Source organism: Vicia villosa, linkage group LG5, assembly GCF_029867415.1.
Source record: "Vicia villosa cultivar HV-30 ecotype Madison, WI linkage group LG5, Vvil1.0, whole genome shotgun sequence".
Classification (NCBI taxonomy): Eukaryota; Viridiplantae; Streptophyta; class Magnoliopsida; order Fabales; family Fabaceae; genus Vicia; species Vicia villosa.
In genome coordinates, this window is record NC_081184.1 from 114652712 (window position 1) to 114713659 (window position 60948).

General features: G+C 34.5%; 6 protein-coding genes and 1 long non-coding RNA gene across 9 annotated transcripts; 3 read left to right on the forward strand and 4 right to left on the reverse strand.

The window, feature by feature from the left end:
* Positions 1-288: 288 nt before the first annotated feature.
* LOC131605198 (protein FAR1-RELATED SEQUENCE 5-like) lies at positions 289-1647 on the forward strand. The gene is made up of 2 exons (XM_058877584.1): positions 289-374; positions 600-1647. Exons 1-2 carry the CDS (start codon positions 289-291, stop codon positions 1645-1647), a joined length of 1134 nt encoding a protein of 377 aa, XP_058733567.1.
* Positions 1648-5372: 3725 nt separating this feature from the next.
* On the reverse strand, positions 5373-8415 carry LOC131607079 (uncharacterized). Of its 2 annotated transcripts, XR_009285194.1 has the most exons (3): positions 8252-8413; positions 7494-8150; positions 5373-7383 (listed from the first exon to the last, which is right to left on the reverse strand). It is a non-coding gene; the product is annotated as an uncharacterized LOC131607079 (long non-coding RNA). The 2 variants fall into 2 exon arrangements; XR_009285193.1 differs by lacking the exon at positions 5373-7383 and having other exon boundaries at positions 7917-8150; positions 8252-8415.
* Positions 8416-9127: 712 nt separating this feature from the next.
* On the reverse strand, positions 9128-10315 carry LOC131605199 (uncharacterized). Its single transcript, XM_058877585.1, has 3 exons — positions 10161-10315; positions 9782-10071; positions 9128-9690 (listed from the first exon to the last, which is right to left on the reverse strand). Exons 1-3 carry the CDS (start codon positions 10313-10315, stop codon positions 9128-9130), a joined length of 1008 nt encoding a protein of 335 aa, XP_058733568.1.
* A 13342-nt stretch (positions 10316-23657) lies between these two features.
* LOC131607080 (U11/U12 small nuclear ribonucleoprotein 59 kDa protein) lies at positions 23658-26861 on the forward strand. The gene is made up of 8 exons (XM_058879122.1): positions 23658-24101; positions 24177-24519; positions 24631-24714; positions 24788-24853; positions 25109-25181; positions 25563-25948; positions 26160-26200; positions 26641-26861. Exons 1-8 carry the CDS (start codon positions 23923-23925, stop codon positions 26717-26719), a joined length of 1251 nt encoding a protein of 416 aa, XP_058735105.1. The 5' UTR covers positions 23658-23922; the 3' UTR covers positions 26720-26861.
* Positions 26862-34057: 7196 nt separating this feature from the next.
* Positions 34058-37725, forward strand: LOC131602075 (protein NLP9-like). 2 transcript variants are annotated; one of them, XM_058874075.1, is made up of 6 exons: positions 34058-34123; positions 34283-35279; positions 35394-35438; positions 35512-36258; positions 36361-36484; positions 36605-37725. In XM_058874075.1, exons 2-6 carry the CDS (start codon positions 34386-34388, stop codon positions 37525-37527), a joined length of 2733 nt encoding a protein of 910 aa, XP_058730058.1. In that variant the 5' UTR covers positions 34058-34123; positions 34283-34385; the 3' UTR covers positions 37528-37725. The 2 variants fall into 2 exon arrangements, with proteins under 2 accessions (XP_058730058.1, XP_058730057.1); XM_058874074.1 differs by having other exon boundaries at positions 34097-35279.
* Positions 37691-41055, reverse strand: LOC131602076 (uncharacterized). Its single transcript, XM_058874076.1, has 6 exons — positions 40711-41055; positions 40563-40625; positions 40444-40474; positions 38617-40339; positions 38336-38426; positions 37691-38085 (listed from the first exon to the last, which is right to left on the reverse strand). Exons 1-6 carry the CDS (start codon positions 40788-40790, stop codon positions 38049-38051), a joined length of 2025 nt encoding a protein of 674 aa, XP_058730059.1. The 5' UTR covers positions 40791-41055; the 3' UTR covers positions 37691-38048.
* Positions 41056-49472: 8417 nt separating this feature from the next.
* Positions 49473-57599, reverse strand: LOC131602077 (uncharacterized). The gene is made up of 17 exons (XM_058874078.1): positions 57201-57599; positions 57017-57107; positions 56623-56741; positions 56306-56496; positions 55980-56190; positions 55087-55327; positions 54345-54727; positions 53823-53955; positions 53376-53563; positions 52809-53159; positions 52442-52537; positions 52148-52366; positions 51242-51481; positions 50878-51087; positions 50528-50797; positions 50193-50402; positions 49473-49879 (listed from the first exon to the last, which is right to left on the reverse strand). The coding sequence occupies exons 1-17, from the start codon at positions 57471-57473 to the stop codon at positions 49724-49726; spliced, it is 3582 nt and encodes a 1193-aa protein (XP_058730061.1). The 5' UTR covers positions 57474-57599; the 3' UTR covers positions 49473-49723.
* Positions 57600-60948: the final 3349 nt, after the last annotated feature.

Consider the following 60948-nt stretch of genomic DNA (forward strand, 5'->3'; position numbering starts at 1 on the left):
ACAAATTAATAGGTTTTGCCTCCTAATTTTTTAGCGTGCATTTGATTACGTGATTATAGATACCTTGGGTTCAACTATTTCAGGGATATGTCCAACATAACTAAAGAAAATGGGTCACTAATTCCCCCTATCAACACTGCGGAGTATTTGAAAGCAATAATCTCAACGGATCAACAAATATTAATAATGCTCCTGTAACTTTGGATTCTACCGGTAAATATTTTTCGATTTTTATGATTGATGAAGGTATTGTAAATATAGGATTTTAATGATAAGTTTTTTTCCTCTATGAAATTATCATTCATAGTTAAATGGAAGGATAATGTTGAGCATGAAGTGACTCGGGAAGATATAATTCCATATATTGGGATGAGGTTTGAGTCTGAAGATCATGCATATAGATTTTATAATATGTATGCTGGATTTGTTGGTTTTAGCATTAGAAAAGATTGGAGAAATACTAGCAAATTAGATAAAGAGATAGTGATATCTAGAAAATTTGTTTGTTTTAAAGAAGGATTCAAGAAAATCAATGATTATGAAGGAAAAATGACTCGAAAATAAGTTCGAACTGGTTGTATTTCTCACTTGGTCATTAGTCGAGTATCAAGCGGAGAATATGTTGTTACATCTTTTGTGAGAGATCATAATCACGAGCTTGAACCTCCTAAAAGTAAGCATAAATTACCATCTCAAAGGAGGATTTTAGTTGCTCAAGCCACGGAGGTTGAAATGGCAAGTCGATCTGGTATTCGTCAGAAGTTAATTTTTGAACTTCTAAGTCGCCAAGTTGGAGGAAGAGAGAATGTTGGTTGCACTGCTAAAGATATTAGCAATCATTTGAGTTCTAAGAGGATGAAGGAAATGGAAGAAGGTGAGGCATACACTATGCTCCATTATTTTAAATCAAAGCAAACAGAGAATTCATCATTTTTTAAAGATATTCAACTTGATATTGATAACCAAATAACAAATAATTTTTGGGCGGATGTTAAAATGGTTGCGAATTATGATCATTTTGGAGATGTAGTGTATTTTGATACTACTTATCGCACTAATCGAAATTTACGACCATTTTCTCCCTTCGTTGGATTCAAGCATCATCGAGAAAGTGTCTTATTTGCTGCTGCGTTGTTGTACGATGAAACAACTGAATCATTTGGGTGGTTGTTTAGAACTTTTCTTAAGGTTGTTTGTGGTAAAAAGCCGAAGACTATTTTCACAGATCAAGATCCTGCAACGGGTAAGGCAATTTCAGAGGTTTTTCTGGAATCATATCATCGTTTATGTGTGTGGCATTTATTACAAAATGCACTAAAAAATGTTAATCATGCCTTCAAAAGATCAAATTCTTTTGCTAAAGAGTTGCGAAGTTGTATTTATGAATGTCAATATGAGAATGATTTTATTAATGCTTGGGAGTCATTACTTGAAAGACACAACCTTCATCAAAATAAATGGATGCAAGATTTCTTCAAGAAGAAAGAAAAATGGGCTTTAGTATATGGAAGACACAGTTTTTCTGCTGGTGCTACAACAACACAATTAAGCGAGAGTTTTAATGGTCATTTCAGGCTTTACATGAAGCCCACCTTCAATATATTAGAATTTTTCAGGAACTTTGATAGGTTGCTAGAAGACATGTGATATAAAGAAATAGAGTCTAACTATGAGATGAGTCAGAAGACGCCACCATTAAGTATGAATATCATGTTATTGAAAAATGCAAGAGATGTCTACACACCAACAATTTTCCGTCTAGTTTGCGGGGAATATGAAAAATCTTTTAATCTTGTTGTAAACAAATGCACACAAAAGTTGTACTTATATGAATATGAGGTGAGTTTTTTTGGAGACATGAGACAACATAAGGTTACCTTTAGTTCTGAAGATCAAAGTATTGAGTGTAGTTGTCAACTTTTTCAATTTATTGGTATCCTTTGTTGTAATGCTCTTCGAGTACTTAATCATTTGAATATAATTGTTATTCCTCCGAAATACATTCTTAAGAGGTGGTATCCTTTGTTGTAATGCTCTTCGAGTACTTAATCATTTGAATATAATTGTTATTCCTCCGAAATACATTCTTAAGAGGTGGACTAGGGATGCTCGAAGTGGATACATGATAAACAGTAAAGGACAAATCATCAAAGAAGACCCAAGGTTAGATGTCTCAAATCGCTTTAAGGATTTGTGTCGTGTTGCAGTAGAAATATCAAGTAAGGTTGTTGAATGTGTAGACGCTTCAATATATCTTTCAAAAACAATTGATGGAAGTAGCCATTGGAGTTGATAGTATCATAAATAAAAGAACATTCCCACCAAGTGATTGTCAAACTACTGAATATAGAAAAGATGACACATCCATTATTTCAAATAAAAGTGGAGATGCATCTCAAATAAAGGGTATAAAAAAGAAAGACGATGTATCTCGTCTTAAAGGTAGACCTAAAAGTTGTTTGGAGAAAAAATATAGAAGAGCCAAAGGAACTCAAAATTAAAGTTTCATAAGAAAAAATTTCTATCTCATCATGCTAGTTCCCCCTTATACAGGTATAACATTTATTGAGTTTTCTGTTTGTGTTTATAAATGTTGTTTTTCAATCTGTTATGTATTTAATTTTCTTAATGATTACTGAAAATTAGGAACAGTTTGTGTTAGATTTACATGGATGTCAAGAGCCATTAATATTTGGGACTAATAAAGCAGTGGTTAGTATTATCACTACACGATTTCATTATTTTACATTTTTTCACTTAAAGTATGCCTTTAATTTTTGCATTTCAGTATACAGTTTTTTATTGTTTTATTGTGGTCTTCTTTTCTGTTTATAAGTTATGTTACATTGTTTACTTTGATTGCCATTAAAACTTGTGTCTTCTTCTACAAATTTAATGTATTAATAAGGGCAAGAAAATAAAAAACAAAATTAATAATTTGGTCTTTTTATTTGTGTCATTCATGAAGTTGAGTGTATATAGAACCTTGTTTCCAGACATAACAAGCTTAGAGCCTAAGACTTCATCTTCAAAGTTTCAAGTTCAACTAAGGCAATTGCTAATTTAATGACTTAATTGATTTGATATCACATGAATTAATTTTGATTTGCTTTATGAACATCAAAACTTGGATTGATTTTGCATTTTTCTTTCTGCAGGTTGGAACTCAACTTAAAGTCTAGTATTTTTCTTTGGGTGGCAGCAAGATTGATATAATAATTTAGTTTGATGGATAGAAGTAGGCAAGCATATAAATTCTTTTTTGGTCCTATTGTAAACTAATAAATCTTGACTGAGGACTACTTTTGCATCTTAAGCTTAATTGCTTTTCTAAAAGCCTTGTAAAAGCCATTATCATGTCAAACTTGTTGATGACATCTTATCTCACCATTAATTATATTATAAAGAATATTCATATTGGCTTTAGAAGTTTTACTTAAAAAATACCTTATATGTTAAGGTTATTTAAAGGGGTATTGGAAACAGAAGCATAATAAACCAGATTTTTATACGTTTATGTGATAGGATATGTAACTTATGTTAATTAATTATTAATAAAGTAACACAAAGTCAACATTCACCACTTTTGAAAAAAATAAACAGTTTGTAATCGCTCAATAATTATTTAGCAATTAACCATGGATGAATGGCAAAAAGTTAACAATGGAAGCATTTGAAAACAGTGGGGGCATTCACAAATTCTTAAGGCAATAATGAAACATGTTACGTTGGTATAAATGATGGTAAAAAGTTGTTTTCATATTGACATCTTTTAAAGAGTTTGATGTTAAGTAAAGCAAGAGTTGCTTTATTGTTGAAGAACATTAAAGGTGTAACAAGTGAATCTGTTGGTGAATATGAAAGTTTTCTTGTGAGTTGATAAAAGAAAGAAATTTGTGTTACGTATCTTTTCGGCTCAGAAATTAATTATTGTTCACTCTGTAATTATGCCGAAGCGATGGATAGGACTGCAACATGTTAAAAACTAGACCTATGACGTGTATTAGTTTTCCCACGTGTTATAATCTGATTGAGTAACAGCACCACAAGCATATTAGCTACAGCACCTATGTTTTGTCCATTAAAGAATCCTATTCATATTGGACTCCTTAAAATTTATAAATTAACTTTATGATTTATCTCATTTTTAGTGTATTTTATTTTTATTTTTTTGGTTATTTAACATATTTTACCATTTTATGAAATTAAAAGGAAAATACAAAGGAATATTCTATTAAATTCATTTTACAATATTGTTATTTTATCTTTTTCATATTCAAAAGTAAAAAAAAAAAAAAAGTACGAGATGCTCCCTTTCTTCCACATTTTTCCCATTTGAGTAAACATCATCAACCTTTTTCTTTGCCCCTTTATCCTAATGTTATTTGCATGCAAGAAACATTGTTCATTGGACAAAAGAGTGAGCTATAGTTTGCTGCATAATGTGAACACTTTCTCATTAAGAGTTATTAAATATGTGAAAAAATACACAGGGTTAATCGATTAACATGTGTTATGTGTTGAAAAAAATGAAGCACCACATGGGTTAATTGATTAACCTCTAGAGTTAATTAATTAACCCCTTTATTTTTAACTTTTTCCGCTTCACAAAACCATGGCTAATCGATTAACCTATAGGCGAAATCAATTTACCCCTCTGTTTTTGCCATTTTTCAAATATTTACTATTTCAACGCACCCATGAATGATTGGTAGGTCATGGCTTGATCTATGATAATAGTTTAGACGATTTTCGGTAGAGACTTATCGTTTATCACTTTAAAATTTGTATTTTCATAAATAAACATGGTTGCAAAAAGGAATAATCTGGTGTACACCCTTTTATTCCCTGAATAATCAGGTGTGAGGCGTACACTTTGTTTTAACTCAAAAGTTTGTTCTTCATAAGAAAAATGATTACCTTTAACACTTTTAACATTGTATTTTCATAAATAAACATAATTGAAAAATGAGTAATCGGGTGCATACCCATTTATTCCTCGAATAATCAGGCGCGAGGCGTACACCTTGTTCTAGTTTGAGTATTCATCTTCCATATACTAATAACGATCTTTAAATATTTTTATAAATAAAATCGGATTAAAAAGAAATAATTGGGTACATACTCTTGTATCCTCAAGTAAGTGAACATGATGCGTACGCCTTGTTCTAGTTCGAATACTTGTCTTTCACATAAAAAAACCCAAACCAATCAAATTCATATTTCACCCGTGCACAACGAGGCAAATTCTTAAACAAACGTTTACCGCCCAAGCGCAAATCTTTGTATTTCAATTAACGAGTTTTTTTTCCACAACGTGACTAAACTCATTTTACAATTAAAATAAACTAACTGGATTATTTTTTTGCTAACAAGAACTATGTAGCTTTGAGTTCCCCATCGCACCAGGGGATGAGCGAGATCTAAAGTCTCGTCAAGCACCATAATAAAAACATTTTTTTAGTCCTTTCTTATTAATTCTTATAAATACTTTCAATAATGAGAAGAAACTTAACACTTTAAGCTAACATTTCTTTCATGTTTAATTAGATGGTTCCTGTTGGTTACAACGAATGCCGCATGGCGCTAAAACCTCGCACATAACCGACCCATGAACCTAATTTTCATTGCAACGGTCTTATTCGTGTTCATCAACGGTTTTATAGGTGTTTCCCTTTTAGAAATAAAACTTCGGTGGCGACTTCATTGTCATTCAAGTGTTTATTTGCTCGGGTATTTTTTGCATCGCGATAGATGTGAGGCAGTATTATGGTTCATTGATTGAACATGAAAAGAGAAAACAAAACATGAAAATGATTATTTCTAAGTGTGTGACTATTTGTCTATCCAAACTTCACAAAATTGTGTTTTGTTGAGGTATTATGGTTTCATTTATTTTAAATTAATGTTAAATTTGGACTTGTTTTGGTACCTAAGGTATAATTTCAATGTGTCTAACTCTTCTATTGAGGAATATTATGAACACTTTCTTTTCAACACTGGCTTTTTTATTAGGTGAAACACATGTCGGTCCTACCACATTACATATGAGCTATTTCTAAAAGGTGAGATTCATAGGTGTTTTATCTAATAAGAGAAAGAGTGTTTGAGAAACGGTTAAAAAGAGAATGTTTTAAACATTCCTCTCCAATCTAATCCAAATGAGGCCACAATTTAGGCTTCATGAACTATACACCTACCTCTTTTGAACAAGCTCATTTGTTTTTGTGGCTTGATTTATGCTATTTAGGCTGGATCACGGTTGGATTTCCAACTTTGGTATGCATGTGTATATGTTTAGGTGAATGTCACTTTATTTCCTGTTCAGAACAAGTAAATTGAATTTGTCACCATGTTAAGGCATTCAACCTTGGTTTCATGCTCATGTAATAATACTTATTGTATTCTCTTATGCTTTTATAGAAACTTGTTAAAATCCCTAAGTCCATATAGTATTTTATTTTACCTTAGACAGTCTTAGGCTCAATATTAGTTTTGGGGTTTTATTTTTAACAGTCAGATTCTAGCCCTGTACTAATTAATTGAATGGAATAATATTCTCTTTTCATCTTTATCCATGCTTCTGCTGACAAATGTCAACATGGTATCAGGAGCTTAGAGATTGCTCTGATATCTCTTTTTTTCCACCTTATCCAACCTTTCCCCATTTTCTCTTCCCCGTTCATCCACTTCCACATGTCCTTCCTCATTTGATTTTTTTCCAGATTCTCTCTGTATCTTTTACGCTTTCTGCATTTCACCGTCGTTCTTGTTTCCCCCTTCTTTCAACCTTGATCTTGCCTCCGTTTTTTCATCACTATCGTTGTAACCTTTTATGTTATTCCTTCTTCACTGCTCAGTTATGCCTAATATAGATAGCAACCCTTCGTCCCCAAAAAACTCTCCCATCAATAAGAACAACATGAATCATATGCTCGATCCATATTATATGCATCATAGTGATAATCCCGGTTTGGCGATCATTACTCCTCCTCTTAACAATTCTAATTTTCATTCTTGGTTGCGATCTCTGAAACTTGCTCTTATGTCAAAGAGCAAGTTAGGGTTTATTGATGAAACCCTAACGCGCCCTAATATTTCCAACCTTAGACATGTTCCATAGAACAGATGCAACAACATGGTTATGGCATGGGTCACAAATTCCATCGATAAAGAAATCTCCGAAAGCGTTTTATGGATGGATTCGACCTAAGAAATATGGGATGAACTTCATGAAAGATACCATCAAGGTGACATTTTCAGAATCTCAAACCTCTAAGAAGAAATCTATGCCCATAAACAAGGGGATCAAAGTGTCACTCAGTATTTCACTACCCTGAAGAAGTTATGGCAAGAATTTGATAACTTCATACCTCTTTCCAACTGCCAATGGGAACCAGCGTGCCATTGAAAATTACTCCCAACAATCAAAATATATCGGGATAATGATTATGTTATCAAATTCTTAAAGGGACTCAACGACCAATACACACCTGTTAGGGCTCAGATTATATTAATGACGCCTCTTCCTATTGTGAATAAAGCCTTCTCTTTGCAAATCCAACAAGAAAGACAACTATCTACCACTATCCCCGAAGGCAAGCTCATAGCGTGCAAAAACCCTATAAAAAAGGGCGACCGAATGATTATGGCACAAAACCTTCTTATGCTCCCAAATCCAAAATGTCAACAAAACTAAAAAACAATAGACATAATTGTTGAAAATAATTGACAATTAACCTATATTTGATTTAGAATTTGAAAATATCATTAGATTAAATTATGAATAATCCTAGACTAAATCATATTAAACTATAGATACTTTGAAAGGTGGTTGAGTTTGAAAGAAAATATGATATACATGAATTGAAAAGCATGGAAGTTTCTCTTAAATTTACATATAAAGAAGAATACAATTAAAATAATATCATTTGATGTATTATTTCATTTCATTACAATCATCTTATTATATAATTCCATAACTACAAGGTTTTTGAAATACAATCATGTTATTTACTCTCTTGGATTTAGTAATTCATGCGCTAATTTACACGAACAATGATGCTTGTTCACACACCTTGCTTTTCTAGGAGGCAAACAATAAAGTGTTTTTTTACAATCAGAATCATTAACACATTTATAACGTGGTGCTGAAATTAAAAAAGACGATATAATAATGTTATTAATAAGATAAAATATAGTGCATGAAGTGAAAAAAAAAGAAGAGAAGTTAATGGATAAATTAACTTACCTTCCACATTTGTTACAACAAGAAATAGAAAATGAAAGAGAATCATAACATGAACAAGTTTTATAATTTTTATCATATATCTTCCTATTATATGCAACAAATGGTTTTATAACTTTGTAATTTATAAATATAGGCTCATTCACTCCTTTTATAATATTTAGTTGTTAACCTTAGTGGAGTTATAAAAAAATCCAAAATTAAAATGATTAATAAATATTTCTTACTTACGTTATTGGATTTGGTTTTTGTCTCGTCAACACACTTAAAAGATGTCAAATTAAACTTAAACATGTATTCTTTTTGTAGTCAAATTTTTATTATTTAATGATATTTTATTTTTTTATTCAAAATAATATTTTGTGATAGGAAAGGACAAAAACACAAAATATTAATAACATTGTTGAAAATATATTTATGCATTAGTTGAGTGTATTTTTAGAACTCACTTAACTAGTAAATATAATATAGAGCATTGGTATTGATCCAAATATATATATATATATATATATATATATATATATATATATATATATATATATATATATATATATATATATATATATATATATATATATATATATATAAAAGACACTAAACCATTTTACTGTAAAAATAAGGCACAATAATAATTGTCATATTTAATGACTACACCAATAAAAAAGAAACTCACCATCAAAATACAAAATCAAGAATGTCGAAAGAAGGTAATTGTAATATACCTACATGTTTAAATTTTCAAACGAATGTCAAAAGAAGGTAATTGCAATATACCTACACGTTAAAATAAAGAATGTCAAAAGAGGAAAAAATGAAATGAGTTAGAAAAACATAGAAATAAAAAAATCAAATAGTCAAGACAATGGAATTTATAAATACCTATGCAACATTATGAAACACTTCTTTGAAGAACACATTAGTTGTTTGAGATAATGCTTTCTTGTCTTTGTCGTGAATCAAGATTTTCAATCCATTTTTGCTCTTCACTCTTGACATAGCCACATATAGTTGACCTTGGCTAAACACATCTTTAGGAAAATATAAACAAACATAATCTAACGATTGGCCTTGAGGTTTATTTATGGTCATAGCAAATGAAACTATGATGGGGAACTGTCTTCGAATGAGTTTGAACGGCCATGGTGATTGAGATAGAGATAAAGACATTCTTGTGATGTAAATAGTATTTCCAATATGGGTACCTGATATAATTTTGGCTTCGATGACGTGATTTGTAAGTCTAGTTGCCGTTAATCTTGTACCATTGCAAAAACCTTCACATTGATCCAAATTCCTTATCACACAAGTACCAACTTTTAGCTTCAATGAATAATTTGGTAAACCATAACATTTCAAACAACTTAAAAATTCAGGTGACAAATGCTCAACACCATCATTGTCATTAGTTCCAGCCATGTCAATAGAGTCACAACTTAACAATTCTTTTGCATCGCTTATAAAAGATACGAATTATCAAAATTTACCATACAATTCACAAATACAAGAAAATTATAGGATAAAATATATACAAACCTGGTAGAAGATTTATTAGGTAATCATTGATTTCATCCACAACTTTGATGGTTGAAGCTAATATTGCTCTACTTTGAAGGAAACTTGAGTTTGTGTAATTATCAAGGATATTCAGATAGGTACTTGTAAAAATCTTCTCAATTGGGTTCATAAAATCTATTAGAAGTAACTCAGGGGGAATACAAATTTCAGCATATCCATCATTTGGTTCAGATATTTTTCCATCTCTAACTTGTAATATCCATTTAGAAAAGCGGTGTATCTCATCTGCATTTTTGAATTTGTCCCAGCTACCAAACGCATATTTTTTGTTAGCGTTAGAACTTTGCAATGATCCCAAATATATGACGTACTTATTGTTGAATGCACAATGTCAAACCTGGTTCCTCTAGGAACAACAGGTAGAATTTGTCTGAAATCACCACCAAACACCACAACCTTTCCTCCAAAAATTGTCTTAGAAGCAACTTTGTCATGATCCATTATATCTTTCAAAGACTTGTCAAGAGCTTCGAAACAGAACTTGCTAGCCATAGGAGCTTCACCCCCCAAATGATAAGATTTGTTATTTGCAACAATCTAACTAGGTTCAATTTTTTTTCAATGTTACAAATTGATGATTTTAGGCATGGAACAGGAATTTGGAATCTTGAATGAGCTGTTCTCCCTCCAGGAAAAAGTAGGCTTGCAATTCTGCTTGATGCGACATTCAAAATAATTTCCCGATTAGAACGCAAAGCTGCTGAAAGCGTGTTCCACATGAATGTCTTTCCAGTTCCACCGTAACCGTATAAAAAAATTCATCACCTTTCCTTTTGGACATAACATCCATTATTTCTTTGAAAATATTGTGTTGTTCATCTACAAAAAAAAGGAAACCAATCGTAAATAAAAGACATGGAAATACCCTTCGATATTTGACACAATTAAATTAGGTTACGATATATAGACTTGGAAATTTGGTGCATTTGTAAGTAAGAAATTCTGTCATGTTGCTATAATGATCAAAATTTCAGAATGTATATATTTCAAAGGGTGTTTTTAAATGATGCAAGTTTATACAATTATGTGACATAGTGCATTTAGGCATTACGGGCATTGATATAATATTGGTATATTGAAGTTGTATGGTACAGTAGGGTTGTTGCTTTTCGGCAAATAGATCAGTCATAAAATGATGTGCTTCTGTAAATTCTGTTAGGAACAAAACTACTATAACTATGTTATAAAAGGCTGTCATGCTGTAATTATGTTAGGCGATGATGCTTAAGCACTCATACTGTAATTCTGTAAGGAACAAAAAAAATACTATCATTCTGTTATAAAATGTTGTCCTATTGTAATTAAGCATTCATATTGTAATGTTGTCCTATAATTCTAAATCTTAGGAGGTTAACAAATTGGCAGAATAAAAACATGTGAGCATGTAATAAAATATGTTGTAGTAGTAAATATGAGCATCCGGAGTACAAATTCTGATACATTAATTCTGTTAGGAACATTCAGCCACAATAAAATTCAATGAATTAAAATTCTTATTAACTAAAAATCCGAAGGCAGTAAGATCATAATATTTATTAACAAAATTATATTGGTTAAATGATGCAAGAATAAAGTAAAATATATGTAATATAAAAGAAATAGATAAGGTTTCTATAGTTGGTACCTGTTAGAGATTGAAACATATTTTGTTATAGAATTTTCTGCGGTGCAATGTCATATTGCCGCTCATCATGAATAAGTCTATTTCCAAGAAAATCTAGTACAAAATTGTTTGGATAAGGCATGGGCTTAAAATCTTTTAAAGTCCTTCAGTTTTTTTAAGTTGTTTCTCAATTTCAATCAAGGTGAGTTCTATGATCTCTTCGTTAGACAATGATAACTCTGCATCATTAAAAATAGGAAATGTTAATAGTTACATTAACATGTATTGAGTATAAAACTAAATGTTAATTATAGTCAATGTAAAAAAGAAAAGAGTTTCAGTTACCTAGATTACGTGATAATATCCTTTGTTCATAAAGAATTCCATCTGATAAGTAGATCAAAGTCTTACGCCAAACGTGATTCGGTCGGTTCATTGAAGCTGTTGTGAAAAACGATACCAATAACAAAGTATAATAGGGAATTAGAGAGGATAGGAACACAATAATTGGTTATAACTGCTATTCTTTCACTTTCTCTTAAAACAAGATTACAAGTTTACAAGAATAACAAATAACCTCTCTCACCCTAAATTAGGATTTGCAGCTTAGCAATGATGAGAGACTAGTATGCTATTTATAATAAAACCTAACATACTAACTAATGGGCTTTTTCAGCAAGGCCCATTACACAAGCCAACTTAATAAACAAGCTAACTTAACAAATTAGGGTTTAAACACTAAAACCTAATTTAACATGCTAACAACCCTAGCATCTTCGACATCTGCATGCTAGACCCATCTTCGACTACAGCATGCACACTTCGACACCAGCATGTGAACACTCCTTCGACTTCATGCTTAACTCTGTCGAACCGTCGAACCAAGAAGCTACCCTTCGACATTACTAGAGTTCGATCCAATATCTCACAAATCTCCACCTTGGACCTAACTCTACAACGTCAAGGAACAAACTAGCTTTCTTCATGCAGCTTTATCAACTGCATACAGTGGAAAAACTTGCAACTCGGCAATGTCTTGGTGATCATATCAGCAGCATTGTCTTCAGTCGAAACCTTCAGCACTTGGACTTCTCCACGCTCGATTACTCCTCTGACGAAATGCAGCCTCACATCAATGTGCTTAGTTCGCTCATGATAGGTTGAATTCTTCGACAGGTGTATTGCACTTTGACTATCACATTTAACAGTGATACCTCGACCTTGAAGTTTCAGCTCCTTCGCAAAACCTTCAAGCCACAATGCTTCTTTCGCAGCTTCAGTTAGGGCAATATACTCCGCTTCAGTGGTTGATAGAGCAACAACCTTCTGAAGTGTTGCTTTCCAACTAATTGCAGTGCCAAACATAGTGAAAACATATCCAGAAATAGATTTTCTGGAATCCATACAACCTGCATAATCAGAGTCGACATATCCTTCTATTACTGCTTTACTATCTTCACCCAAGGCTCCACCATAAATTAGGACTCTATTCAGAGACCCATTTATGTATCTTAGAATCCACTTCAATGCTTGCCAGTGAGCCTTTCCAGGATTCGCCATGTACCTGCTTACAAGACTGACTGCGTAAGCTATGTTGGGTCTAGTACAAACCATAGCATACATCAAAGAACCAACTATATTAGCATACGGAATGCTATTCATATAGGATCTTTCGACACCAGTACTGGAACACTGATCAATACTCAGCTTGAATTGAGGGTTTGTTGGAGTCACAACTGGCTTCGAATTCGACATACCAAACTTTTCAAGAATCTTCTGTAGATATGCCTTTTGAGATAAGCATAACTTCGACTTCTTTCTATCTCTTCGAATGTCAATTCCAAGAATCCTGGAAGCAGCTCCCAGATCCTTCATATCGAACTCCTTATTGAGTTCAGCCTTCACCCTCGTCACATCTTCAACATTGTTGCTTGCTATGAGAATATCATCCACATAAAGTAACAAAATAACAAATGAATTACCATATCGAAATCTGAAGTAAATGCAGTGGTCGAACTGACTTCTAATGAAACTTATGCGTGCCATGAACTTGTCGAATCTCTTATTCCACTGTCGAGGAGATTGTTTCAGCCCATACAAAGATCTCTTTAACTCGCACACATAATCTTCCTTCCCCTTTTCGACATATCCTTCAGGTTGCCTCATCAGGATCGTTTCATCTAAATCACCATACAATAACGCAGTCTTCACATCCATTTGTTCCAGTTCAAGATCGAACTGTGCCACCATGGCAAGCAACATTCGAATGGACCTATGCTTCACAACAGGAGAAAACACATCATTGAAGTCGACACCTTCTTTCTGAGTGAAACCCCTTGCAACTAACCTTGCCTTGTATCTTTTCGACGTCACTCCTTCAATTCCTTCCTTAACTTTGAAAATCCATTTACAGCTGACTAACCTTGCCCCAGCAGGTTTCTTGATCAGTTCCCAGGTATGATTATCATGAAGAGATTTTATCTCATCATCCATGGCCTTCAGCCATTCAGTCTTATTTCGACTCCTCATAACTTCCTTATAGTCTCTAGGTTCTTCGTCTAGAACCTCACTTGCAGAGATTAACGCATAAGCTATAAGATCTGCATATCCAAGTCTTTGAGGTGGCTTGATGACTCTTCTCGACAATAGGTAGTCATCGTCAGTTTCCTCAACTTCAGCATCTTCTGCTTCTTCTTCGACTTCATCTGGGATATGCAATTCAGCATCAACATGCTCCACTTCAACAGGAATCTCTACCTGTTCCAGCTCTTCGTCCGATGTTTCTGTACTTCGACCAACATCATCAGTTTTCTTAAAAGCCATTTCAGCTTCATTGAAAACTACATCTCGACTGGTGATACACCTTCTGTGACCTGGCTCTAGGCACCATAGCCTATAAGCTTTGACTCCTTCAGGGTATCCCATGAACATGCATTTCAGAGCTCTAGGTTCGACCTTGTCTTGCCTAATGTGAGCATAGGTTACGCAGCCAAATACTCTCAGTTTGTCGAGATCTGGTGGATGTCCCGACCAAACTTCTTCAGGTGTCTTCATATCTAACGCTGTCGAAGGACATCTGTTTATCAGATATGTTGCTGTCGAAACAGCCTCAGCCCAGAACACCTTTGTTAACCCCGCACTAGTCAACATGCATCTGACTCTCTCCAAAATAGTTCGATTAAACCTTTCAGCCAAACCATTTTGCTGTGGAGTACCTGCAGTAGTTCTATGCCTTGCAATACCAGAGGCAACACAAAAACTGTCGAATGCCTCATTGCAAAATTCAAGGCCATTGTCGGTTCTCAACCTTTTGACCTTTCTGCCAGTCTGATTTTCAACCAGAGTCTTCCAACTTTTGAAATTCTCAAAAGTTTCATCCTTAGTCTTCTGGATGAATACCCATAATTTTCTGGAATAATCATCTACTATGGATAGAAAATACCTTGCTCCTGAATGTGATGGACACCTTGCAGGCCCCCAAAGATCAGCATGGATGTAATCAAGGGATCCATGTGTTCTTTGTTTGCCTTTGTTGAACTTCACTCTGCAAGATTTTCCGAGTACACAGGGTTCACAAAACTTCAGCTTTTCGATTTTGTCTCCACCAAGCAGATTTTGTTTCCCTAATTCGACCATACCCCTTTCACTGACATGGCCCAATCTCATGTGCCAGATTTCTGTTTTCGACAAAGGTTTCGTGGATGCAACATTTGTCGAACCACTTACAACTTCAGCCTCAAGGGTATACAAGCCTTGTTTCTTCACGCCTCTCAAGACTTCCTTCGAACCCTTCATGACTCTTAGGATACTTTTCTCTCCTTGGAAAACATATCCTTTCTTGTCGAATTCACCAAGAGAAAGCAGATTTCTCTTCAAATCAGGAACATACCTGACTTCAGTCAACAACCTTATTGACTCATCATGGAGCTTGAATCTCACAGATCCAACACCTGCAATCCAGCAAGCCTTGTTGTTTCCCAGCAATACTGATCCACCATCTTGATCACATAATTCCTCGAACAAGTCTTTGTTTGGAGTCATGTGCCAAGTGCAACCTGAATCCATAATCCACTCCTTCTTAGAGTCACTGCTTGAAACCACAAGAACATCAGATGATTCGAAATCATCTTGAACAATGGCAGCGTTGCCATTATCCTTACCTCCATGATATTTCAAGCGTTCAGGGCACACCTTTCTTGTGTGACCCTCCTTCTTACAATGGTAGCATCGAATGCCAGATGCTTCGCCACTGTAAGTTTTCGACTGGCTTTTGCCTTTCTTCTTGTCGAACTTACCATCCTTTCGTAAGAGTTTTCCTTTAACGGCCAAACCTTCGCCAACAGTCGAAGGTTTATGCTCCTTTCGTTCATTCAAGTCCTTAGAGTACAAGGCTGATTGAACTTCTTCAAACGTCAGGGACTCCCTTCCATACAAGAGAGTTTCTTTGAAGTGAGCATGTGATCGAGGCAAAGAACACAATAGTAACAGCGCTTGATCTTCATCATCGATCTTCACATCAATATTTTCAAGATCAAGAATCAACTTGTTGAACATATCCAACTGCTCAGCCAATACTTTGTCTTCAATCATCTTGAATGAATACAAAGCTTGCTTCAGGTAGAGTCGATTTACCAGCGATTTGGTCATATACAAACTTTCAAGTTTCACCCATAACCCTGATGCCGTCGTCTCCTTTGATACCTGCCGGAGAACCTTATCACCAAGGCTCAACAAAATTGCGCTGTGTGCTTTCTCGATCATATTTGTCTTCTCCGCTGCCGTCAATTCTGCATTCATGGTTGCCTCTCCCTTCAACGCTTCCAAACAACCCTGCTGAACCAGTAGGGCTTTCATCTTCAAGCGCCACAGACCGAAATCATTCACTCCGGTGAACTTTTCAATCTCATACTTTGTTGAAGGCATCTTCTCCACGCTCACCGCACCAATTTGTTGTGAAAAATGATACCAATAACAAAGTATAATAGGGAATTAGAGAGGATAGGAACACAATAATTGGTTATAACTGCTATTCTTTCACTTTCTCTTAAAACAAGATTACAAGTTTACAAGAATAACAAATAACCTCTCTCACCCTAAATTAGGATTTGCAGCTTAGCAATGATGAGAGACTAGTATGCTATTTATAATAAAACCTAACATACTAACTAATGGGCTTTTTCAGCAAGGCCCATTACACAAGCCAACTTAATAAACAAGCTAACTTAACAAATTAGGGTTTAAACACTAAAACCTAATTTAACATGCTAACAACCCTAGCATCTTCGACATCTGCATGCTAGACCCATCTTCGACTACAGCATGCACACTTCGACACCAGCTTGTGAACACTCCTTCGACTTCATGCTTAACTCTGTCGAACCGTCGAACTAAGAAGCTACCCTTCGACAATACTAGAGTTCGATCCAATATCTCACAGAAGCTGATAACAACATGGTAACAAAAAGTTTGTTGAGAAAAAGACCATAACCCCAATTATAAGCTTCTTTGATAGCCTCAATGAATTCTTTATCATCTTGTAGAAATCCCACTCCAAAGCATGCCTCTCGAAAAGATGAATGTTTAAACCCCTAAATTGTCTTGAGATCATCATAACTTTTAGGCCGTTTCCTCACTGTCAACAACTTGTGGATATAATATAATTCTCCAATTGATGGAAGTACCCAAATCAAACGACCAATCATATAACCTTTTTTTCTAAGTTTCCAACATCTCTTTTATTGTCGTAAATAAACTTTGACACAAATTGGCCATATGTCAAGAGTTTGGCTTCCTCAAATTCCTTATTAGCAACAAACAAGAGGTCAACATGGACTCAATTACACTTTCCTTTAGAATAACATTACCAATTTATTCAAAATCTTTGTAGTGAACAAAGTTCTCCCCTTCCATGTGAAAAAACAACCTTTCAACAACGGGTTTTCTTGCATGTACAGAATAGGAGAAAATTCTCCAACATGCCTCGCTTGATGAAACATATATGCAATCAAGGTATTGTTTAATTTCATCATTATTTCCCTCACGATCTATGGAATTTGGAACAATAACTGTCAATATCCTATCTGAACCCTTATTGAAGTACTTGAATACATATTCGATTGCACCACTCCATGTTGATGTGAGCTTCATATTTCATAAACAGAAGAGGGTTGTGTGGCACAACATGACCGCTATGAAGGAATATTCCATTCTTCTCAATTTTATGATCATTATCACGTCTGGTATACACTGGATAACCATATTAATCAACTATGGTTGTATTCTGAAACTTCTTAGAATAATATTTGGTACACTTTCCCTCCTTCATGCATGGACATTTTAGGTTTTCCAAACCACAAAGACCATGTACCATGTGGTTTTTCACAAGACTATACAACTTAGGTTGTTCCATAGGATTTGGTACCTTCGCGGAAATAATTTTGTTAATATCTTCAGGTGCTGGGTATTTGTTGGAAGGATACAAGAAGATAAGGAGGTGTGCATGTGGCGAACCTCTTTTCTGAAACTCTATAATGTACATATCTATATTGAAAAGCATAAGTTATAAATAAGGATACACAAATAAATGGAATAAACTATAAAGTAAGATTAAGTAATGGGAACTTACAAGCAAGAACCTTGCCTAAGCACCCTTTTTTAGTCACATCAGCTATGAGCATATCAAACTTCATTTTAAAAACTATAACAATGATATAAGGTCTATCTTGTGGCTTAGCGGATGCAAAGCTCTTTGGATTTCTGGCCAATTAGGGTTGCATGTGAAAGTAATAAAAAGGTCAGGAAAGCCGACTTTGCTACATATTTCCATCCCATCATAATAAAGTTGATCCATAAATATCCTACTCCTAACATACGATGATGGTAAGATTGCCCTTTTTCCGATCGTAGAACCTTGTGTTTGACTTTGGTCTCCTTCTTCACTAAGACTTCGATATTTTGACACTCGAAGCTTTGATTGATTATTATGTCGCCATTTCAATCTCCCTCTCTCAAGCATGGTAAAGTCGTCAACCAGAAATTATTGAAACAATCGTCTAGATGATAAAAGAGTTTTGCCTTCATCACATCTTGTTTGGATTCTAAATGTTAACCACTCTCAAATAGTAAGTCTGTTTCTAGGGTTATTATCAAAGATATTGAGATCTCGGTGAGCCACATTTGGTCTATAACCATCTTCTCCATATGGAAATATCAAATGGTATTGGAATGCCAAATAGCTAGCATGAAATTCATCAATACGTTTCAATGAGCTACCTTGTCTTTGCATGATAATGTCTCTTTCTTCAGCAACGTCCACATCACCAACAATTAAAACGGCCACCTCAGAAACAGTAGGTTGGTTGTACACTCTCCCATATGTAGATCTATTGGCTATAAGTCTTAGTTTCAAATTGTGGACATTGTCTTGAATAAGTCTCTGCCTTGCCATGAGGAAGCTCTTTGCATGTGTGTTATGTTTATACAACATATCCAATAGACTCTGCATGATTTTTGCATCAATTTTGATTTTGTTCCTAAAATATGTACGTACCTTAGGCCTTCCATTCTATTATCAACTTCATTTTCGGTGTCGTATATGTAAAGTTGTGCAAACTTCAGAGGTTGTCCAGCCGGTGGCAACAAACTCCCAATCTGATGGCAAGTTTTCCCTTGAATCCGAATTGTTGGTGGACCCCGGCCATTATTGAATTTGTTCTCCAATTTGGCACCGGGTGATGTGAAAGCGAACATCGTGTTGTATGTTCGTAGTTGTGATTGAAAATTCTTACTATCGGTTGCTGGTTGATCAAATAGCAAATATGCTATTAATGTAGGAGGTTTTTTCAAGAAAGGTAGTTCGACCTTGTCATTACCACAATATAATTGGTATTTGGGATTTGCGGAATGTTTATGCTTGTCCATTCTCTCTTGATACCATATTAAAGCCCGATAATGCCTACATTCAATCATTGTATCACCCAAATCATAATAACCTGTAAAAATACTTGGCAGTTAACAAATGTGATAATTATGTCCAAATTCCCTCCACTTGGTAATAAATTATTCTTGTACCTTGATTTACAACGTTCGCATCATTAGAAGTTGAACACGGGGCTGAGTTGTCGTCATTTTCTAAACTTGATTCATCATCCAACTCATGTGCTTCTGTCACAACAATTTGGTTTTCAGAGTTCACATCATTAGAAGTGTATCTTGAATCCATTGTCCAATAATACAAATATTGAAAAGGCATAACTTGGATTGATGGAATAAACAATCAGTATACTTGAATATTAACAATTATCGAATTAATGTACTCTACGTAACTAAACAAATTGAGTTTATAAATATACGTTGGAAGCTGCTATTATAATGCCTTATACATGTATTGAGGGGCTGAGAACATATAAAGAAATGTAGGCCAACTTAAGAAAGAATGCACTTAGAAATGTATTAGAAGAAATGTAGGTCAACTTAAGAAAGAATGCACTTAGAAGTAAACCAATGTTCTAAATTTATTTTTCTGCACATAATAGAATAACATTAGATGCAGAGTTGTAATGGGCAAGTTGTACAAATGGTAAACCAATGTTCTCAGTATATTTTAATGAACAATAAATGTATAACATAAGATGCAGGATTGTAATGACATTAATATTTGCACAGTACCTACGAACGAATCATAATCTAAATCATTGTTGTCATCACTTTCAAAATCTGTGTTTTCTGTAGGTGTAAAAACATGGCATGCTGGAGATGTTCTATTGTTGCCCGTTTGCCTGTTATTTTTGTATAATCTTAATTTTTAACTAAGTAATATTAATTCATTGTTAATTGTGTTCATAAATATATTTGTTGTTGTTATAATAAAAATGTAATTCTTTAAAGGAGAATGAAACCTTTATAATTTTAAATGACATATATTTGGATTAATGGAAATACATTCAGTAACACTCCAAACTTTTAATCTTACTAAGAAAAGTTACTCGACATACACCCATGTCTTTTGGATGATTTTTTTTTTTAAATTATAAAAGACAAATTTATCACATATTTAGTTGGATATGCTATTTTTATTTAGGTGATTCATGTGACTTTATAAACTACATTAAGAAAATATATTAATATTATCAAAAATAAGACGTTGATTTGATCTTTAAAAAAGTGCTCTTTAAGAAAACTCATCAAAAATAATTTTTGAAATTTTGTTTAAACACTTAAAAGATAATCTTTTGAAATAATTTTGTAAAATATATTTGATGAAAAAAATTACAAAACATCAGTTTAAAATCTCCATACATCAAATTTGTCATAACTCGTTATTCAATCTGTTTAAAATTTAATTGATTGGGTTCATCGTCCAACTTGTAATTTCATTGTCAAAATAAAATCGAACCAACTCACTCATACATATGGTCAGTTTGGTTTCGACTTCCTCTAATATGGTGAGCATGCTCATTGTATAATTAACCTGGCATAACACAAGAGTACAATACTTTCAATTAGAAACAACAACATAATCCAATAAACTTTTCTTATTCATATAAAGGAATGAACACGTTTATAACTCTCTCTCTCTCTCTCTCTCTATCTCTCTCTCTCTCTCTCTCTCTCTCTCTCTCTCTCTCTCTCTCTCTCTCTCTCTCTCTCTCTCTCTCTCTCTCTCTCTCTCTCTCTCTCTCTCTCTCTCTCTCTCTCTCTCTCTCTCTCTCTCTCTCTCTCTCTCCTAATTCCCATTCTTTTATCTTTATAGATGTCTTTCATACGCGTCAGATATCCTGATGAAAACAGAACTTTCCAACTGATCGTTGTTCCAAACATAGTGAACATATTCAAAAAGAGATTTTCTGGTAACCATACATCCTTCATCGTTAGAGTCAACAAATGCTTCGAATTCAACCTTTCCTTTTGGTTTCTTTGTTAATTGATAGATAATAGGATAAACCAATTTTAATGGCTTATCACCAATCCACCTGCCAAGCCAAAAAGGTTTCAGTTCTCCTGCTCCCACCTTAAAATCCATATTTCCTACAAAGCAATCACTAGTATCTTTTAAATTCAAACCAATACCTATAATGTATTTCCACTATAGGGAAGCTTTCTTAGTTCTGTTTGGCTCCATGCTACCTAAAATTCGATGCTGAAGATCCCCATATGTAGCATTAAGAATGTCTTTCTCAATTGGTTCATCTTCTTTTATCATTCTCCATTTTCACTTACATAACAAAGCCTTGTTGAAAGTTCCTATATGTGTTACTTCTAACCTTCTTTTTTCTTTTGATTTTCATATATTTTCCCTCTTAACCCAACTAATTCCTCATTTGTCTTCCTTCCCATTCCATAAAAACCTACTCTGAATTTGAATAATTTGTTGTCGAGTCAAGTCTTCTTAAGTGCTTTGAAGAACGACAAAATATAAATTAGGATACTTGAAAGTACTACATTCAGTAAAGTTACCCTCCCTCCAATGGAAAGCATTCTATCTCTCCCTGTTGATAATCTTTTCCTTAAGCAATATATGACTGGCTTTCCACATGCTGCATCTTCTAGGGTTTTCCCCATTGGCATGCCTAAGAATTTTAATGGAAATTCATCTATGCAACAGGACAAGAATTGGGATGTTACCTTCATAAAAGAGTCTTCCATGTGAATTCCATATAATTTGTTCTTGCAGAAGTTCACCTTGAGTCCATACACCATCTAAAATCCCTTTGACACTAATTTAGACACATATATAGGTTTGTACTCACTTAGCCCTTGATGGTTGTTGTTTTTAAGGACTAAGACAATGAAGGATGCTGTAATGGTTTTTCGTAATGTGGCATTCTCATAGAATTCATTCACAAATTTTACTAGATCCTCTTCTAGAAAACTCCAACATGTATAAATTTGAAATTTAACCCATCTGACCCTGAGCTCTTCTTACCCTCAGAAACTCACACAACCATTCTTACTTCTCTCTTGAAAATTGAATTTCCAAACTTATCTTCTACTTTTGTGAAATTTTCCTGAAATTCAAGCCCTTTAATATAGACCTGACTTTAAATGGTTCCTTAAATATACTTTCAAAAACTTTGACCATTTCCTCTTTCATCCCTTCAACCTCTTTTACTCCCCCCTATGTTGTTTTAATTGACACAATGAGTTTCTTCTTCTTCTCTCTTTGATGACTGCGTGAAAATACCTCGAGTTTTGATCCCTTCTTTCAACAATTGTTGTCTTGATTTTTGTCAAAGTAAAATTTCCTTAGGTTTCTCTAAAACTCATTTGAGGCCACCTTTTTCTTTCCATTGTGTTGTCATCAATCAACAAATCATTGTTGATCATTGTTTCATCAAATTCGTTACACTCCTTGACTACATCCTTTGTTTTTAGATCCAACCAATCAAATACCTCCTTGTTCCAAGTTCTAAACCTATTTCTTAACAACTTAATCTTTTCTTTTAGTACATAAGCTTGTTTCCTCCCATCTTTAAAATCTTCCCCTCATCTTCCACATGCTTCAGAAAACCTTTACTTTCAAATCAATAACTATTGACTATAAAGGGTTGGTGCATGACCTCATATGTCTCTATCCCCTACCACTTGATCAACAATTTTTCAGTTATCCATCTATTGTTTAGAGATCAGAAATGTGTCTAATATACTTTAAGAACTACCCTCTTTATTTGTCCAAGCGAACCTACTTTCTATTGATGGCTCATCTACTAACTCCATACTATCTTTAAACTCATATTAGTTATATAATTATATTTATATTTGTTTACAATCATTAAGTAGAGATATTCAGTGTGCGTGTGTGTGGTCTAACGGTGAAACGCTTGAGTCTTGAGAGTGTGCTCCTCTCTATGTCTCAAGTTTGAATCCTACTAATTACAAATTGCTTAATAAAAAAAAAAGAAAATAGAGACAATCCTTTAGTAAGTAAAGCATATATAATATTATCTTTTTATCATACGTTCTTTTATTGGATAATATAGTGTCTTAATATTTTTTTTAGAGGTTAAAGGTAGTGCACTGACAGTGTAAAAAAGTTTTACACTATCATCCAATAGAAACAAATCGTTTTGCCATGTCATATAAATTTTTTAAAAATTAAAGTCTGATTTATCCTAATTCATGGTTGTGATTGGTTGACAGTGTAAAACTTTTTTGCGTGCATCACCCATTTTCTCTTTTTTTTATTCAATTTCGTTTTTATACTATTCAATTTATGCAGCCCCGCTGAAATTCAAGCACTCCGCTGGTTGTGTTGTTATTTTTTTTCATTTCTTCCTCACCATCCCTCCTCCTTCTACCGTCATTCTTCAGGTTTCTCTGTTCAGATTATTTTTTTTTTATAAAAAATTTCATTGCTGTTTTCGTGAATTGCATCTGAGTCAGCCGCGCCAGTGATGCGCGCCGCATCTGGCATCCCTGTAACTGCCAGCGTCCGCTTCCCTCTGCACCTCCGGTTCGATTTTGTTCGGTTTTCTTCCTGAACCGAACCGCTGTATCGATGAATCCAGTTCCTTTTCAGTCTGCACTACCACCACCACCGCGACCGCCATTTCTTGAACCGATGCAGTTTCCGGTGTTACCGCCCGAACCACCAAATTCAAGTTCCTTTTGGGAAACCAGAAATGTTTGCGATCGGTTCCGGGAATTGCAGGATACTCTAAACCTTGTAAATGGAATGTATGTATATTGTTCTCATTTCAATTTAGTACATGCTATTTGATGGTTTGATTTGATTCGATGTATTTTCTATAGGCAAAAGGAACTAGAGATGTTGAAGATGATAAGAGACCGTGATGGGTCTCTAGAAGATTTAACTCATGGCTCAACCGAAACTTATCTTTTGAGTTTTCTAAAGTGTTTAGAAGACAGAGGGGTTAGTATAGAAACCCAAGAAGCATTGGCTATTGAAACGGCGAATGCTTTAATGCTAAAACTAAGAGCACAGCTGGAGCCGTTTAGATATGTTGCGGATGACGCAAGTCCATGGGAAGAGAAATCAGCAGTGGCTAGGTTTGCAAATAAAGTGCATAAGTCTAAACGGAATCAACTATGGAGGAAGAAAAAAAGGAAGCGTATTGCGGAAATGATGGCAAAGGTTACTTTGCCTTGTGTTGTCTTGTGTTTTTGAGGCTTTTTTCTTTTCTGTTTGTTATTGCTGTTGTTTATAACTGGTAGATTTTTTCGGTTGCTTTGTTTAAAACTCTAGGACCACGAGCGATTCGCCCAAATTGACCGGGAAGCTGATGAATGGAGGGCTAGGGAGATTGCCAAGGAAATTGCAGATAACAAGGTATTAAAGTCTTTGCAATCTATGCCTACGTTCATATTGACTGAAATTGATATTTGAGCATGTCTATATGCAGGTAAAAAAGATGAAAGAAATTGCAAAGCTTAAAGTCAAAGAAGAGAAAAAGAAACTAGAATCTGAGGTAAATTTTTGTACAAATGATTGTTAAATCATTTTTGTTTTATGGTTTCCATTAACTCTGAAGAACTCGATCATACATTCTGTTGTATCTACCATATGGCTATATCATGTGTTAATTAACTACCTAAATCATGTCGGTTGTTAAGCACACCTTTCTTTTGATATACTTTTATTTAGTCGATATCAATCACAACAATTTATATTTATCATCTTGTGTATGTGTTATTCTCTTGCATCATGTTGTATCATATCACAGTTGGAGCTGCTCTTGGTGGTGGAGAAACTTAAAGAATTACGCTCAATAAGGATACAAAAGTTAAAAAAACAAGGTATATATATTAGAAAATCACTCTGCTTTAGTTAGTTGTGTTGTGATTATATAGCATATTATTTACTCAATTTTTTTTTTAACTTCTTCTATTATTTTGAGTTCAAGCTCCACTGTTTGGCGTTTTCTCATTATAGCTGAATCTATTCATCTTATAAATGTATCATAATAAATAAATATTTTCCCAAAACTTTGTAATTATGAATTGAAGTGATTATGGTGTTCAGAAGTTTAGGAACATGTTTACAATATCTTCACAATAAATACCTTATAAAACTTTAGTATGTTTGCAATTTGAGTATGCAGAAGTTTATAATATTCATAAATGTAAATTTAATTTTATTCCGGATTGAAATGATTGTGGTTCTTCACAAATATGCAGGCCATTTTCTCCCAGAGGAGGATGACAGGTTTCTTGAACGAGTTCAGGCTGCAGTGGAAGAAGAGGAGCGTGAAGCTTTGGCAGCAGCTGAAACAGATGCTGCTAAAGATGCAATTGCGATTGCCGAGGAATCCAGAAAAACTATGCAGAACCAAGAGAAAGTTTCAGATGGAAGCAATGATGAAAGTCAAATTAAGGAGAAAAAAGAGCAAATAGTCCGTAATGTAACTGAAGAGGGATTTGATACAACTGATGAGAAGAAATCTAGTAAAGTAGCATCTGAAGAACAAAACTATAGAGGGGCTTATGATCCTTTGGCGAATTTGCCAATGGAGTTCTATCATTATTATCATGGTAGCAACAATGACATGGGCACATTGATCGAGGTAGTTTTAACTACTTTTTTAATTGAACTCTACATCTTTTGCTAAAAAACACTTTCCTTTTGTTTCTTTAGAATGCATATTAGGGGAACTTAACCAAGTGGCAGCTAGTTTTACTTAATGCACCACCTTTTTTGGTTACATTGATGCACCACTTTTGTTATTATTCCACTTGAATGTTCCTCATAAGTCTTTGATTGTTAATCTCATGCAGGTTAGAAGAGGATGGGATGCCTATATCCGACCGGGAGGAAGGTATGAAATCACAACAATGAAGCTCTTTACACTAAATTTCAAATTAATTTCTACATAAGAATTTTCTCACCCTATTTCTGAAGTACATACCAAAGTTACTTTGAGTGAGTATTGTTTGCTTTAGTAGTTAAAAGAGAGGAACTGGATGTTAAGTCATTAAAACATACTCATGAAAGGTGGAGATTCTGACCAAATTTACAACTTTTTAAACAATATATTAATGACCAATAATGGTCTGTAAACTTTATTACTTCAACCATACCTCTTTTTTTTGCTTAATAAAATGGTTATTGAGTTGAGTTTATTTTTACATATAAATTGGCTCCAGACATTTATCAGTTTGCTAATACTTGTGAACTTATCAATGAGAGTGAAAAGTGAAAATAAAATATTTGATTGTCTTATTTGACTTTTATTTTATTCCTCGTAACTTCGTGCAGTCGCATACCTGGTCACTGGGTTCAGCCTCCTCCTCCAGCCAATGAGATATGGGCTTCTTACTTGGTGAGGTCTAAATGATTAGTTTGTAAAATCATCATCAACATTGCACAAATATTTCATCTGATACGTTCCGAAGGTTTGAACTGTATTTTTGGCTAGCCCCAAGTGTAAGTTTTTTGGTGGCATGTTTATATTTATAACATAGAATTTTCATCCTGTACTGATGATGATGATCATCATTTTTATTTTATTTTTGAGGTTGGTGATCATCATTGTTGAATGTTCCTGGAAATGAAGGAAAATACTCTTGGAATAATGTTTCAAAATTATAATACTAGTGATTTACGATTAAATGAAAGCTGTATAAGTCTTAATACTCTTCTCTTTATGCAGAAATGCTAGTGAAATTGTAAATATTGATCAAAATAGTTTTTAATTTTTGTAAATTGGTAAGTACATCAAACTGTAAACTCTCTATTTGGCCTAACTCTCTAATGTTATTATTTTTTAGGGGACTTAAAGGGACTTTAGATTTTTGAAAAATTTGTTTGGATAAAAATTTGTATTTTTTTGAAAGGAAAAAAAAATGAAATTTTGTTTGGAAAGAATTTCTTGGATTTTCGCTTCAATAAATCATTAGTAATTGTATGCTTAAAATTATTAATAATTATAAATAGTGTCATGATCCTTATATGAAGGTTTTGGAACAAGTTTCAAATCATTTTTCTATCAAATTAATTTAACTTTTCTTCTATAGTAAGAAATCAATGAGAGCTTCGTTGACGTTCTTTAATTAAATTTGGGAAATATAAGTCACAAGGTTACATATCTGATTAAGACAATGTCTGGTTGTGATCCCCTAAAAATACCTCTAATGATATTTTTGGATTAGACGAGTATTTGCAGTCCTCCATTCTTCGGAAGATCATGATAGATGTTTTTATTTTTATTTTGATGATCTTTTGTTTAACTTTGATTTTGATCTTTATCTTGATCTTTATTTTGATCATTATCTTAAACTTTATCTTTCTCTCGATCTATCTTTTAGAGAAGTTTTTTTCCAACATACCTACACAATCAACAACATTTACCTCTACTGATTTTGGGTTAGATTCATCAAAGGTAACATGAATTGATTCTTCTACAAACAATGTGTTTTTTTTATTATTGAAAATTCTAAAGAATTTTATTAGAAGTGCAATATCCTAAAAATAGACTTTCATCGACTTTAGCATCACACATTCCAAGATTATTTTTCTCATTATCGTTAACAAATATTTGCATCCTAACATATGGAGGTGGGAAATATTAGGCTTCCTTCTTTTATATAACTCCTAGAGCGCCTGCTTTAAAATTTGATCTTATCAAGACACGATTCATCACATAGCAAGCAATGCTTAATACATCGTATCAAAAGTATTTAGGAAGATTAGTCTCATTAATCATTGTATTCACTAGCTCTTCAAAAAGAATAGAGAGCAAAGAATAAACCTAAAGGAGTTGAGACTGAGGAGGAGTTAAGGCAGAGCCCAATTAGGGCAAAACGTGAGAACAAAAGCGAATGAGTTGAAGTGAAGAGAAAGAAAAACTGCGTCTGAACTCTTAATTGAAATATCGTTCCAATTTTTAATTTTTTAAAGGGCAGAAACATTATTTCGCATAAAAAAACCCCAAAACAAGTCAAAATCCGCCAGGGCTGGGAAACTTCACTCCCACGACCTGATATTCCAGCAATCGCGACTGCAATCTCAAACTAAGATGCGCGCTAGGGTGCACGAGATAACGTCACTACAGGGTGCACTTAATAACTTTGGTTCGGAATGAATTTTTTTTTCTCTGAATACTAGTTATTTGTTGCCTCTCAAGATTGAGACACTCCTTTATAATTTCCATGATCTTTCTCTTCATTCATTTGTTTTCGTGGCAGTTAACATGTTTAGATATAGCACTTGTGTGAATATAATCTAGTTAGCTATTTAATGTGTTTGCAAATTATTTATAAGTTAACAATAATAATAGTAGAATGAGTGTTATTTTAATTAATAAAAATAATTAAATATTTTCTGCAGTCGAAAATAAATGAATCAAAGATGAATATAAATAATTTTAAATTATAATGCAAATGAATTAAATTAATTCTTAATTTTAATAAAATTGGATTAAATATCCAATATATATTACTATTTATAATTTAACAAATACAATAAGTTATTTTTTATAAATTGTAATGGATCAAAAATTATTATAAAACTCCATTATTATATCCAACACAAAGTGACAATTTTAGGATAATTTTTTTTTTTTGGTAATAACGATAACTTTATATATATTAAAGAAAGAGTTAAATATATAAAATCCTCTATAATATAGGCGAAATCTCCTTTGCCTCCCTGTAAATTTTTTTTTTCAAACACTCCCCTAAAATATAAAAATACTATGTTTTTTGTCCCCTAAGTGTAAAGTTTATCCCCTGTAATATTTTTTTTGTTTGATTTTCCCCTCCAAATTTGGTGTTAAATTTGCACGCTTAGGGGATAATCGAAACAAAAAAAATATTATAGGGGAAACTAAAAAATATATATTATCAGAGAGGTAAAGCGAATTTCGCATATATTACATGGGTGAAAAGTGGTATTAACCCTTAAAGAAATAGTCATATCACAGTGAGATTCTAATTTATAATCTTTATTAAATTAAATATTTTATTTTATTAACTTTTTATTCTAGATGATGTATTTGCTCTTGATGAATATTTTGAATGTGATTTTATCAAGATCATTTATCACATTCAGTGGTCAAGATTTAATCTTCTTTTCTCTTCTTTAAAAAATCTTCCTACTTGATACATCCTCTATCTTATTAATATTCAAGATAGCAATTTTTTTAAATAATATAGTGTATTAATATTTGACAAATTACAATTTATTTATTTTTTAAAAAACTATACTGATTGGAATTATATAATTTTTTAATATAAAAGAATAATATTAAAGATTAAACGAAAGTGTATTGTAATGGACTTAGATCATCTCTCTCTTTCTCCCTCTTCATTATAAAATTATTTTTACTTTAGAGAAAAAATAAAATGAGAAAAGAGGATCCAAAGTGGTATTGTAATAGTTTCAAAATAACTATAATTAAAATTAGGTTTAAATAGTCAATGAATTCTTATAAGTTAGCGTGTTTTTATTTTATTCCTTAAATCATTTTTTGTGGAAATAATCTCTGAATGTTGAATTTTATTTGGTTTTAATCTCTAACGTTAAAATTCGCAAAAAACATGTAGATTTTATGCGAGTTTTAACTTGAGGAACTAAAATCAAATGAAATTGAATATTTAATGACTTTATCCATACATAAAAAAGATATAGGGATGAAAAATAAGAATACAACAACTTATAGGTACCAATCGACTATTTAAGCTTAAAACTATTAATAATTTTTTATTTATAATAAATATTTATTTTTTTGTTCACAAATGAGATGAGATTGATAGTATTTTTTGTTGTTGTTGTGAAATAAATAGTTATGAATTTGATGTAATTTTATTTATTTAGCAGTATTATTTTGATCAAGTAGTAATATTTGAAGGGTAAAAGATTTTTTTTTGGGTGGGTGGGGCGTATTTGGACAACTACAAGAAAGTGCTAACGATATGTGGAATAAGATAGCTAGAGATTAGAAACATAGTCAAAGGGACGTTAGGATAATAAGAAGGTTTTGAACATAAGGATAAAGAATCGTGATAGTGGAATGAAAGTGTTCAGAAGTTAGAGTAATTTATTTTTTTAAAGAATGATCTATGTGTAAAAATATCAAAACTTGAAAAAAATTGTAAGAAAGTTATGAATGAGACCAAGAAGACAGTGAGTGAAGCTAAAATCCAATTTTGATGGATTATACCAATCTTTAGGAACCAATGAGGGATATATATATATATATATATATATATATATATATACTGAATTGAGGATCAGAACCAGAAAGGGTCACAAATGTTTTGCACAGTGTTGGTGATGACGAGGAAGGGGCGTACCTGCAAGGTACTCCGACAATCAAGTTAGTAGGAGCATATATACGATTTAGTATTTAGGGTTATGAAAATTGTGTTCCCTGACTCTCTCGAGGGAGAGAGTTTATATATTACCCCCAACGCGTGGCTAACGTTCTGTGTTTTGGACTGGATCGTGGATTTAGGTCCAAAACGCGTAACTCCCAGGTTTGTAGGAGTAAACCTAAGAATCTTGGGAGACTGCTAAAAACCAGTTGTTCCTTCAAACAACTTTCACTCTTGTATTGTGATAATACAACTTTCACTCTTGTATTGTGATAATATAACTTTCACTCTTGTATTGTGATAATACTTCTATCAGGCACATAGCCAACAACTCTTCCTTCAATGAAAGAACCAAACATATTGATTTAGATTTCCATTTAGTCCGTGAAAAAACTACAACAACAACTCTTTCATCTCATTCCTATCACCTGATCACAAAAACTTATTGATGTCTTTACTAAATCATTAGATGCAAAGCCTTTTTTCCCAACATTGCTAAGATTGGTCTTCATTCTATATACCCCAAGTTTATTGGGGTATTCGATACATAATTAGTATTTTACTTTCTGGTATATTGATAGTTTATTGGGCTTGATGATATTTTGTTCTGTAAGTCCATTATGTTTGTATATAGGTCAAGGCATTTTTGCAATGTAAATGATATAATATTTTTTATGCATCCTTTTCAAATTTCCTTTTCCCGCCATGGCTCATATTCTTACTTGTTTAGTTGATTTATGACTGTAATACATATTGTAACTTAGGTTGTTCAAAAGGATCAAAGTGTTTTCTATTCAACTCCATATTATTGGGTTCCATGTGCTTCTTTCCATGTTGCTTCAATAGATATAATGAGATTACATTTATGTCTAACTCTTTCTTGTAGTGTTAAATACAAGTTACCTACAATAATATCAACCATACTATATAACTCTTTCTTGGAGATATTATTGTTGCCACTTATCGTGCATTACTATAATTAATAAGTCATTATTCTTGTATTGCGTATACAACGTCATCTTAGTATAAATGTGTATACCGTCATATGTTAATTACAACAATGTGTTATGCTAACATGTGCCCTAAGGGCACATATTAACGATACTATAATTAGAAAAAATTAAATATAGTAAAGTCACATTTAAAGTTTCAATACATTGAATACGCGTCTTACAAGAAAGTATTTTTATAAATAGCTTATTAACTTGTGCCCTTAGAGCACATGTTAGCTTTTTCCTACAACAATAATTAGACACAATATACATTTCTAACTTGGCATCAGAGCTTCCTTTCTTAAAGGCCTTCGATCTAAAACTTCAAAAATACCATCTTCTATAAAATCAAATAACAACAAATAATCCCATCATTTGTCTTTGTCAATATGGACAGAGATAACTACCCTATTTGACAATCCTTAGTATTTCCTATGATCAAATATTGTAGATTTGATGGATACATGCTAGGGACAAAGGTGTATCCTAATTAATTAATAAATAATATTAAGTGCTTACTCTAGAATTAAAGTGAATCCTGAATATGAGGATTGAAATACATATGATCAAAAAGTCCTTGGTTGGTAAAAAAAAACAAGATGAATACAGACATAGCAACACAACTCCTACACTGTGAAATCTTAAAGAATCTATTTTTGAATATATTTTCATTATGTTTGGCACAACAATCAGTTGGAAAGCGACATTTCAGAAAGTTGTCGCTTTATCAACCATTGAAGTGGAATTATTGTCCTCACTAAAGCTGTGAAAGAAGCATTGTGGCATGAAGGTTTTGCTAAGGAGCTGAAACTTCAAAGTCAAGTTATCACTGTTAAATCTGATAGTCAAAGTGTCATACATATGTTGAAGAATTCAGTCTATCATGAGCGAACCAAGCACGTCGATGTGGAGCTGCATTTTGTCAGAGAAATAATCGAGCCTAGAAAAGTCCAAGTGTTGAAGATTTCGACAGATTACAATGTTGTCAAATTGATCACCGACATTGCCAAGTTGCAAGTTTTTTCATTGTATGCAGTTGATAAAGTTGTATGAAGAAAGCTAGTTTGTTCCTTTAATGTTGTAGAGTTTGTTCCAAGGTGGAGATTTGTGATATTTTGGATCGAACTCTAGTATCTCGACAAGGATAGGTTTCTTGGTTCGATAGAGTTTAAGCATGTTGTCAAAGTCTGTTCACATGCTGATGTCGAAGTCCTGCATGTTGTAGTCGAAATGTGTTCTAACACGCAGTAGTCGATAATGCTAGGTTTGTAAGCATGTCGAATTGGTTCTTTTTGTTTAGTCCAATTGTTTAAGTTCGCTTGTAGCCTAAGTTAACTTAGTAGTCTATAAATAGACCAGGTCTCTTATGTTATTGAGAGATGTTGGTTGTTGTTATTAACTTGTAATTTGTAAACTCTAATAGAGAAAGTGAATAGAAAAACAGTTACAATCAATCATAATTTTTCTTCTTCTTCCCTCTTCTCTCTTCCGTGAAAACCAAATAGGATTTCTTGTGTTTGTTCAAAAAACTCAATATTTCTCATAGTTTTGGTTTATTCTTGACGGTACTTCGTTACAACATACATTATTTCTCACTTTCTTACTGACTTGAGTGTTGAAGTACTAACCTTATAAATAAATTTCTTATCCACTGCATCAGAAGCTCAGAACCACCGCAACAAACTCTATCTCATCGTTTATCGATCTATGATTAAATTCCACAATTAACTAACATTATATGAACAAAGTTAAAATGCATCAAAAATAGGTCACATCTAACCAGTTACCAACTAAATTAGATTAACCAACTCATAAAGAATTTATTTATATCTTAAAGAATTTTGTGTACAACTCCAATTATTGTTGATACACTATAAGTATTTAACTCATACTTTTTAAATATTAAATTCAGTCAGTCTCAAAGAATTTCAATACTCTAACTCACATAAATGTATATGATTAATAATATTAATAATAATAATAATAATAATAATGATAATAATAATAATAATAATAATAATAATAATAAAAAATAATTTTCAGTCAATAATATTAAATAACTTGTAACCAAAGAGAATCTATAAATAAGCATAAATATACGACCGTAGAGTACGGATGACAAAACATAATCACTAGGAGTCAACTTTAAGGTTCGAAAGTGATTAAAACAACTAAATAAAAAACACATCAAATCATTATCAACATCCTTAATGTGTCACCAGAATATTTTTATGCTTGCTTTTTTTTCTTCATAAAATATCATTGTCTAGCCACTAGATTCTATTTCAATCCAGGTGGTTTATTACTTCTATTGCAATATATATCAATCAATCACACAAATCTGAAAGCAACCTATCCTACATTAAATACATTTTATGTTTATGTTATATTATTGTCTCCAAACACAATCTTAAGTGTGATAACATGATTAAGGTAACACTAGTACGAGGTTGTGGTGTGGTGGGTCGACCATGATAACCACTTTCTATTTTTAGTAACCTATTTTCTGTGAAAGTACCGTACACCTACTTTCACTCCTTAGGACCTTTCCTTTTATGGAAACTATCTAACTTCTATGCTACATTGTTTCAGTGAAGGAACTTGCTATATATATGGAGCTAGGATCCAACCTTTCAGGTTTTTCATATGCTTAATATCATTTTTTTTTATTTCAATATCAATTTCAAGTTTGAACATGGAAGATCAATTTTCTTCAAAGGAGAAAGGAATTAGCTTCTGGACACAATTGGATAATGGAATGAAAAGTTCAACAGCTTCAGATGACATGTTTAACAACATCTCTGAGCTGATGAACTTTGACAGCTATGCCGGTTGGTGCAACGGCTCGTCGTCCTCGATATCAGATCAAACTCTAACTAATGATCTTTCATCATTTTCATATTCACCTCATGATGGATTGAATTTAGTTGAACATGTTGATGGTTCATTTTTCATGACAGAAATTGGTGGAAATTACAATGTTATGGATAGTGAAAAAGTACTATTACAACAAATGGAAACTCAACTTGAGTTCTTAGATAATGAAAATGAAACAAATAATAACAATAATCATAATTTAGATTCATTTGATATGTGCAATTACATGATATCGAAATCGCCGAGCTGGTCACTTGATGAGAGAATGATGAATGCTTTATCATTCTTTAAGGAATCAGCTGGTGGAGGAATATTGGCACAAGTTTGGGTACCGATAAAATATGGCGACGAATTCGTCTTAACTACTAGTGATCAACCATATTTGTTAGACCAAAAGCTTGCAGGTTATCGCGAAGTGTCGAGGTCATTTACGTTTTCTGCGGAAATGAAAACGGGAACTTATTGTCCTGGACTCCCCGGCCGCGTGTATAACTCGCATGTTCCTGAATGGACCTCTAACATTGGTTACTATCATAAATCTGAGTATTTGAGACTAGATCATGCTATTAGTCACGAGGTTCGCGGTTCCATTGCTCTCCCTATATCTGATATGCACTCTGAAGTTTCGTGTAGTGCTGTACTAGAACTTGTTACTACAAAGGAAAAATCGAATTTCGACAAAGAGTTAGAATTTGTTTCTCATGCACTTCAGGTAGGTTTTTTCTTCTACTACTATATACTTTATTGCTGTAAATTGGTAAACTGTAATCTTCAACTACTAAGAAAAGTAACATGTTTCTGTGTTTTTCGTGACTTTTCATCGCAGCGTGTGAATTTAAGGACTATTACGCCTCCACGACTACTTCCACAGGTATTTGCTGATTTCTGATTTATGTTTCTTTTCTGAATTTCTGAAGTTCTTAGACATTCACTTTTTTATGCAGTGTGTATCGAACAACAAAAGAGCTGCATTAACCGAGATAACGGATATATTAAGAGCTGTTTGTCATGCACATAGATTACCACTAGCACTGACATGGATTCCGTGTTGTTATACCGAAGGAAAAGGAGAAGATTCTGAGAAAATACGAATTAAGGAAGGCCATACAAAAAGTTTTGATGAAAAATGTGTACTATGTATTGAAGAATCGGCTTGTTATATAAATGATAAAACGGTAGGAGGATTTGTTCACGCGTGTTCTGAACATCATCTTGAGGAAGGACAAGGTATATCTGGAAAAGCTCTTCAATCAAATCATCCATTTTTCTATACCGACGTGAAGTCTTATGATATTAGTGAGTATCCGCTTGTTCATCACGCGCGAAAATATAACTTGAATGCCGCGGTTGCAACTAGGCTAAGAAGTACTTATACGAACGATGACGATTACGTGTTAGAATTCTTTCTTCCTATCAACATGATAGGGAGTTCAGAACAACAGCTTTTATTAGACAATTTGTCAGATACTATGAGGAGAATCTGTAAGAGTTTGAGGACAGTTTCAGAAGCTGAACTAAGAGGGTTAGAAGGTTCTCAAGATCGGTTTCGTAAGGAAGATGTCTCGAGTTTTTTTCCAATGTCCAGGGGAAGCTCTCAGATAGCATTCACAAGTGAAGATCATGATTTATTTCAGATGTCATTGAATGAAATTAACCTAAAGAATAATGGAAACCAAGCTACTCATAGTCAGGTATATTTCGACCGAATCTTCTCTTTTTTCATCCTTTTAGAATATCATCTTTAGTGTTTTATGAAACCGTGTTTTTTAACATTGTAGTAGATTTTGTTATAGGCATTAAATGGATCAAGAAAGCTGGCTGAAAAAAAGAGAAGTGCGGTAGAGAAGAACGTTAGCTTGAGTGTTCTGCAGCAATACTTTTCTGGTAGTCTGAAGGATGCTGCAAAAAAGATTGGAGGTGAGACACCGTAAATATTTGCGAAAATAATTTCGTTATATTAATAACTCAAGTTATTGTTGTAGGTTGTGATGGAAATTTAGTCAATGAAAATTTCATGATTTTTTTTTCTTTGAACAGTTTGTCCAACAACTCTGAAGAGGATATGCAGGCAACACGGAATTTCAAGATGGCCATCGCGCAAGATAAATAAAGTGAACCGTTCGTTGAAGAAAATACAAACTGTTCTTGATTCTGTCCAAGGAGTGGAAGGAGTGTTGAAATTTGATCCACACACTGGTGGATTTGTTGCTGGAGGATCAATCATCCAACAGATCGGTGGTACACATAATAAAACTCACATGTTTCCTGAGAAAATCTCGGTAGAGAACTCGGCCGTTAAGTTAGAGGATGATGGTGTTCTTATTTCAAATTTATGCGAGGAAGAATTGAAGAAAGATGATGTTTCTTCTGTTGACTGTATTCCAGAATCAACATCATGGCTTTGTCCTAAACAAAACTCTATAGGTTCTGTTCTTGAGATAGAGGAAGATCAATGCGATTTGAACAATAGTAGTTTGCATGATATTAACTCTAATAGTTCATTCACATTGATTGAACTTGGTTTGGATGAAGGAAAAGGAGTTGATGAACAAAACAACCCTACCTCTTCAAGCATGACAGATTCATCCAATGCCTCTGGACCAATGATGCATGGAAGTTCATCAGGCTCTCAAAGCATTGAGAACCAAAAGCACTCAAAAGTCAATTCAGTTTGTGTTGACAGCGAGTCGAAATTCGCTGTCAAAGCTAGCTATAGAGGTGATACTATTCGTTTCAAGTTTGATCCATGTGTAGGTTGTTTTCAACTATATGAAGAAGTTGCAACTAGGTTTAAGTTACAAAATGGTTCGTTTCAACTCAAGTATCTAGATGATGAAGAGGAATGGGTGATGTTGGTGAATGACTCAGATTTGAAGGAATGTGTGGAAGTTTTGAGTGATATTGGCTCACAATGTGTGAAGTTACTTGTTTGTGAAATACATGGCATTAATAACAGTTGAATATTTACTCGCATTTATCATAGTATATGAAATGATGCATGGCTCAGTTGACAGAGGAAAGTTTATTTTCTTCAATGGATTCTCTAATTTACAACAAAAACAAAGAAAAGAACCTCCAAAAACAAGCCAGCAGTAGTAATAAATTTTCTGTAAAATATTATCATAATAAATAACAATTTCTAGCTTTCAGCAGTAGTACATCTGGAATCAATGCCCAAAAATGGGTAAGAAATGCAACAACATTTGTATTTTACAGACTTTAGCTTTCTTCAACTCATAAGAAAACTACATGAATTACTAGTACCAACATATAAAAACACTTTGAAAAGTATTATGCACGAAACACTCCCTAGAAGTCATATTATGTTTCTAAGAAGTTTGTACTTTGCCTCGAGACTGAGCATTGGATTTGGCAACCACTTCTTTCCATCATTTCTGGCGAGCTCGAAGCTCCCACAACGCAGTTAGATTCTTCTCAAAATGCACTTCTCTAGTTGAATCTGAAAGCCTGAGTTCCATGATCATAAGTCCATCAATATCTTCAGTCTTTCCATGCTACTGCAGTGTCCAAAACACAAAAGTTACTCATAATACTCAGACATAAACTTGGCTTGTTTAGTGTGTACATATATGCCCAAAATAAAGTCACCTAATATCTTTGCTATGAATCTAAGTTGTACTTCACAAAGAGGCAAATGAGTATAGCTTATTTAGAAGAAAGAAAATCATGACGTTTTTTGACAGAATCATGCATGTTATACACAACATTTCTTGTAATGCTACCATAATTGAGGAACATAACAAATACCTATCTGGAAAGGAAGGAATAAGCTCTTCAATCACTTGAACAATAGCCGGGCCTCTAGTACGTTTCTTAGATGATGACCGTTCATTAGTTTCTGCATGAAATAAAGCTAGATAATCAATGCTGATACACAAGTATTAATTGATATACCAAAACACTAGTTAGATATCATTCACAATATATTAAAATAAATCATAACACTTTACTACTACATAAAATATGTAGAAGCTATATGTCCATACAACATTTTGTGGATAAATTGGTGTTAGTGGAATTTTCAGTACCTTTTGCTTCTTCAATTTGCTTATCACAACTGAGGTATGACCTCTTGCTCAAGTCTAAGTTCAGACCTTCAGCTATGGCAAACTCTTCAAACAAATGACCTATGAGATTATATGCAAGCATAGCTGTCTTGTCACAAGCATCTTGGGATGCAAGGTATTGGTTCTTGCGTGCGATGTGCTTGGTGGCCGGGGGTTCCATCTCCTCACAAAAATTAGATGTATCTCTTGGATCAACTTTAGTGTAAGATTCGTGAAATTCATGTCTCTTGCCAATATTTTCACCTGATTCTTTGTCAGGTGAAACAACTGAAGAATCCCTAGCCATTGGTGTACAAAACTGCTCTGTGCTTCCCTCTTGGCATTGATTGACATAGTTAGTGTTGCGAATTTCTGATTCCAAATTTTTTGCATCACAGTCCATAGGTTGAAGATTTTCAGAATCAATATTCAACCTTTCCTCGGTCTTAGTGGTAGAAGGATGGATCTCAGATGGCATACAATCCCCAACACTTTCTCCTTTGAAGTCTGAATCTGCTGTGCTGAATGATCCGTTTTTAAATTGCCTGTTATCAAAATGTTGATTATCATCGTCATCGTCATCCTTATCACTATCACAGTCACTCTCACTGTCGTCACTTTCTTCTGATTGCTCCATATAAGCATCTGTAAAGTCCTGGTCAAAATCACAGTCGGGCAACAAGTCTTGAATAATTTGATTTGTCTGAGCACTCACGCTTAGTATGCAGTCAACTTCTTCTTCAATATGCTTCTTCTGGACTGTTACATCGTCTGTGCTTTTATTAGAACACTTGTTGATAACATCTAGGATCTGCAATAAAGACTTTGGAGTGCTATCCATATCACTGCACTCAAAAAGAAATTCAGTCAAAAGATTCACAAAAGCTGTGCGTAAGCTCTTATTTGTGATTGTAGCATTTGGTTCTATGAGAAGCTGTAAATCTCTCAGCACTTTCAATGAAACTACTTCCTTTTTCTCAACAGACCATATAGCATTCAAAATATCACTCTGCAGAGACTTCACTTCAGGCGAGAACTGGTAAAGTTCTTCTAAAAACATGCTGCCAAAACCAAACATTAGTTTTAGTGATAAGTCTGCTACTGACATAGCTTTGGCTAATGGCTTTTGCAACTCATTTCCTTCATCGAGTTTTAAAAGCATCTCCCTACAGATTTTATCAACTAGTTTGATGAGATGGCCTCGTCCCCATCCGTGTTTGCTCGGTTGCAACTGAGGCATCGGTGCTTTAATTCCTTTAAGTTTTCTCCGCATCGCAATCAAGGTTTGGGACGGCAACTTTTCAAGTCCACACAACACCTTCACTGCAGCAGCATGATAAAATTGGGACTCGGATCCAGGTAAAAGCTCACACCTTTGTCGAAAATGTTGAGGATTGTTGAGTAGTTGAAAAAGCTCTCTACGAGTTTCCAGTCTTTCGCGTCTCAGATCACTTGAAAGAGAACTCTTGATAATCTTTTTCAAACTACCTCGAGTTCTTTCACACTTGGCTGTGTCCCCACTAACTATCATAGCAAGACGGTATAAACCCTTGGTAGTCAAACTATCAAGACACGATAATATCAACCTATTTAAGTTCGGTATTCGGTTCAAATCTTTATCATCCTGAGGGATAGAGTTCTCTCTTTCAATGTAGTGTGCTCCGAAAGCGCGTTCAACATGAGTTCTCACAGACTCATAAAACATCTGAAAGGATTATTAGATTATTAGATTATCATTTATCAATTTATCATTCAAATCTCCAAAGCGCGTTCTAATGTAACTGAAATAATACAATAAACAAAACCTACATCATCTTTTCTGAGTAACTCGGGCAAATACCTGTACGCAGAAAAATAAATAAATAATTAATAAAATAGTTCATTAGAGTGAAACATGGTGAGTAAATTATTGAACAAATGAAGCGCACCTATTGCGATTTTCCCTTAACTTCTTCCTCTCGCGTTTTGTGATAGGTAAGCCCAATAACCACCTGCATGAATAAACCAGTAACATTTGAATGTAAGTATATATAGTGAATATATGTAATATGAGAATGAAACAAAATTGAAGGTAACCTTCTCTTGAGTTTGATACGTTTCCCTTGGCGTTTTACGTCTTGCAAAATTGAAAATAAATCTGTTCTACCAAACTTCATTATTCAACTGAAGTGTTCCAACCTAAGGAAAACCTAACATGAGGTTGATGTGTTAGAAGATGTTCTTGGTCGCACTAATAATGACGAGATTTTAGTGCATAGCAGTCTGTGAAAACGATGAACGGAGGCACGGGCGGAGGGGGAGGACAGGTCGGAGTAAGAGGCCGGGTTAGAGGTGCGGAGGAGGACGGTGTTCACAGAAACCCTTACACTAGAGAAGTAATTTGGCGACTATTGAAGAAGAATTGGAATCGCGAAATCCATGTTTTTTAGGCTTAAATATATTTACTTATTTAGTTCCCTTATTTTAATGAGTTTAACGTTTTGGTCCCTTATAAAAAAAATTATTTTTAATTATTGGATAATTTATTTATTTAATTTTGGTCCGTTGACACTAGGTTTAAGTCTAAAAGACTTACACAAAATTTCAATCGTTAAAAAAATTGATCAAACGGTCATATTAAATTGAAATTAAAAAAAAAAAATACATTGTCTATTTTTTCTCCTAAATAATAGGTTATTTATAAGACCGTTTGATCGAATCCTATTAACAGTTGAGATTTAGTGTAAATCTTTTAAACTTATACCTGGTGTCAATTGATCCTGCCTTATATATATATATATATATATATATATATATATATATATATATATATATATATATATATATATATATGGATGCGAAAAATGAAATATAACTTTGCAATTTTTCTGCCACTTATTTTTGTTGTTGGCCTCTTTCATCTTTAGCCACGTCAGGGCGTACAAAGGTTTAGACTTCGGAGCTGTCATATGAGGAAGGTCATGTTGATTGTGCATTCCCCTTGATCACTCTAGAGTGCATGGTGTGTGTTTTTTGCCGCTTCAAGGTTGGAGTGCAAAACAGTTGGTTCTCCGTGAAGGTTATGATACTTGAGTTTTAAGTGCACGGGCGGGGCTACGGAGTCCAAGGCTGCAGTGAAAGGCCTACCCAGGATGCAATTGTAAAGGCTCTTGCACAGGATAGCCAGGAACTGAATGTTGATGGATCGAAGGTCAATGTCCTCTTCTACAAATACCATTAACTTCACATATTTTTATGGATGAGTAGTGGTCCCATTGAACGTTTGTAGATACAAGTCGTCATATGGTATTAGGCTTCCTTTGTCTAGGACCATTTTTTCAAATAGAGACAAGTAGAGCATATCGCACGAATTTCCTCCATCAATCAAAATTTGTGAGACGTCAAACTGTCATACGGTAGTCGTGATTACCAGGGGACAATTCATTAGAAATTCCTCCAACTTTCTTAGAGTATCCAAGTCTTAGCGTAGGTCGGTCAAGGACCTTGGATGACAAACTACCTTCGTTTCTATAGACGACTATCATTTCGACAATTTTCCTTTTGATCGTCCCCTTGGAGGGGAGTTCGCCAGGGGTGCGCTACCGATAATGGTAGCGATATTCGGGCGTTTGTTTTTATCGGTTTCTCTTCTTTTGCTGTTGGAAGCCTTCGTGGGAGACTTGGTATTTGGATATTCTTCTCATTTTCCGCAGTTAACATATTCAAGCAGCCGACGTTTTTTAACAGCGCTTCAATCGCGTCTTTAAGTTGCAAGTAATCAAATGCGTTATGGTTGTGTCCTCTGCAGAAGTAGCAGACTTTGATTTATTTGTCTGGTAAACTCTAGGACAAGGTAAAGAGGTCAGACCTCAACTTTTTGGAACATAGTGTTAGCACATTCTTGGTAAACCATATATTAGGAAGTGTTCAAAAGTGTGTGTTTGTCGTATCAGTTGTACATCCCCTTGTTAGTGTCCTTTTTTCACTGGCGGGATTCCTTCCCTTATTGGCAGTCGAAACTTGCGTTAGCGGCCAAGATTTGGTTGTTGAAACGAATATTCAGCTTCTTTTCCAACGTCATGTATGGTTGGGTCGGGTTTAGCATCTCTTGAGTCATTTTTACCTTCTTCTTTACCAGCTTGGTGCGGAAACGGTGGTCGTGAAGGAGGCCATTCTCGAAGTTCCAGCATTGGAGGGCTTCTTAGGCTCCCTCTACTTCTACCGCAACCTGAATGAATCCGTTGATGTATGGCTGTAGGACCTCTTTTTCTACTTGCATGATGCTACTTAAGGTTGCTATAGTAACTAGCTGCTTCTTTCGAGCAATAAAGTAGGTAGTGAGACGATAGCGAAAATCCATCCATGATTTAGTACAGCCGTCGAGAAGACCATTGAACCAAGATCTAGCTGGCCCGACTAAGGTTAATACTAGTAGCTTTCACATGGAAGCATCTCCAGCACTGTAGTAATTGAGTCAGTCATTGAAAAGTAAGATGTTTTCGTTGGGGTCTCCCTTTCCATTGTACTTTCCCAATTTTGGGAGGTTTTTGCATCGACTTAGGGATCTTGCTTTCCAAGATATGTACACATAAGGGATTCTTGGGTTTCACCCTGGTTGGCTGGTGTTCACCATGATCCAGGAATGGAGTGTGGCTGCCTCGGTCTGCGCTTGGGTTCTAGGGACGAGAATTGTTGCCTTGCTAATGGTATTTCAACTTATGAACTTTGATTCCCTTTGGTGGGGATGGTTTCGACTGGAGGAAACAGCCTCTCATAGATACGGCCTCCTAAGTTGAGTTTGCCCGGGGTTGAACATGGTGGAGGGTTTCTTCAATACGAAGGAATTTTTTCTCTATCGCCTTGTGTTAGTGTAAGCCCTAGAGGTCAATAGATTTATTAGAATTTGATATTTGTATCAAATTATTTATTAATAATTAAAATATATTTCTTTATTATGTTTTTTTCAAAATAATAAAGTCCATAGAATATGTAATTCGTTTAATGAAATGTTAAGTGTGACTTAATCGTAAGATTCCATTAAACATAAGGACATTATTCTTAAAGTATTTTAGTCGAGCTTTATAATGAAGTGAGATAACGTTAAAGCATTAAGAGTATAATGTGGATAGACTCTTGATCATATCTCATGGATCATGGAGAAAGAGTTATCAAGTCTTAACATAGGTATGAATATTATGAGTAATACTTGTACTAGATTGACCCACTATGAGAAAACTACATAGAAGGTTATGCAAAGTGTCATAAGTTATTCTCATAGTGATAGTGTTGTCTAGGGGTGGTAAACCACTGGTGTCTACCACCCTTCAAGATGAAACCACTATGGACCCTAGATGTGGAGTTGAGTACTTTATAATTGATCAAACATTGTCCGTAACAGGATGACCATAAATACAGTTGATGGGTATTCCACAAAACATGTTGAAGGACATGAGTGACCTAGACGGAGTTTGTCCATCCTGCGTAACACAATAAATATCTAAGGGCCGAATATTGACCTGGACAATGGTGACAGGTTATATATCTTGTGTTCAATATAGACATAGGGGCAAAAGGATAATTTTACACACAAGTAATATCACGGGAAAAAAATTTAAATCACGTGCATTTCCGTGACTCAGACAACAATGATGTTGTGTTAGATATCGCTCACTATTTATTATATAATTGTCAACGTCACGAGAACCCTACAGGGTCACGCACATAAGGAAAAATTAATGACAGATAGAATAAATAAGAAATAATGTAAGGTATGATGTACTTAAGTGAATTATAGAACATCGTCAGGTACGGTGCACATAAGTGAAATATGGAATAAGGAAAGGTACCGTGTGCTTAAGTGAAATACGGTAAACCATAAGGTATGGTGTATTTAAGTGGACTTTTTGGCTTGCAACCCATACAAGTGGTTCTATAAAAAGAACCATTGTGTATAAGCTTTTACACTTGATGAAATTCGATTTGTGAAACCCTAGCCGTAATTTATCTTTCTCACTCAAGGTCTTCATTTGTATCTGCTAACATTGAGAGTGAAGGCGCTTTCTTCGTGTGGACTAAGTAGAGGCGTTGTTCTTCATTCAATGTTCGTTATTATTCCTTTTGCTCTGCATCAAATGTCTTAATTGTCACAAAAGGTAACCATTTCTATCACTAATCATGTTCATTTATAAGAATCTTATAAAGGGAAGTTTTTGTTTTTCGTTGTGTCTTGTATCGCAATTTCCCTTCACATTGGAATTCTCATGTTGAACAATGTTATAGATATCAATAAGTAACTTGTTCGCGGCATGAGCATTTAGATTCTCTTCGAGGATGACAACACAATGCGATATCTATGGTTTCTCAATAGGAAGCTTAAACTGTCCCCATTCTTAAAGGAGGAAGGTTTAGATCGGGTTATGAAGGAACGTCGATGTTGAAATTCACTTTTCCAAGAGGATGGGTGGCGTTTGGACGATTGATAGTCGTCGATGCTACAATGGCAGCAACTAAGGTGGCATCATGCAAGGTGGCATCATGCTATAATAAAGTGCAATAGGTGCGGAGATTCAAATTGATCGATCGCAACTGAGTTTGTGCCCGATTTTCTAGATCTCTATTATGGCGTTAGAGAGAACTCAATACTCAAAAATTGAATGCAGAGGTATACAGTCATAAAAATGCAGGAATCGAAAGTCATTCCCCAAAGACGGTGCCACTATTTTGTTTTAGAACCAAAAATAGAGATATATGTGAAAGTAGAGGTAGAGTAGGGTTTCTGATGTGGAACCAAAAACATAACGTACATAAAAAAACTCAACAATATATTAATAAAACTATAAATGAGCTCTTAATAAACTTGTTTTATTTATATTACAATTAAAAAACTTTAACTTAAAATATGCTCCAATGTAAACTTAAATTTAAAATAAGATTCAAATTTAATTAAAATTAAGAAAATTCTCTAACATAAAATAAATTTCAAAAGAAAATTTAAATAAACAAATTTCAAAATGAATCCTTCAATAAAATTTATATAAAATAAATATTTTTATTTATTTAACATGCAAGCAGATCCACCCCACTCCGCTCCAATCCATTTTTCAAAGAATTAAACGAAATAAATCTATGGGTAAAATTAAATTAAAAACTCCAACTCATCTCAGATAAGGTTAATGCATATTTTGCCCTTGTCAAATTGGTAATGTTTGAAAAATTCTCAATAATAAAAAGTTTGAATATCTCTCCTGCCATATGAAGATTCCATGTTTTCACATGGTAGAGGGGTTTTCAAAAATCATCAATTTGACAAAGAGCAAAAGAGATATTAATCCTTCAAAATGACTTCACATTTTATACGCTATTGATGGGTAAATTTTTTGAGGGGTCAAAATAGAGGAATCTTCACATGCAAGGGGAAATTCAAATTTTTTTTACAAGAAATATTTAAAAAATCGTCAATATTGCAGGGGTAAAATATGTATTAACCCCCTCAAATAAGAGTTAAATGGGTTGTCCGATAACCCCTACATATTTTTCATCCCTATTTTTTTTTAGGAATTACTCCTAAATGCATCTTAAATACATCTCCAAATGCATCATTGTTCACATTCGTTTTAAGTCAGGCCCTAAGGTTATGTCAAATAAAATACGCAAATGCATATCCGTATAAATTACTAGGATGCATCTCCATGCGCTTTTTTAATCAAATACATGTTATAGTTTCTTATCCTTCCTCACTTCTCAACTCTCAAACTTTAACTCTAAAAACCTCTCAACTCTCAAACTCTCTCAACTCACAGACTCTCTAACTCATTCAACTCACGTCCAAGTTTCTACCATCAACATCCAATTTATCAAAGAGCTCAACATCAAACTAACATTTGGTAAGTTTTTTATTTCTCTATACTTTTTATTAATATATACATTTGTAGAAGTTGGGCATTAAGTTATGCAATAGGTATTTTAGATATGTTATTTATATGAGATATGTGTTTGATAAGTAGTTTAAATGATCAATGTGTTTTTTGGATGTTTGATTCAAAGGCATTTATGTCATTTCGTTCTTCTTAGTTGCAGAACAATTCAAAAATGCATCTCCATATTTTTTCAACGTTATGATTTTCAGAATCTGGATATGCATTTTCAAATTTTTTATGTATGTATTATTTAGCTTTGTTTAATTGTGTTTAATATGTATAATGCTTGTATGGTTTAATTACATGCATTATGGATGATAACCAAGATAGATTGAGGCACGATAGAGTGGCACATCAATGCATCGGCTTAGAGGAAAAGAGCTCAATCATCGCAGGCACCGATCAGTTCAAATTCGCTTGATGCGGTAGAGTCAACTTTTAGAGCTCATGCATCTCCGCCTTCATTTTCCCGTAAGTGGTAGATGTCACCTCTTGATGCCATGGAAGCCCTACATGTACATGTTGAGGTACCCGAGGCACCCCAGGAACTTTAGGGGTTTGGAGGAGGTTCGTTTGACGTATTGTTGTTGCCTTTATATTCTGACCATGTTGCCATGCATGTGTGGGACAAAAAGGTAAAGTCCAATTGTATTCATTCTTTGAAACACATTTGTTATAATTTGAAGTTTCTGACGATAATTTATTTTTTGGCAAGACCATGATGCTTTAAAATATCAACCATGGTCGGAAGGTTGCATGTCAGCCGCAGCCTACTGAGCGTGGTTTCAGGATGGGATGCAACTAACTGAACTGCACGACTTCTGCAGGACCAATTATATTACGATTAACCATGGTATGTTATCCACGTCTGGAGAAAGATGGCATTCGGAGATGTTATCTTTTCATCTTCCACATCATGAGATGTACATCACGTTGAACAATGTCTCAAGCATGCTACATCTTACGATTAGAGGAAGACTGTTATACCACAACATGATTATCATAGATGAGATAATGAAGATTATGGTGACCTATCTGAGAGCTTACCCGGGAGATGCTCTATAGGAGTTATAAGTCACCCGAGGGTGTCATGCTAGGTTTTTATTCCTATAAAGGTTGTATGCACAACAACTTCATGTGAAAGAGTGTGTTGTTGGTGATAATGAGCAGGTTATACATTATATAGCATGCACATTGGGAGCATACATGTTGTACTCGGTTGGCACATCTATTTTTATGGACAACAGCACCACTTATGTGGATGTGGTTGGGATACTCCGCTGACTTGAAACTGATTCATGGGTACAACTGAAGGGCACTTGTTTGATCTACTTGTACTCAAAGTTACTTGAAGGTTATATGTGGAAGATCAAACATATGACGGACAGCTACACGCTGTTGAAGGTAATATATTTGCATCTTTTAGTGTTTGTGTAACATTTTCATAACACATGTGCTACGTCATTACTAATAATTCATATGTACCATTTTCAAGCTTAGATCCTCCAGCACTTCCTACGCATCTTCGGTTGGTCATATGTTATGACCTACACTGAAGATATGTCATGTGCTTCTGCATTCGTCTCACTTAGAGGGAATCAGGCGATGGAGCCCTTTAGAGTGTATCTTGACCACTTGGTAGCAGTAGATATACACTTTCAGGCGTACACCAATCACCGCCAGACGTATGTCCTTTGGACGGCATAGCCTTCTACTCCGGATGATTGACTTGCGGGTCACGTCTGACGTATCCACATCTTCCTAAGCACGTCATGCAGCAGTTTGGCTACATGCAATTTATTCCAAGAGACCCCTCTATTTCTGCTATGGCACACAGAGATGTAGATGCCATATATGTTGATTTCCTTAATCATCTGGTACCGGATGAGGCACGAGGTGCCCTAGCTCCTAATGACTAGAGTGTTGCATACGATTATATCTAGTGGTATTTCAGAGTGTCACATCCTTATATGATACCTGATGATCCAGGAGATTCAACTAGGCCAACTCATCAGGAGATACTAAATAAGAGCAGACTATGGTAGATCATATTGTTTATTTGTTGTTTAGATGTTGACGTATCATGGATATTGTGCGGGAGGGTATAGAAAGGAGTTTTTTTCGAAAGACTCTGAGGCAAGGGACATTATAGTTAGTACTACAGTACAGGAGACAACGTAGAAACATGGAGCTCAGGTCCGACATACGCAATAGCATATAGTATTTATATTAGGAGCAATATTTTCATTTGTAATTTATTTTGACTTCATTGTGAATTCCGTATTTATTCATTTATAAATAGCATTTTATATTATTTGATTAGTGTATTGCTTAAGTTAAATAAATATTATATGATATCATAGCTATAGTACACTAACAATTACTTCAATATATATCAAACAAAATCAAATTTACTCTCCAAATCAAATTATGTCAAAGTGAAATTATGTCAAAGTGAGATTGTTTCGAATCAAATTATGTCAGTCAGATTGTTTCAGTGAGAAATGCATAGGATGCATTTGGAAGGAATCTGGTATCTTCAAATTATATTTTGTAAGACAACATAAATGGATAAAATGCACTTTAAGACATGTTTTAGTGTATTGTAAAATTGGAGTGTATCTTCAAATTAAATGTTTTAAGACAACATAAAGGGACAAGATGCACTCGTTCGAAACAAATGGGGAAGTGCATTTTCGAATTTGAAGAACGTTTTAGAATTTTCATAAAAGGTGAATCTACCGTGGGAGAAGTGTTCCCAAATTTTTTCAGACTAACTTTAGTGAAAATGTGCAAGAAGAAATTGCTAAGAATATTCATAACACTTAAATGGTTGATGATTTTACTGTTTCTTATTATTGGTGTAAGTGAAATCTTATTCTAGACATCTATCTATTATTCAAGACTGGGATTTAGAAGGCGTATCAATGAAATAAGCACGTATACAAATAAAACAACTATAGTAATTGTCAGGTGGCATGATACAATTCATGTCAAAGTCAACAAAATAAATGCAAAACAAATATAATTCCAAAAATCAGTACCATCATTTCTAAAGTAATCTCCATGAATGATGGCCAAAATAATTTAAGCTTGCTCTTATTTGATTTCCATAATAATAAAGCATGAAGGGTTTTCCTTTTTCAAAGGTGTAGACGATGGTTCCATTTCCAAGTTAGAACGAATATTCAAACCTATGCTCTCCGAATTTTCTTGTTGAGCTTGTCTTCTTTTCGGTATTTCTCTCGCCTTTCCTCTCTCCGCCGTTTTTTCGACAATTCCTCCTCTTTTGCTTTCAATGCTTCATTAGCTTTTCTCTTCTCCCCTTCCTTAAACTTCCGCTTTTTCATCTGCAACAGGGTCAAAGAAAACCCAGGAAATGTCACTCAAAGCAGTGCTTGTAAAAATTGCAAGTATCAGATCAATGTTATTTATTGTTACAGAAATATATGGAAAACTTAAGCAATATCAATTGATTCAATTCATTTTCAAAGTAATAATATATTAACATCAATGACAGGAAATTTCTCAACTTTATCAAAAATACATTTCCATGACATAAATTTTTCAATGGGCAGCAGGTCCTATTAAAACGGTTAGTAATCAAGACAATTCCATCACCAATACCTGGAGGCAAGTAAAACAAGAGATTCTTTAGCGTACCTTTTCACCTTTCATTAACTGAAGGTGTTGAACAAGAGCATGAATCTTTTTCTCGCGAGGATCAATGATAACACCCTTTTGCCTTCTCTCATCAAGCAACGGCCTTTTGTGCTTGGGTGTGTTCTTAGGTTTTGATTCAAAGGGAAGATTTGCCTGTAGAGACTTGGGAATCACCAATGGATTGAACTTTCTAGGTTTCCTTTCAATTTTCTGCCAAAATATAAAGAAAAGGGAAAATAAGATAGGGATTAGAAACACAATTGTAAGGGAGGAGAAATGTCTTAAAACATGTTCGGAAGGGGGAAATGAACATGTGGTACCAAACTGGAGCATACCTGGTAAAGAGAATCCTTGTTTACAGGAATAGGGAGATTGAATTCTCTTCTCAATTCTGCAACAGTTCTCATTCCTTTCCATGTCTGGTCACGAGGCTGCAACGCTGTTGTCAATGGATTATAAAACTGAGGAACTTCAACTTGAGTCCATGCTCGCAGGAAAACAATGTCACTCATCAGAATTTTGTCTTCAAAAGTGCACCTAGCAATTCCTTCTTTGATCTGCCCGCCCTTCCCTTTTGGCTTGTTACCTATCTCTACTTTTGCAACCTGTAGATTAAAAGATAACTTAGAACAAAATAGAGAAAAAAATCATCAGTATTCAATTATCTGAGTGACGAATTATGTACCTTCTTGACCTGCCCCCTAATCCCACTGACTGTTCGAATAGCCGCGCCTTCAAACCGAGCTACTTCAAGATCTGAAGTGAACATATCCTTGATAAGAGCTGTTTTCTTGAATATCTTGCATGGATAGCCAACCATTTTGATTTTCTTCACTATCCTGGCAGCATGATTAAACTCAACGACAACTGCAGTTGCGGTAATCCTAAAAGATGCCTGAAATCATATACAACCTTTCAGTCACTGAGCAAAACTGAAACAGGAAAAGAAAAGAAAACAACAAAACCATAGAAATACAAAAATAGCATCCACGTTGAGATCTTTAAATAGGAGAAATCATTTGACATGAGCAAAGAATCTGCTGCCTAACCTGCTTGTTTGATAAAGTCTGAACAGCAATTATTCCAGTGTTGGGAGGTGCAAGAGGGCCCCAAAACATAGCAAGGCAATGCATGTGTTCTGGAGTGTATTTTAGCATTCGATGTCTTCCATTGAGATCCTCAATAGCATAAACTGGTGTTGTCTGGTAACGCCTCCATCCAACAGAAACAATAATTGGGTCTCTAGTTTTCAGCACTTTATTGTGCCACCTATGCCGCTTTAACCTGGCCTGAAAGAAAAAAAAAAAGAAGAAATTGTTAAGAAGAAGAAAAGGCGAAGAGGAAAAATAAAACAGATGATATTAAGAGAATGGGAAAAGATTTAAAAATTCAGTCAACATAGCATTGACGCATTAACATGAAAATTGCTAACAAGTCATGAGATATTTTTTAAGTTAATTTTTATCTGCTGTTATAAAAACAGCTCATTATACTCCCGTCCTTTTATGTAGATGATCTATATCACCATTCATTCACGTATCTGTTCCTAACTGATGTCTTAAATAAACTTTTTTACTTTAACACAGGCACCTACATCAGTCATCAGGGACATGTTTGACCAAACAAATGCAGAAGTTATTCTGTGTCTGCAAAAACAAGGAATTTCTATCGATACCATTTAGCATTGCACTATTCTAAGATAACTATAGAGCACACTCATTTTTATTCTTAGGAGCTAAGTAATGTGCCATATCCTTGAGAATATTGCATAAAATAACCAGGTCAATTAGAAGCCCCAATCAGTTGATTAGAAATCAACACACAATTCCTGTATGTTATTGCCCCTAATCGTAGACATCTTTGACATACAGAGATTTCTAGACTTAAAACAAGTTTTTAACATCTATCTAAACTTTAACTTTATAAGAAGCTATGACTTAAAAAGTTCCACTGACCTGCATGTATCCAACACTTTCCTCTCCTAAACCAACCCCTCCAACCAATATTGGATGGTAGGGATCAAAGTGTTCAACCATTTCATACGGAACATTATTAACCTCCAATCTTAGGTATGTCCCTGTGCGGAAGCCTTCTACATCTATTCTGGTATCCTCCTCAAGATCCTCAAGTTCCGCAATATTCATTTGCTTTCGATGCTCAATTTCCTCCTTTAACTGGCAAATTACAAGAGTTGATGGGCAGCAATTCAATATTTGGAAATAGACATTCGGTGCATGCAACAGTTTTACCTTATCAAAATAGTTACTTTCAGTGGGTTGATCACGATGGAACTGGGCTTCATTTTCTTCGACAGCATCTTCCTCTGGTGTCTCAGGGTCACCATTATATGTGGATTACAATTAAGGTAACAAAACATAGAGCCTTTTCATGCTACCAAAGTGTTTTTAATGTTACAAGTCACAAGCAAAAAACAGTAGTTTCACATTCCAATTGTTATCATATCAATTGCTTTGATATGAAAGTCCTATAATACCCAAAAGTTAAAGGGATAGGAGTAGGAATGAGTTTAGGGGGGGCGGGGGGATAGGGATATCCATATCAGAAAGTAAAATGCAACCATTCATGTTAGACAGGTATATGGAAAGTGAAAAAAGGATATTCAGCATCAAATTTTGCACGACGAGCAAGTTTCTTAATCCTTCGCTCCTCAGCTTCTAAATCTACTCCCCTATGTGTTGTTGCTACTGCATCTGTCTGATAAATCTCATTGTTTTCTCCTGCTTCTAAATCTTCAAAGTCACCATAGACATTTTCATCATCTTCCTCAGTATTAGCTTTTTGCAGTTCATTTTTGTATGCAGCTTTTGCCAAATTTCCAGACACAAAACGGCGGTTCTGAATCTCCCCTTTATCTTTCTCATCCCATTTCTGGCTTATAAGTTTGGCACACTTGGAACAATCCTCAGCATCGACCATACTATCATCTGGTCCATCTCTCATATTATGCTATAGTTTACAAAGACACAAACAAACATGGGCTTTTTAATAAATAAACAAATAAGCAGATACTGTGAAATTTGGTAAATTAAGTGATTTTTAAAATCTGTTAAATGCACATTTCAGATATTGCTGTTTAATCGACACGAACAGGGGAAAGAAACATTGAAAAAATTACAAAAGCAATAAGATACAAGTGGTGCAAGTTAGATAAGGACTACTAACCTTTTTCACTTCTTCTATAGGCTTAAAAAAGTCGCCATCTTCATCATCGCTACTATCATTCTCTTTATTCATAGAAGTCGAATCATTAGTAGATTCCCCATACACGAGTTGCATCAAACTAGCAGCTTTTAAGGCGTGAGTTCTTTCTGACAATGATTCCTTCCACTTTGACACATTTCCCATGCCATCTTACGAGAGGAAAATCAAAAAAAGGAAAGTCATAAAAAATAAAAATGTAAAGGCTCCAGAATTGAGTTCCAGTCTTAACAACTAAGATGGGAGAAACAAGTGAGAAAACAATATGCCATGCACTCCTATTATCCATATTGACGGATCATTTACTAACAAGACCTAGCACTGAGAGCATGAGTACTACACATTTGCACAGCCAGAAAAGAAGAGACAAGGTATAAACAAATCTTAATAATCAAAGGAGAAAAAAAGCACCATGTGTGTCATCGTCACTGTCATCTCCTTTCCCTTCAGAAGATTCTGAATCGGAAGATTCTGAATCGGAAGATTCCTCATTATCGTCGGCAGCACCATCCTCTTCCTCTTCTTCATCATCTTCTTCTGAATCCTATCAATGAAGCCAGTCAAGAAATTGTGAGCATTCCCACTAGAGCATAGCTTTCTCAATGCAAACTGACATACATATCTCACATGAAACAAAAGTAACAATTTATTCCTCAACCATAAAACAATTTAATTCCTCAACAATAAACAAATTTATTCACCAAGCCAGTGAATTCAATTCAAGTTTAAGCTGGGACTGCAATTCAATCTATTTTAAGTTTGAAAACACACACACACACACGCGCACACACACACACACACACACACACACACACACACCAAATTCCCTAGAGAATCAAAGGGCAGTGGCCAAAAAACAAAAAACTAGTTCCATTCATGTATGTATGATTGAAACAGGACTCCATACAGGAAACAAAATCCGTAAAGACTCACCACTAGATCACTTTGACCAACATCATTTCCAAAGATTACTTTTCTCCTTTGTCTTCCATTGTGAAACTCCATCCGTTCATTTAAGTGCTCTCTGTTTGTAGCTTTACCATCTGTTGCATTGCCATCATCAAGAGAACCATTAGCCTCATCAGCTTCATCCTGATCAGATGATTCTGAACCATCTGAATCCACTCCATTATTATCTTCATCACTATCCTCCTCTACAGCATGATCTGTACCCTGTACATCACATAGAGCTTCTGGGGACACTCTTGGATTTTGGCTAAAAAGATTGATAGAGCTACTCTCTAGCTTTTCATTGATTGAGTATTTGGTATTCTGAAGTGATCTCACCAAAACCTCTCCTACATCTCTTTCATTTCCTGTGAAACAAATAAAAATAAAAAATAAAATAAAATCAAAAAAACGGGAGTGGAAGGGAAAAAAACAGGAAAAGCAAAACAAATTCACATTGTGTTATGCCTGATAGAGCATAAAAATGTAAATAAAAATACACTAAAACAATGAAGGTAATAAAGGAGTAAAATACATGAGTGTCACATTCCAGGACAAAAAATATCTGAATTTATTTTACCATAGTATAAAAAAAATGCTACTAGGTGATCATAATATATTTCAGTTTCACAAAGATAAAGTGAATGAAAGATACACAAGTCTGCCACCGTATGCTCATAATATGATTTAATTTCATGAACATGAAAAAATGGAACATGTCAGTAACCTTTGCTTGTCGAAGCAGTGTTTTCATCATCAGCTTTTGAAAATTGAACAAAGTGGTCATTAATATTTATGTACACAGCATCTTTGTCGTACAAAAGATCCCCAACGCCAGACATGGGAGCATAAAATAACTTCTCTTTATCACGCAGTCCTTTCTTTTTGGCAGCAGAAGGTAGAGGGCATGGATCAGGTAAACCAGTTACATGAGCTAAACCATAATCGCCCACTCCAGCTATGTGCACCTGATGTCCAAAATACAAATCAGATTGAATATAGCTATTCGGGGTGGGGGCAAAGCACTTCAAGTACTGCCTGAACACCATATCATTCAAAACAGGGAACAAAGTAAAAGTGTGAAAATGTGACATAGCTGAATTGCTTTATATTATTGTTATTATTAAATCCCAACCGCACCACTCATAATAATCTAATTGCCATTAATTAATCCTCTCACATGATATGCCTCATGTATGTGAGATACACACATACACACTGAGGGGTCCTTGGATATTTTCCCCTCAAAGGGCATTTTGTGAATAAATCAAATTTAAGGATGAATTGACACTGCATATTTTCTATACTACGCCTCTCTATATATGTGTCTCTCTATATATGCAATTAGTTAAAAAGGGTATACAATAAAATAGAAGGGGGAAAAATAAAGCATGAATTTGTTCAAGTTAAAGGAGGAAAACAAAATGTGAAGATAACTACTATTTTGTGAATAATAATATAAAATACAGGATAATGATAAAAACAATTTTCAGCTTGTTGCTCATAACCAACTGAGGCGTCATTTGAGGGCATTATTTTTGCAGTCGGGCACGAGCCTTTACATCATGATGATTTTAGTATCATACAAAGGCAGAAATATAGTAGAACTGTTGAACACACCTTATTGCCCTTTTTCATATTACAACCTCTAAGATAGCCATAAAGAGTGACTTTTCTGTCACATTTATTATTTGCATGCACTTGTTCAGGAGGAGTGATATCTTCAAAACGATCCACCAAAACATAGGGATGGGAAGTTCGCCAAGATAAAGGATGAAACTTCATGACTGATATGAATCGAGCCAGATTGTGAACTTCACGCTTGACATACCTGTTTGGAAAGGAAAGACAATATTATAAAGTTAAACTTGTACCAAATATTAGCAAACACTATCAACCAACAGGTGTCAAAGAAGAAACAGAACATATTTCTGGCAACCACTTACTTTCCGTGAATAAGGCCTGATAAATAAAACAATTTAGCTCCATCATATATCTCAGTCCAAAACCGGTGTTTGAGTCGTTGTTTAGTTTTTCTCAACTTTTTAACATCCTTGAATCCATCAAGATGTGTAAGAACCCCCATGACCTTTGGGAACCCATGAACTTGCATAATATTAAGAAATTCAAATGTTTCCTGCAGCCAAGTTAAAATCTTTAAAAACAAGGAACATGATTCTTAAAACTAAGTACAACCATAGTAGCACAGTGAAATTAGTATAATCCATATTCACAAACCTAAAACTAATAATAGAGAACTCACCATTTCAAAACCATAACTTCCATCAATAAGTAGAAGTGCTAGATCAGCAAACTTGGCTGCATCTATCATGCCATTGATATCATTTGGACACTCCACAAACTGCAACCTCCTTTGCTTTCCTGACACAATCAATCAAACATTTCCTTATCATTCCAATCCGACTTCCCAACCATGGGAGAATTGATGCATTAAAGATTTGTTTGAGAGTGTTTATGGAAACAGCTTACACTATATTCATAAGTTGTTCTCAACTTATTTTCATAAGCTATGCCAGATATACATATACATAAGCACTTAAATGATAAGTAATTTATTTGTTTATACAAACAGCACCCAACTCTAAACACACACTGACAAATACAGATAGTGATGAGAATGTGGTAACATTACAAACCTGATACAATTGTAATTGGACCACGAACTTCAGGCAAGTTATGCTTTGTGTAATGCTTAATCAGAGACTTAATCAAAAGTGACTTTCCAACCTGAAATCAAACCCAATATAAAAATAACAATTAAGCTAAACCCCAAGTCTAAAATTAGAACTTCCAAAAAAAATAGAATTACAGAATACACACCCCGGGAGGACCCTGCACGACGATGACGAATGGAGGAGCTTCGCCGTAAGAGCGATCAATGATGGGAACATGAAGGCGGCGCTGTTCTTTCTCGACGGCGCGTGATTGTAATCGCTGGACTTTTTTGGATGAGGAGAAACCGAAAGCCTTGGGGTTGCGCATAATCTGACCGTCATCGGCATCGTGGTTCTTCTTAGATTTACTCTTCTTCTTGGGACCGGCTTGACGGGTCCTGTGAGCTTTGTGAGATTGATCGGCGTCATTGACAGCCATGGTGACGAAATTGGTATAGTGTGGTGATTGGATAGTTCTGTTGGGGTTTAGGGTTTTTAAGGGGTTCCAATTTCAGAGCTGCAGTGGCAGTTACAATTTGGTTCTATGGGTGAATGCTCGACCCGGAAAGATATCCGTTTACCCGATGTATCTTTAAGCTTTAATACTTTGGTGCTAGGGTAACAACTAGAGCTGTCAATATGGGCTACCCGCCCATATGGGCTGCTAGGGTAACAACTAGAGTTGTCAATATGGGCTACCCGCCCATATGGGCTTCGGGCTTTTTAGGGTCGGGCCCAAAAAAACAATTTTTAAATGGGCTCTAATTTTATTACCCAAGTCCGGCCCTGTCTGGGCTGCGGGCTACCCGACCCTAAATGGGCTTCGCCCCTAAACGGGCTCATTTCTATAAAAAATTAAAATTTTCTCCTTATTTTTGTAAGTAACCATATAATTGCATGCAAGAATACATATATATATATATATATATATATATATATATATATATATATATATATATATATATATATATATATATATATATATATATATATAAAAATAATTAAAATGTAAAACAACACATTAACTTAATTTAAACTATCCAAAATACATCACAAATTATATAATGTAGCACAAATAATTAAATAACTTGTTCCAACAAATTTTAAGTTATAAATATTCATGACAATTATAATTTTATGATAATTATAACAAGAAAATGTTATAAATTTTTATAATAATTATAATTAGGAAAGGATAAATTTTAATTATATTAAAAATATTTAACTTTTTCGGGCCGGTGGGCTACCCATGGCCCATACGGGCCGGGCCATATTTTTTAGGGCCGGGCTAAAAAAGGCCCATATGTAAATGGGCTCGAAAAATGAGGCCCAGGCCCTAAAATTTTGCGGGCCAAATGGGCCGGCCCGTGGGCTTCGGCCCATTTTGACAGCTCTAACAACGGGCATGTCCACCTCGTTTAGACCCGTTTCACAAAAAATACGGGATAAGATTGACATATTTAAGGGTGCGGATTTAAAATTTTGTTCCGCACGGTAAAAAAATAATGAGCGGGGAATGCAGGCGGCCTTTGTATCTCTTAAGTTTAAAAATGTAAAATTTTATATAAATGTTCGTATCCGTAAAAAAAACGGGACTGACTTATTAAAGGTTGCAAGCCTAAGATTTTGGCTCTCCCAGCGAAAAAATTGATTTTATACGGACATGCGGAACGGGTTGGGCCCGTTTAGCCACCCATGGCTGCCGACTATCCTAATACTCCTACCTAAATTTTTTTTTTTGGTACTTTTTAAGCTGCAAGAATGTACACTTGTCACTGTTTTAGAGTAGAATTTTAAACTTAATTTCCTTTTTAATATGAGTCACTGAATGATGGTGATAATGAGTGGTTGAGATTTATATTTCTCTTTTTTTGTTTTCATTCCTTCGTATGAATAATCATTTTTCTTTTTTAATACACCTTATGTGATTGAAAAAACATCTTATAAAAATTAAAAGTTGTCTCTCAGATTCTAGAGATGCATCTTCGGACGCACTTTTCTCTTTAGTAAAAAATGTTAACATTTAGTCACACCCAATATATTTTCAAAAATTTAATTCAATGTATACCTGTTTACCCTTGATTTTGGTAAACAAGCGCTAGTCCTCCGAATTCATTTATTTGGTTACTCGCAATTTAGATTTTCTATGTCTAAATGTGTGTTTAATCTTAAAGAAAAGAAGTAAAAGGCTTTACTGGATTGTGTTAAAAAGTAAAAGACGATGGAATTTAAATGACGGGATAAGTAAATAACAAGTAAAGTAAATTTAGACAAGAAAGTAGAGGTTTCGACAGAAAGGTTAAAAGAAAAAATTGTAAAAGGATTGATGAATGTAAATAATTGTTTATAACTGAAAAGTTGGTGTTTGAAACGTACATTTTAAGAGAAAACTCATTTCTCAACGCACTAGATACTTTAAGTAAATTTGAAGATTTGTACAATGTTGAACACATGGAAAATCCAATTACTAAGATCCCTATATACATTATTTCGACTACAACCAGGGGTGGTTACACGGCCCAGCGAGCTCGGGCATGCGTTTGGGCTCAACTCCTATTTTCTTTGTACTCTTCCAACTTAATAGTCGATTTTTAGACAAAATCAGGGGCAACATTAGGGGCAAAATTAGTAAAAATAAGATGTAGAAATTAAAATAGATGAATAACCAATGTTGTAAAGTTTTTGCCCAGGCTGCGTAGAATTACGGGCTCCGCCACTGACTACAACAGTCTTCTACTCTGAAGATGACACGTTTCTTATCTGCATGTGTTTCGCTCTTGGCAAGCTTCCACGTGTCATTTTTGAGGACATATAAGGCCAAATATCCTTCCAATAGCCTATTTCGAATTTCACTTCGTCGAATTCCCAATCCAAGTGCCTTGAAATATTTCTAAGTCCTGGATATCACGCTAAGTCCATCAGTATAATCAAGCAGTCTAAGTGAATCCTACAATATTCGTCGAAGTGAACCAGCCTCCAAAGAATTTAACCCTTTATCTCCCAACTATCCTCTTTCTGGTGAGCCTCGAATTTGTAGCTAACAATACCTCATTCACCACCCTCTAAGACGCCTATTTTACCATAGATTGTTGCGGAGATGCATCTCCGTATTCACACCAGATATGATCCGGAGATGCATCTATGTAACCATACACGACTGTAAATTTTAAGTTTGTTTTAATGATGCTTAAACGAAATTGACGATATAGTAAAGGTATATTGGGATCAATTTCTACGTTTTCAACGAATCAATTGTGGCTTTTCAACTTCATTATTCGCAACCTCTTCATATCTCATAATCGGAGATGCTCAAAAGTGAACGCAAAGATCCATCACAATTGATTCGACAGATCGTCATCTCAACCATGATTCTCTAAATTTTGAATCTGTAACTCTCTTAGAAACCCTACAAACTAGCAAAGGAAAAAATTGGGATTCAGATCTAGGGTTACTTTAGAGAACGAATATTATTTTTGTGGAAAATCACATTGGGAATTTATAGTCCATTTTTTAATCAAATGTTACTCGTACATTCGATCATTACCAAGGTACTCGCGAGGGCGATAGCAGAAGATACCACTAGTTCATAACTAATGGCACCCAAATACCACAAGTTCATAGTTAACATCGAGAGTCAATCCAATATCGGGGTGCATCATGTGGGTACCACATGATTTCCACTTAAAGCATCGGGGTCTCCTTAAGTTATATCAAAGAGCAGAGGTTCGTCAAGCATGCTCAACGAAAAGTGCCTCATTATATAGTTGCAAGAAGATTGGTCGATAACAACCTCTCACAGTCGCTCATAGTCCCCGTTCCAATGGAAGACTAGACATACCTATTAAGGAATATTGTCAAGGCCCAACCATCATTTTGGGTCTGAGAAAAATCGATTAATAACTCATATTTACTAC

What these genes read in the sequence shown, in the direction of transcription:
- LOC131602075 (XM_058874074.1), top strand. Translation starts at nt 34,266, where the DNA reads ATGCTACATTGTTTCAGTGAAGGAACTTGCTATATATATGGAGCTAGG. An exon ending in TTGTTTCTCATGCACTTCAG is followed by an intron (nt 35,280 to 35,393) that starts GTAGGTTTTTTC and finishes TTTTCATCGCAG; the next exon opens with CGTGTGAATTTAAGGACTAT. An exon ending in TGCTGCAAAAAAGATTGGAG is followed by an intron (nt 36,485 to 36,604) that starts GTGAGACACCGT and finishes TTCTTTGAACAG; the next exon opens with TTTGTCCAACAACTCTGAAG.
- LOC131602077 (XM_058874078.1), bottom strand. Translation starts at nt 57,473, where the DNA reads ATGGCTGTCAATGACGCCGATCAATCTCACAAAGCTCACAGGACCCGT. An exon ending in TCAGGCCTTATTCACGGAAA is followed by an intron (nt 56,191 to 56,305) that starts GTAAGTGGTTGC and finishes CTTTCCAAACAG; the next exon opens with GTATGTCAAGCGTGAAGTTC. An exon ending in CAGTGACGATGACACACATG is followed by an intron (nt 53,564 to 53,822) that starts GTGCTTTTTTTC and finishes TCCTCTCGTAAG; the next exon opens with ATGGCATGGGAAATGTGTCA.
- LOC131605198 (XM_058877584.1), top strand. Translation starts at nt 289, where the DNA reads ATGAAATTATCATTCATAGTTAAATGGAAGGATAATGTTGAGCATGAA. An exon ending in ATTCCATATATTGGGATGAG is followed by an intron (nt 375 to 599) that starts GTTTGAGTCTGA and finishes CTTGGTCATTAG; the next exon opens with TCGAGTATCAAGCGGAGAAT.
- LOC131605199 (XM_058877585.1), bottom strand. Translation starts at nt 10,315, where the DNA reads ATGGCTAGCAAGTTCTGTTTCGAAGCTCTTGACAAGTCTTTGAAAGAT. An exon ending in GTTGTTCCTAGAGGAACCAG is followed by an intron (nt 10,072 to 10,160) that starts GTTTGACATTGT and finishes TGCGTTTGGTAG; the next exon opens with CTGGGACAAATTCAAAAATG. An exon ending in CCTAATAAATCTTCTACCAG is followed by an intron (nt 9,691 to 9,781) that starts GTTTGTATATAT and finishes GCGATGCAAAAG; the next exon opens with AATTGTTAAGTTGTGACTCT.
- LOC131607080 (XM_058879122.1), top strand. Translation starts at nt 23,923, where the DNA reads ATGAATCCAGTTCCTTTTCAGTCTGCACTACCACCACCACCGCGACCG. An exon ending in ACAAAAGTTAAAAAAACAAG is followed by an intron (nt 25,182 to 25,562) that starts GTATATATATTA and finishes ACAAATATGCAG; the next exon opens with GCCATTTTCTCCCAGAGGAG. An exon ending in TATATCCGACCGGGAGGAAG is followed by an intron (nt 26,201 to 26,640) that starts GTATGAAATCAC and finishes AACTTCGTGCAG; the next exon opens with TCGCATACCTGGTCACTGGG.
- LOC131602076 (XM_058874076.1), bottom strand. Translation starts at nt 40,790, where the DNA reads ATGAAGTTTGGTAGAACAGATTTATTTTCAATTTTGCAAGACGTAAAA. An exon ending in AGTTACTCAGAAAAGATGAT is followed by an intron (nt 40,340 to 40,443) that starts GTAGGTTTTGTT and finishes TAATCCTTTCAG; the next exon opens with ATGTTTTATGAGTCTGTGAG. An exon ending in ATTCCTTCCTTTCCAGATAG is followed by an intron (nt 38,086 to 38,335) that starts GTATTTGTTATG and finishes TGGACACTGCAG; the next exon opens with TAGCATGGAAAGACTGAAGA.